Source organism: Vitis vinifera, chromosome 12, assembly GCF_030704535.1.
Source record: "Vitis vinifera cultivar Pinot Noir 40024 chromosome 12, ASM3070453v1".
NCBI classification, from domain to species: Eukaryota; Viridiplantae; Streptophyta; class Magnoliopsida; order Vitales; family Vitaceae; genus Vitis; species Vitis vinifera.
In genome coordinates, this window is record NC_081816.1 from 8330003 (window position 1) to 8390780 (window position 60778).

The 60778-nt window shown below is 32.5% G+C and overlaps 8 protein-coding genes across 13 annotated transcripts in view; 5 read left to right on the plus strand and 3 right to left on the minus strand.

Annotated features, from left to right (window-relative positions):
- Positions 1–2362: 2362 nt before the first annotated feature.
- On the plus strand, positions 2363–7048 carry LOC100261396 (equilibrative nucleotide transporter 3). Of its 2 annotated transcripts, none has more exons than XM_010659080.3 (10): positions 2363–2843; positions 3164–3231; positions 3325–3429; positions 4470–4625; positions 4766–4909; positions 5039–5144; positions 5872–6038; positions 6127–6287; positions 6388–6646; positions 6728–7048. In XM_010659080.3, the coding sequence occupies exons 2-10, from the start codon at positions 3184–3186 to the stop codon at positions 6833–6835; spliced, it is 1254 nt and encodes a 417-aa protein (XP_010657382.1). In that variant the 5' UTR covers positions 2363–2843; positions 3164–3183; the 3' UTR covers positions 6836–7048. The 2 variants fall into 2 exon arrangements, with proteins under 2 accessions (XP_010657382.1, XP_002276682.1); XM_002276646.4 differs by having other exon boundaries at positions 2364–2716.
- A 1155-nt stretch (positions 7049–8203) lies between these two features.
- On the minus strand, positions 8204–10388 carry LOC100266600 (uncharacterized GPI-anchored protein At4g28100). 5 transcript variants are annotated; one of them, XM_059741125.1, is made up of 3 exons: positions 10112–10388; positions 9166–9841; positions 8204–8753 (listed from the first exon to the last, which is right to left on the minus strand). In XM_059741125.1, the coding sequence occupies exons 2-3, from the start codon at positions 9790–9792 to the stop codon at positions 8406–8408; spliced, it is 975 nt and encodes a 324-aa protein (XP_059597108.1). In that variant the 5' UTR covers positions 9793–9841; positions 10112–10388; the 3' UTR covers positions 8204–8405. The 5 variants fall into 5 exon arrangements, with proteins under 5 accessions (XP_059597108.1, XP_010657384.1, XP_059597107.1 ...); XM_010659082.3 differs by having other exon boundaries at positions 9166–9984; XM_059741124.1 differs by having other exon boundaries at positions 10071–10388.
- A 10025-nt stretch (positions 10389–20413) lies between these two features.
- LOC100249492 (transcription factor MYB41) lies at positions 20414–21915 on the minus strand. The gene is made up of 3 exons (XM_002272525.4): positions 21654–21915; positions 21424–21553; positions 20414–21328 (listed from the first exon to the last, which is right to left on the minus strand). Exons 1-3 carry the CDS (start codon positions 21784–21786, stop codon positions 20587–20589), a joined length of 1005 nt encoding a protein of 334 aa, XP_002272561.1. The 5' UTR covers positions 21787–21915; the 3' UTR covers positions 20414–20586.
- Positions 21916–28638: 6723 nt separating this feature from the next.
- LOC100254603 (phenolic glucoside malonyltransferase 1) lies at positions 28639–30015 on the plus strand. Its single transcript, XM_010659091.1, has one exon. It carries the CDS (start codon positions 28639–28641, stop codon positions 30013–30015), a length of 1377 nt encoding a protein of 458 aa, XP_010657393.1.
- Positions 30016–35116: 5101 nt separating this feature from the next.
- On the plus strand, positions 35117–36668 carry LOC100259716 (phenolic glucoside malonyltransferase 1). The gene has a single exon (XM_019223275.2). It carries the CDS (start codon positions 35287–35289, stop codon positions 36514–36516), a length of 1230 nt encoding a protein of 409 aa, XP_019078820.1. The 5' UTR covers positions 35117–35286; the 3' UTR covers positions 36517–36668.
- A 9641-nt stretch (positions 36669–46309) lies between these two features.
- On the plus strand, positions 46310–47827 carry LOC100242614 (malonyl-coenzyme A:anthocyanin 3-O-glucoside-6''-O-malonyltransferase-like). Its single transcript, XM_059740919.1, has 3 exons — positions 46310–46789; positions 46863–47165; positions 47281–47827. Exons 1-3 carry the CDS (start codon positions 46310–46312, stop codon positions 47659–47661), a joined length of 1164 nt encoding a protein of 387 aa, XP_059596902.1. The 3' UTR covers positions 47662–47827.
- A 3644-nt stretch (positions 47828–51471) lies between these two features.
- LOC100247749 (uncharacterized) lies at positions 51472–52353 on the minus strand. Its single transcript, XM_010659094.1, has one exon. The coding sequence runs from the start codon at positions 52351–52353 to the stop codon at positions 51472–51474; it is 882 nt and encodes a 293-aa protein (XP_010657396.1).
- Positions 52354–60616: 8263 nt separating this feature from the next.
- LOC100263140 (phenolic glucoside malonyltransferase 1) overlaps positions 60617–60778 on the plus strand; it is a 1519-nt gene continuing 1357 nt past the window's right edge. The window contains exon 1 of the mRNA XM_059741179.1: positions 60617–60778. This exon is cut by the window's right edge and continues 1357 nt beyond it. Within this exon, the coding sequence (XP_059597162.1) occupies positions 60634–60778 (145 nt within the window). The 5' untranslated portion in view covers positions 60617–60633.

The following is a 60778-nucleotide window of genomic DNA, read 5'->3' on the forward strand; positions in this document are numbered from 1 at the left end:
ATGGCTTTCCCAAATCTAAAATTTCACACAAAAATCAAACTTAAAAATGAAGAACAATAGAAGATTGTATATACCTATTATATCAAATTATGCATCAATTTCGTTCTAAAATTCTTAAAGGTGATTAATATGTTCCTAGGGATAGCGGTTTAAAGAATCATATTTCAACTAATTACGTAATTAAAATATCATTTATAACATTTATGAAAACAATAACATACCAAGTAATCAACACTATTTATCAAACCATAAGTATGAAATATGATAGACATGGAATTCTATGAAATATGACTCCTCGTTAAATAATGATCCTAAAGTCCTAAACTCATAAACAAACTTAATCCCTCTAATTGTTATACTTTCTTCATAGATCTTTGACCAAGACAGTAACACACTAATGATGAAAACATAAAAATAAAATATAATAAGAATGAACATAAGAACTCTTAAGCTCACCATACCACTAGAGATAAAGATAAGATATTAAGTTGAGACCCTAGGCTATGGAACAAGACATACTAAGTGGAAGAGGAAGCTCTTAAAAATTCCTAGAATGTGAAATCATAAGAGAATCTAAAAAAGTGGAATAAATGCAAACTAGTTCTTCACATTGAAGTTCAACAAGGTCATATTTTCTAATCCCAATTTGTCCAATCTTAGGGACACTAAAAGAAGAATTTAAAATACCAACATGAAAATCATGAATATCTATCATAAATTTAAGTTAATTAAGAGCTTTAGAAACCCATAGAAGCTTCTTTTGTTTTTTTTTTCAAGTAAATAGGATTTTGCTTCTTAATGTTTTATCATAAATTTGCTAATTTTTCAATGAAATTCTTTAAACTTCCTAATATTACCTATATGTCCACCATATAGCCTACATAGGTCGGGTAAACTTTGGAGTAGCATGTGACATTTTGTTCTTGCCCCCAAGTCTAGGAGGCTTGTTTTCTTCTTGCTTTGGCTCACATTGAGAATACCTCCTTGGTACTACAGCAACTCATACAAGTTGGATTCTAGAGTACTAATCCCTTGTGTCAATTCTTCCAACCCCCACTAATTAGTTCACATAAGGTGTTATTCCAATCCAACCCCCACAATTAGTTGTATTGATACTGTGAATGTTTTAGTATTAGTTGAGCCAATGCTTCTATCCCTTTCCTCCCATATGGATATTGGACCAGATGCTAGAGGTTGATTAAAACAGGAACTGGTGAGGCATGAAAGACACTAGAGGAATGTTCCAACCATAATCTTTTTCTTAATGATACTAAGTCATCGTTTAGGATAGCTTCTTGTTTTCTGCTTTCCCCGGAAGTTGAAGATGAAGCTAAATCACAATTTTTAAATGACATTATATTGATATTAAACACAAAAAAAAAAAAAAAAATATCTATATATATATTGTATATACCAAAATATATCTTTTACAAAAATGTACATTTTCCTAATTTTAACATTAAGTTCTTTTTATAATTCATAAACTCTTTAATCAAGAAGGAGATTCTCGAATGAGGAAAAAGATCAAATGATTTTAAAAGAATCGAACGAAAGCTATATGAAATGAAAATCTCATATATTAAGGTGACAATAAGAATGATTTATCTGTTAACTTTTTCACTATCACCCCCAAAAACCAAATCCCGCCTTATATAAAGTTGTGAGAGTACGATTAACCTATAAATTTAAAATCACTGTTTATATATTGTATTAATCATAATTAATAGGAACAATTCGTAGTCTTAATAAGAGGGGAAAGAGTTAAGGATTTATCCGCCATGAGATATCAAAAAATAACTAAATAGGTATAAAAGTTTTTATTGGGTTTAAAATATAATTTTTAACTTCTTTGAAACCAATCCAAATAGAGACATAATTTTGAAATTCCTAAATTCACATGAATCGTCTCGAATACGAAAGTTTGGCGCCGTTACGGCTGAGTAGAGAGTTGAAAAATTGGAAATGACAAGCGAAGTGTGAACAGAAACAACCTCTGTTTTTGAGGGCAACCCCTCAACTCCAAATCCATATATGGCAACTATTTTAATAAATTATTTCAGTCCAATTGAAGAATCCTATGTAAGTAAAGGTTTGTTTGGCTGATTCTAATTCCATTATTAGGTTCCGTGAAATTTTCGTTTAAATTTTATAGGGAAGTTAGAATTCTTAATCGACCAAATTTGAATATACTTCAATGGCATGTGGAGTTTTTTCAAATTTTTTATTTTTATTTTATAAATGGAAAAAAAAAATTGAAAACAAAACCAATGGAAATTTGAGCAACTTTTAAGGTACTGAATGCTCATTATTCAATATTATAGATCATTTAAAATGTAGGACTAAAAGATTCAAATAAGGACTTATCAAGTCGTTGACTGGCTGGATAGTGGGCTGTTTGGTCAACATATCCCTTTTAAAAAGATTGGAAATTGCGGATATAGAGCTGGATTTTCCTTCAAAATTCAAACATGGAGATTCCATGTGCGTATGAAAGGAAAATATTTTCCAAGAAAATGGTTGAGGAGAGTTTTATTTTCACATTCCATACAAGGGAAGGTTGAGGGTGGACTTCGTTTTCATACTGAAGGGTTTTTATTGTTATTATTGTTTCCTTACAGCTGTATTACAGGTGGGCACACAGAGTGAGATTCTCATAAAGGCCGAAGAATCTGAATCTGAATCTCTTCTGGTTCCACCCTCCTTTGGAGACAAACAGGTAAGTTCATCTCTGGCTCTGGCTCTGGCTCTGGCTCTGGCTATGGTTCTTGTTCGATTTTGATTGTATTCTCATGCTTTTGGGTCTATTGGAATGATGTCTTCGGCCCAAAAACTGGATAATTTCTGTAAGTTTTATCAATGGATTCTTGCAAAATAGAGGGAAAAAAATGGGGGTTTGGCGTCTGGGTTATTTTATTGTTTTGCAGATCTGCAATACCCACTTGTATTTTGTATTGAAGAGTTTTTACATGATTAATGATAGTTGTATTACTACTGTAATTGCTGCTCTGCAAAAGAAAATTGATTGTCTTATCATTATAAGTCAATCTATCTAATAAGAATGATGGTCCCCGCTACTGAATTATTCAACTTGATCTGACATGTTGGTATGTATATATATATTTCAGTTCAATTTTCTCTAATTTTGGGTTTTCCTTTTTATAAGAGCTCCTGGAAGGAATAATCATGTCTGTGCACAATGAAAATGGGAATGGGGCTCCAACTAAAGTTGAGGTTTGGGATTGATGCCATTCAAAATGGAATTTTATTGGTTTTTTTTTTCTCTGAAAGAGGATATTTCTAATGTATGATTATTGGCTTTATCAGGGAAAGTATGCTGCAATCATTGTGTGTTGGCTTCTGGGAAATGGATGCCTTTTTTCATGGAACAGCATGCTTACAATAGGAGATTATTATGCTTATTTGTTTCCGGTAATCTGTCATTTTCTTTTTTTCTTTTTCTTTTTTAACAATTGTTTTTTTAGATATATTCATGCAATGGGGTTTCTTGAATGGTATTGGATTCATTTTTATGTATGTTTGATAAGCTATCAAATTTTTTTGTGACAATTTCATGCATTTGGGCATGATTTTTATGCCTCATCTTCACCATATGAAAGCTGTTTTTTCACTTAAATCTTAATTCCCTTTCAAGTTAACCACATCATTCTCCAACACCCTTATTAAAACCGGGTGAGGAAGAGAGCATACTTGAGTTTGAGAACACCCTTATAGAAGTGGAAGAAGGAAGTGACAGAGGGAGAGCATACTTAAGATTGAAATGCTACTGCAAAGGATCCTTTATAACCAAAAAGGCCACCTCTATTTATGGGCATTATAAAATCGCTTACTCTAGAACCTTTCAAATCTTCTAAAATGATTACGGACATTTTTATTCTCTTAGGATTCTAAATTTTTCTGGGTTCAGCACTCTCCCATACGTCCATTCTGAAAAATTTGATGGGGGCATGACAGCAGGCTTTAAACAGAGTTTGGACTTGGTGTATGACAATGATTGCCATAAAAAAAAATTTCTATCTTCAATGATATTACTGGAAACACTAAATCTCCACTAGAAACTCGTCAATTTATTGCTGACTGGTATTTCTTGTGTTTTTTTACCATCCTGGGGAGTATCTATGATGAAGAGTCTTCTTTCTATTCCTGCTGTCTAATGGTGGTTTAGCTTTACTAGTACATAGAGTTAAGGCAGTGGAATGTGATGCTTCGGGTCAGGTTTTGTTGCTTTATGGCATGGTTCTCAAAAACTCCCAAATTCTTCATGATTTTCCTGAAAATATTTATTAACTCTCAAATTCTTTTGTGTATGAAAGTGTCCCTGTAACTTTTCTATAATTTTTGAATCCTGAGATAACCTAACTATGATTTATATAGGTGTATTGAATAGTTGTTATTGGTATACTGCAGAATTACATAAGTGATTAATTGTATAATTTTTCTTCCTTGTGCAGGACTACCATCCTTCAAGGGTCCTTACCCTAGTATATCAACCATTTGCACTTGTAACAATTGCAATATTGACATACAAAGAAGCAAAAATCAATACTAGACTACGAAACTTATTTGGATATACACTTTTCTTCATAAGTACCCTTTTAGTCTTAGTTGTAAGTATCGTTGTCTTTTCAATTACTGTATTTTCCTAAACTGTAGTTGATCTTTTGGCTAAAATACCTTCTTAGTTTCAATTACGAAATTGATCTTTTGAGCCCGTGACGGAGCCACCTTTCCTCTGTTTTTGTCATAGTTGGACTTAGCTACATCTGGGAAAGGAGGACTTGGGACTTTCATTGGAATTTGTGTCCTTAGTGCTGCTTTTGGATTAGCAGATGCTCATGTTCAGGGTGGGATGGTTGGAGACCTCTCTTTCATGCTTCCTGAATTCATGCAAGTCAGTATCTGTGATTAGCCTTTTCATACTCTTCACTAATATTTGTTTTCTTCTTTTTTCTTTTTTTCTTTTTCATATTTATCTGATATGTTTATTTATTTTTGAATCTTGTGGTTTCAAAATCTTCAGTCTTTCCTTGCTGGTTTGGCTGCATCAGGGGCTATAACCTCTGGTTTGAGGTTGATTACAAAAGCAGCATTTGAGAATTCAAGGGATGGCTTTCGGAAAGGAGCCAGTATGTTCAAATTCCCATATTTTTTTAACTGTTTACTTCTCATAATCGCATTATACTATACTTATTATATGTACAAAATGAAGAATTCCTGCAAGTGTTTTTATACTGGATTTCTATCAATAATGTAAATGAGAATTAGATCAAAAATGAGTCGATGATTCTCTTTAAACAATTTAATAACATGATTTCATGGGTTGGCCCCCTTTTAATTTCATTTGCCTTGCTTTGAGGAATGCCAAAGTCTAAGATAGAACATTGTGTAGTCATGATTAAATTTCCCAATGTGGTATCAAGTTCTGGTTCCAACAAGGAGCATTATGCAGTTGTAATCCTTTGTTTGATTGTAATTTTATTGTGTTTACCTGAAATCAGGATTTCTAATTTTCTTGCTAATATTCTGATTATATAGAGATTAGGTCCTTTAGGCTTCATACAACTAGTATTCTCTTTTCTTTTTCTTTTTCCTTTTTAGATAGGTAAATTTATACAACTAGTATCTCTTGTTCAACACTTTCAGGTTTAAGAGTTGTAATCATCTGTACATGTTTTTCCTTTGAATTATCTTATACCATCAACATATAATTCAATTTTGTAGAACTGCTCTGAGAGATTTTTGTTAATCCAAGCAATTTACGGTTTCATCTCTTTCATTTAACAGTAAAACTGGTCTTGAGCTTTCTAGTCTTTTATCTATAGAACACTTATTTCGTTGTATCTTTTGTGGCAGTATTGTTCCTTTCCATCTCGACATTCTTTGAGCTATTTTGTGTTATTCTCTACGCATTTGTCTTTCCAAAGCTACCAATAGTGAAGTACTTTCGTGCAAAGGCAGCCTCTGAAGGATCCAAAACTGTTTCAGCTGATCTTGCAGCTGGTGGCATCCAAACAACTGGGGTATAGCTATTTCTTTAGATATGGAACAAGATATATCAAGTAATCAATTATTTCGGTCTTTGGTCTCATCTTGGAACTATTTTTGCAGGCTGAAAAAGACCCAGAACAACCCGAGCGCCTAAGCAACAAACAGTTGTTACTTCAGAACATAGACTATGCGATCGACCTATTTTTGATATACATTTTGACATTGTCTATTTTCCCTGGATTCTTGTCTGAAGATACTGGATCACACAGCTTGGGTTCATGGTGAATAATAATTGAAATCATTTCAAATGATAGTCCATGGAACTTGTTTCTACTTAGTGATTTTTAAGCTCTTATTTTTCAATATTGGTTGGTATTTCAGGTATTCTCTTGTTCTAATTGCCATGTACAATGGATGGGATCTAATTGGGAGATACATTCCGCTCATTAAATGCATAAAGTTGAAGTCGCGAAAAGGACTCATGATAGGAATTCTCACCCGTTTCTTGCTCATACCAGCATTCTATTTCACTGCCAAATACGGAGACCAGGGCTGGATGATAATGCTGACATCCTTCTTGGGATTAACCAATGGTTATTTCACAGTCTGTGTTCTTACAGAAGCACCAAAAGGGTATAAGGTAAGTTGATTCAGGCAATTCTTGGTTGAGTTTTTATTAAAATCTGGGATCGATCTTCCTTATGGGATTTTGGTTATGTAGGGACCCGAACAAAACGCATTGGGAAATATCCTCGTGTTTTTTCTCCTTGGAGGACTGTTTGCAGGGGTAACAGCTGACTGGTTGTGGCTCATAGGCAAAGGATGGTGACCGTTGATTACTGTTCAACACCGGACAACGGTAAAGACTTATACGTCTATTTTATAGATCAGCGATGAATAAATGGATGGCAAAGTAGTCAATTCTTTATTTGAAGTCTGGATTGGTATGTACATTGTTCTGTTTTCAGAGTTGTAAACAATCAACTGGTTTACAGGTTTATATCTAATCGGTACAGTGGTATATTTCATCTGTTTGCTCTCAGATTTTTTCCTTGATTTGTTTCCTTCTTTCACGCTAAAATGGAAAACAAAGTTCAGGAAAATCTCCTCAATGACTGGTTTCTCTTGTTCCTTGGAGTGTGTTCTGGTTTACCGTGTTGGAACATTGGATCATAATTATGATTTTCACTTTAACTTCTACCTTCAGTAAAAAATTATCATAAAGAGGATATGGAATTCATCAATAATTAAGATTTTGACAAAAGGTTATCATGATGTGACGGGGTTTATTAAACCTAGTGCTTTGGGCGTGAGGGCATGAAAATGAAATCGTGGAATATCATTCTCTTTCCTTTTTGTTCATTTATTTACTTTAGCAAAAGATGAAAAGAAAAATGAAAACGATGGCATTTTCATTAAAATATGTGCAATTTAGGGATGTAGATATAAAAAAGGTATGATTATTTCACCTATATCTATCATATCAACATCATGACACATTCTTTTATTATCTGTTGCCATATTGAATTTTCACTTAGGTTCTTCTAAAGCATTCTTTAGTTTTTATCTTCCATCATGAGTTCACGTGTTATTTCCCCAATGATAAAGATTACAATCATTCTTAACAGAAAATATTATTTGAATTTTCGTAACCGTATTTACATGAATATAGTTTTCTTTTCTGACCTTATTCTTATGGGCACTATTCATGGTTCGTGTTCATAAGAATGCAAACTTCTATTTGTGTTTGTGTTCATAATTCAAACCCTATATCATACTTATATTTGGAATTTTTTTCTTTTGGATTTATGGATGTGCTCTACATTTTACTCTCAAACCCACCCTCTCTCCCACTGCATTGAGACATATATTAAACCGCAATTCTCTCTTGAGCATGTGAAACCATGTTTAAAAACAGAGACCGCCATGTGAAGTGAGCTGTTAAAACACACTCCCCTTTGTTTCTTTCTGGGTTTTGTTTTCTTTTGTCTTGTCGATGCTTTAGGACCAACATACTCAGTAGTCCTAGGGACCTGCTAACCTAAAAGCTCACATGTTAATAGTAGTATTAACAATGTAGGCTATAACCATATTATTATAATCTGCACCGCACCATAATCTAAGCTGATCCCTTCTATCATTTCTTGCATTGAAAAGTGAATCACGATGCAAATATGAAAAAAATTTGGGGTAAAAGTGAGAAAAATGAAAATATAGAATTGGAAATGGTAAAACCGTAAATATGTAAAAGACCGAGGTGTGAAAACTGATTCTGAACCGAGGCGAAATTTACAGTGAGGCAAGGAAAAAGACAAAAACGACCCCGCTTGCCCGTTTGTCTAGTAGCTTCACGTGACCCGACAGCATATGCGAGGCCACGGGAGAAAGAAGCCACAGACTCAACAAGACATAAAAAGGAGCATGATTAGGGGCAAAATCGGAAATGAAAAAATGGGCAACGACGAGAACGGTGAAATCGTTGTGGACGACGACGACGACGACGACTTTTCGAATTGCAAAGAATCGACGGCCAGGGGCATGTTCTCCTGGTCTGGGCTGCACTTGGACTCGTGAGGGGGGTGCGCACTGTACATGATGGCGCGCAATACAGCTGACACTGTGGGAATGTACGCCGTTTTGTTCCTTGCTAGCAGCCAAGTAAGCCCCATGAGCTGGCAGTCCCTGCTGAACATTTTGCTCGCCCTATCGCCGCCTTCTTCCGTTCCGTTTTTGCCATCGCCTTTTAGCTGCAACGGAAATCATCACAAGGGCATTTCAGACCTTTTGTGGTAATTGTCAAATTGAAGAAAAATGCTAAATTGCACGGGTGGGGAAGTGCAAGTTAGTGGGTGGTGGAGTGAACAGGCAATGATGCGCCTGATAGAGAGTCATTTTCCAGTCTCCACCAGAATGACTTTGGTTCGTTTCGCAAAATGGCAAATGAGACCTGAAGCTACAAAAATGACTTCTTTTTGATCCATGTGATAGTATCACTGCCTGATATTATTCAAAATTGTGGTATTTTTAAAAAATAAATGGTATGATTTTATTTTGAAGTTAATTGAGATTGTAGAGTAAACGAATGATGAAGACATTTTTGTTACGTTAAGAGAAAATTGAATTAGGTTGATTCGAAACCGGAGTCATCGGAGGACTGACCTTCTGGAGGGCACCGAGACACTTGGTGCAGCCGGAGTAGGAAGAATTCCGGCAATTTCGCTCTAGATTCTTGACGGCGGCGGTAGGAGTGGCGTTCCGGTAGGATGAAATGTTGAACGCTGCGGGGCAACTGAGGGAGGTAATCTGGTGGAGGCGAATGCCGCAGAAGCAGAGGATCGCATCGCAGGTGGCATTGGGCTGAGGAATGTGGATGTTGCGACTCTGGAGCGAGCTCTGAAGCGAGTTAACACACTTCTGCGAGTCGTCAGGCATCATTGGGAGATCGGAAGACGCCGGCGCCGGAGCAGCGACCTGGAGCGCCGACCGAGCGTGAGCAGCGAAGAGCCAGGCGGCGAGCACTGGACAGCACCGGCTCCGATCAAGGTTTCTGCCACAGGCGTCATTCACGCCACCGAAAAGCTCCGCGGAGAGGTCCAGCCGACACGTTTGCGTTTCCGTCTGAACCGGAAATGCCGGAACTGTGTTTGGCGTGGAGTAATCCCCCGGTTTCATTGGTTGCTGGTGAGAATCCGCCGGCTCAGCCAGCAGTCCAGCCAAAGATGGCTCAAACAGGCATAACACAAACACCAAACACACGAAACTAACCGCACACGGCGAAATCTCCATTCCACTTCTCCAAAGCACACCACTTTCACACAAACCGAGTTACATCAACCTGAGAGGTTCGCGACCGTTTGGTTTGTCAACCTCCGTTACAAAAAGAAACGAAAATCACCTGGAACTCGAACCAAACCAAATGGGACGCCTTTGAATCAACTTTCCGAGAAAGCACTTGATTTTCTCGGAAAAAATGGACGTCTAAAGAAAACGACAAAGGATTCAGGAGATATTCAACAAAACGATTTGCAGGAAAAGCAGCAGAGGACACAAATGAAGAAACTTACACAAAACAATTCTGAACGATGAATAGAAGAAAGCTACTCACCGTCCCTCTCTCCCTACTTTCTTTTCGTATGTTTAGCCTCCCATAGGAAAATGATGAGTTTAGAGGCAACACAAAACGCTCCGAGTTCACGAAAGAGGCGAAAGGACAATAATTTATATTATAATTGTGGAGAGAGTGAAAAAGGAGAGCAGAAGAGGGAGAGAGAAAGGGAAAGAGATTCGTTTGGTGGAGACCTGGAAGGAGAGAGATGGGCTTTTGATTGGAAAAAGGGTGTCTGAGGATTTGGCAGCTTGTGGCGTCTCTTTCTTTTTCATTCTCTGTCCTTCTGCCCCATATCAAAGTGCTCTCTTCCTCTTTGTGCTTATTCCACTCGCTTGTATGCCATTGTCGTCATACTCGCTTGTTCCCTACCCCATGTGAAAATAACAGTAGGTGTCTTTAACCTTTATTTTATTATTTTTATTTTTATTTTCCTTCTTCTTTTCTTTTCTTTTCTTTTTTGGCCATTATAAGATGGTTTTTGGTCATTCTAAGATGGATTATACTATTAATTGATGTAAATGTTTTGTCACGGGCTTGTTGATAAATTAAGCTCTAAGTATTTTTTGAAAACTATTTTTAAAAATATTTTCAATTAAAACATAATTATGTTTATATTCTTAAACATGCATAACACTCTTGTACATCTATGGATTTTAGACTACTAAAAAAAACAGAATAATTAACAATATGTTTGGTCTTTGAAAAATATATATAAAAAAAATTATATACTATTTTAAATTCATTTAACATATTCTAATCAATATAAAAATTAAAAAATTTGAAAATATATAAATTTTTATTTAAGTTTAATTGTATTTTATTTTTATTAAAAATATATTGTATTTTAAAATAAATTTAAATATTTTTAGTTGTTTCTTGGATGACATTAACAATAATTGAAAATATGGAAAATCTTTTGAAAAACTTAATATTATAAGTAAGAATAAGTTGAGAAAATTATTTTTATATTTGAATAGAAAATAATTAAAAACTATTCTTAAAAAAATTATTTTCAAACATATTTTCGATTTTAGATTATTGAAAAAATTAAAATGTGACGTTTCACATCAAATATAAATAAAAGTTTATAACATTGTATAAGTACGAGTCATTTTTAATCAATCTTGAAAGTTCAATGAAATTAGAATGAATAATATTTATGTAATTAAAAATGAATTATTATAAATAGTGCATGATCTTTAATTCAACGGTAGAGTTTGAATTTTTAACTAAAGTTTATTCTTAAAAACAATTAAAAAATATTATCAGTCTCATAAATATTGGCGCAAAATCACACTGCAGATTCGCTTGTACTAAATAGATTTCACAAGGATGAAGGTGGCTCACAGCTTCTATCAATGCACAAAATAAGGGCAATTCTTACTATTTTTCTCCATTCCACTAGGTGAGTAGCTCGTGACACAACAGGCTCCCTAACCCTAAGTATATATACACACACACTTCACCCACTGCCCTTACTATTCTAAGGAGGAAAAAGCTACATCCGCTGTCCTAATTTTCCACTCCCATGGTCCCTACCCGGCACGGTCTCTTTCCCTCCTTTCCATTATTCAAACCTACAATCAAAATACCACCCTTATATGAATGTCTTTTTCTACTCATAATCCCATGACTAAGTTATCTTTCATTTCAAGATTTCACCAAACTTTTGAAATCATAGTAGTTTTCAATTTTTGTCCTTTCAAATTATTAATTGGAAAATAATTGTGAAAATTATATTTATAACATGTTTTCAATTTTTTATTTTTGAAATATGATGAAAAAAATAAAAATAAAGGTATAAGGTTGTTTAGTAACAGTTTTTGAAAATAATTTTTTATTTTTCAAAATAAAGAAAACATTTGCTAATCAAAAAATTATTTTTTATTTTCTGTTCTCAAAAATAAAAAATAAAGTGTTTTAAAAGAATATTTTTTAATCTTTTTTACTTATTTTTTTAGAGTTGTTTTAAAAAATAATTATGTAAACATGTATAATCTAAACATCAAAAATTATTTTTAAGATATATTAAAAATATTTGTAAGTTCATAAATAGACTTGTGTTTTACACAACATAGAAAAATATTTTTTAAAAATTATTTTTAAGAACCATTTTAAAAAATAGTTATAAAAAAAAGACCATAATTTCTTTTAATTTTCAACTTCAATGAAAACAAATTTTAAAACCAAAAATAATGATACTACGATTGGTTATCTCAGTTATAAACATAAAAAAGGTAAAAAATACTAAAAAATGATGAAACATTATAATGTTATATATGCATAAATTAACTTGAAAGTATCAAACATATTTAAAAATATAAAAATAGTTATAAAGAAGTAAATTAATTTTATGGGTTTTTATTTATTTAGATGAGGTGTTGGTGGTTTTTCTATTTTCATTTTCACCCCTGCCAAAAAGTAATTAAAGAAAGAAGGAAATATATAAAATAAAAAAATAAAAAAATTGGAGAAAAAGAAAATTGAGAATGAGAATGGCCTGGGAGGAGAGGGCATCTAAAAGATTTGACAAAAAAAAAATATATATATATATATATATATATATATATATAAAAAAATGGAAGCAAAAAAAATTGAGAACAAAATAGATAATGGCCTTGGGGGAGGAGAGGGCATCTAAAAGTTTTGACATTTCTCAGTGAAAACTCATGCGGGCGGCCGTATCTGTATGACTGAAGCGAGTGGTTAGGTACCTCTTCTCAGACAACGCTCCCTCCGTGACAGCCTTTTCTTTTCTATTTTTATTTATTTTTTTCTTTTTTTTATAGATAATTTAAACAAATCATCCAACTACTATATATATATATATATATATATATATATATATATAATATTTATATATATATATAATATTTATTTATTTTCGAAAGATAGAAAGCACATTGGTCTTTGGATCTCCAACCCACATGAGCATAAGAAATGGGCCACTCCCTCACCGTTCTACCCTGCCAAATACTCAAAACGGTGTCGTTTCAATGTATCCAGCCAATCCGAAAAGTTTACTTTTCTTTTTCAATCTGAATTTTGCTTTTTCTTAAAGATTTTTTTTTTTACTGTTTAAAAAGGGTATATTTTTTATTTACAATAAAGTGCTTTTGAAGAGTTTTGGGAATTCTCAACCTTTTATCCCTTAAAGCTATACATTTTGGACCCCTTGAAAAGTGTTTTTTTTTTTTTTTTTTCTTTTGCTTTATAATTATTTTTTATTTATTTATTTTATAAAAGTAGTTTCAAATGAAATTTAGAAATTATGATTTTAGTGAAAATTTAAAAATTGTTCATCAAAAATATGATTTTAATATAAATTTTAAAATCATATTTTGAAACTATAGTTTTAATTTTTACAAAATTCATATTTTTTAAAATGAATTCTCAATATGCAAAAAAAAAAAAAAAAAAAAATTAAATAATGGTTTGAAAAAAACCTCTGTATTTTATTAACTTAAATTAATAAATTGGATAAATTAAAAGTGCTTTTATAATGATTTAATTTTTTTTTTTTTAACCGCGTTCAGAAATTTAAAAGCTATGCCAAGCATTACATTTTTTAACTAATATAAATTTAGGAAGAAATTAATTGTTGAAAGAATCACATCAAAAACGGTGCCGTTTAGCAATCACCAACCGAAGGAATCAGCCCCCATTTTCAAAGTAGACTTCATGCTCCCCACTCCACAGACCCTATAATATGACAAGACATGACACATGTTTTGCTAACGCAAGCAAGCAAGCTCCCATCACCATTTTTTTGATTTGAAAGTCATGCAAAACGGTGTCGTTTAACAATAATCAAAATTTTTTATTATATTCGAAAGGACAAAAGATGACACACACCCAAGTAGGTAGAGCATCACACAATCACCACAACAGATAGAAAACTACGAAAAAAAAAAAAGGAAAAAAAATTGGAAAAAACAGAAGAGGGGTTTTCAATGGTGTTTGGTTGGGTACCATGATACAAGTTGCCACCAATCAAACGCCACCACGTGGTCACAAAATAGTGCTATTTCTTTATTCTTGGGGTATTTTTTAATTTAAATTCTAGAATTATTTTTTAATATTTGAAATATTTTTTTCCTTAATTCAAAAGTCAGGTAGCATATGGAATCATTAAAAAAGAATAAGAGTCTAAGGACAAACCATGAAGCGCCAATCAAGCAGAAAATTATTCCACCAAAAAGCTCACAGTCCCCACAAAAAAAAAATATATATATATTTTTTTTCTGATATCTTTTTCTGGGTTTCTGGATTGGAAAAAGAAAAAGGCTGTAGCTTTTCATGATCCATATTTTTATGGTAGAGAGATGAGTATATTTTATGAAGGATTAGGTTTAGGTTTGGAGAAGTGGGGAGAGGTGAATGGGGTTTTGGTAAATGAGCTTGGAAAGTGCAGAGAAAAAAAGGTGTCATCATGGTGTTCGGTTACCCACTGGAGTTGACGACCCCCAAACACGCCTTCCAAACGAGGCCACCATGGCGGTGACTTTGGTTTCTTTCCACACATTTCGGCTGCAAAAAGCCTGTCACTTGTTTGGTTTCAACTTCTATTTTATTTCCCAAAAATATTTAGTCACCTTTTGAAGATGGAGATCACTTAATGAAACTTTTGTTTTCTTATGTGAACAAATATCATTTTATTTTTGAAGGGTTGTTTTATTTACTGATCTAGTTTTTTTTTTTTTTTTTTTTTTTATGTTTATTTTAATTGACAAGGAAAAGAGGAATGGAAGTGGGTTGGTGGTGGTGGTGACCATGGGATAACTTCGTTGGTAGGTAAAGAACTTTGATACGGTGGTGGTGGTGGTGGTGGTGGAGGTGGTTGTTGTGTCAAGGAGTGGAGCGGTGGCGCAAGGTGTGAGTGAGTTCTTGAAATTTGTATGGATTCATGGCCTTAAAAAAGAGTTGTAAGTGTTTATTGGTTTATACTTTTTTATGATTTTACTTAATTAATTAATTAAAGGGAAATTTTGATTTACCCGAGCAAAATATAAATATACCCAAACATATTTATCTTCGAAACGGGTAAAAATAAGTACTTGAAAAGAATGGTAAAAATCCAAAACCAACCATGAAAAAAAATAAAAAAATAAAAAATCATGAATTTGAGTCATATAATTGTCACCTTGCACCAAACCTTCAAAGAAAAGACAAAACCTTTGTAAATTTACAAAAATCTACATGATATATATAATAAGTATAAATCTTATAAATTTAAATTTTTTTAAAAATTGATATTTTAAAATTAATATATACATCAATTCCTAGAACGATGAGGGACAAGTTGAGCTCCCTAATTAAGATCCTTTTTATATCTTTTCCACATATTTTTAAATAAAAAAGTTTATTTGATTAAAAAAAGATTATCTTATTTGATGACAATAATCAATGAATACCAAAAAATTGCTTATTTCATTTTACTTATTTGTAAGAGGTGGAGGTTTCAATAAGGTAATTTTTGGGACAATTTATTTCTAAATTAATAAGTAAATAATTTTTTTTTTCCTTTTAAGCTAAAGTGAAATCCAACAGGCTATTCCAAAAATCCTTGATTAGGGCCCCCATAACAATTTTTGGTGATGGGTCATTTACAACTCTCATAGTGCTCAATGGGCCCAAAAAAAAATTCTAGAAAACCCATCAAAATGCTACATTGGTGATGGCATGTGTTGATTGAAAGGAAACATCATTCTAATGCCCATATAGTCAAGGCCCTAAGATAAAAGTGGTTCAAAGATCACATGAACCATCAATGGCCACCCAATTTTACCTGCCCCCATTGACATTCCTTCAAACATTTACAAGGTAACAAAAGTCAAGAACAATGACATTATTGGTTCATTTTCATCATGATAATATGATTATATATAGTGGGCCAATACTCCATACATAACCTAATCTTTTCCAAATTGGTGTCACAAAATTTGATGCAAAAGAACATAGATTTTTCTTTTGCTAAAAGGGAGATAAGAAGAAGATAAAAGAAGAAACATTGTGACGCTGATGGTGAATGTGCTGCCTTTTCATAAAGCCATCCTCTTTACTAACTTTGACAACTATCAACAATCTCAAAAGCAAAATAAATTCAAAATCATTAGAATGAAGTGGGCAAGAAAGTTGGGGTGATGGAATGCCATGAAGTTGGTAACTTTTCAAAGCAAACCACAATTATACAAAGCTGCTTTTCATTATATTTGTTTATAAATAAGTATACAATATCAACCACTTCCATGTGCTATCAAATGACTCAACTCCACCATTGAAAAACACATGTATTGCCACTCTTGGTGGCTTCCAAGGATGGGGTAGGTGATGAATTCTCCCTATTAAGATATGGATTTGTTGGGCTTTTTTCTTTTTTGTTACATTATCATACATAAAGCTTTTTGAGGATCTTGGTGCCTTTTCAATCCAGTGATTATTTCCTCTAGTGTAGTATCTATCCAGTACTAAACAAAAAGGTTTGAGCAATAAATAATTACAAGCAACATTATCACTATATATAAAGAATCAATAAGTGGATGCCCCATCAATTATACTTGATCTAAAGTCAAGGTTTCATTAATAAGAAGTATGAAGCCAAGCAGGCTCAAGAAAGGGCCGTGACCCCAGCAGAAAATAAAAGTAGAAGAGTGAAATCAGCACCAGTTGGCCACAGTGGCCTTTGGGGAAAAGCTCAACGGCAAGCTACCACAATCACTTTAGTTGGTCTGTTGGGTTCTTTCATAAGTTCATAGATCATTTTCTTCACATCAACTGTTATACTTCACGCATATATATTAGATGATTTGCTCTTTATAAGTATTATAACATTATCACTTAAAAGATTTGGAATGTCATATTTATGTTTCCATATATATAGATATAACATTCTCGTTGTTACGTACGGTCTATGACGACCTTGTTGTTTTTGGTTCGATCTTAAGAGCTTTAAGACATGTTTATATATACTAAATGAGAAATGATACGACACATCAAATAATACCATTATGTGACAAGTGACAACTTGAATATTATGTTTAGACATGCCATTTTAATGTCATTGAAGCGGTATCTATTGAACGTTTTATCTCTAATTCTCTATCACTGAACATGAACAATAAAATTTAGGTTGTTAGATGAGGGTACAAACAATCACAAAGTTAGGAAATGAATCGAGGGAGGGCAAAATATAAAAATATATTTTGAAGGAGGCATACATGGATGAAATAAATCATGTGGTGTACAAATCTTTGCATGCTTGTGTATACAAAGATTTCTTTTAGTTTTATATATGTGTAGATGTGTACCACACACCTCAAAACCAAAATCTATATATAGCAAAGTGTAAAACCAAAATATTGTTGGAAGATTGTCAAAACCCACCTTTTTTTTTTTTGAAAGGCAGATTGTCAAAACCCACTTTGCCTAGCTTGTCCCACATTTCCTAGGAATAGGAAGAAAGTGGCTTGTTTTACTTTGCACTACCTTCAATATGTTGTGGCTTGTGAAGAGGCCCAACCCACTCGTGGGATTTTGAATATGCCCCAATTAGATCAACTTTTTGTTAGGGACAAATGACATTTATTCTTAATTAAGACATGTGAGAGTAGTATTTCTTCACAATAATGACAACATAATGAGAAAAGGCAATAATAATCCAATCATATGCAATTAAAATGACACTAAATATAAATAGAACAAGAAAAAAACCTTTATAAAGGAGGGGATAACTTGTGAAAAAAATTTATTCTATTTGGATAAAAATGGGAATACAAATTCTCGCTAATTTATTCACCTTAAAAACAAATGAAACATATATCAACAAAGAATCTTTAAGTTACAAAAGTCTTTTCAAAAGGTTGATGAACAAACCTTTATATTCTTTCTTGAATTCAAGAATAATAATCCTTATTTTCTTCTTTTTTTTTCTATCCCACCATTTATCTTATTCATTTTTTCAATATTTACAAAAGAAATGCTAAACACCACTTATATTTGAACTTAACAAAAAACACTCAAGGCAATAACCCAATACATAGACTTAAGAAACTCTTTATAGGTCGGATTAATCTAATCCCAATGATGGAGCCAAGGAGTGTTTAGGGGGGTAAATGCCCTTCATGAAATTTTATGAAAAAGTATCATTGGTAGTGGGAATTGAACCCATAGCCTTCAATTTTCAAGATACTAGCTACATTTTCATCAGGTTGTTCAAGAAGTTTGATATTGTTTTATCCCCTTCGAATAAGTTCCTTTTAATGTCCCTTTTAACCACTTTCTTGGCTTCGCCCTTGTCTAATCCGATGCTTTTTGCTCCTCTCCATGGAGGGCAAAACCATATTTAAGAACAGTTTTTCTAACATATATTATTGCTTCAAAAGGTTAAAGCGTGTATATAATTAAAAAGTTTGAAAAAGAAAAGGAATAAAGGAAGCCAAACCCAATTCTGAAACCACAATCAACATAGATTTGATTGGTATATATGGATATGGGGAAACTTGACAAAAAGTAAAGGGAGGGGTGTGTTTACAAACTAAAATCGGTGTCCGTATTCCAAATTTGAAAGGAAAGGTGAATGTGAAACCGAAGGTAAGGCGTAAGGGAAGAAAATAATGAATTGAAACTGATGACCCTGAAGAAACAAATAGAAAAAGTGCATGCAGCCCATAAAAGGCCAGCAATAATGAGAGGACCTGGAGAAAAGTCAGCATAGTAGACAAGATGTATGATGATTAAAAGTCCCTTGCATTTTTCTTCTAATCATTTGCATTTAACACGCAATGATAGAATTAGTTGAGAATTAAATTCATTTTTGTGTGGACCAAATTAATGCAAGTAATCAATCTCCACCATCATTTAAGATGATAAGGCTTTTGTCTCCTGCTATTTCCTTGTCAATGAATGATTAGGTCCCACAATGTAATTTCACGTAGAAGTTGCAGCATGTGGGTCTTATCCAAGCAGAAATAATTGCATCAAAACAGGCTAATCTTCAGAAAATGGAAGTCATGCATTTAAGTCTACAAATCCGCCCAGAGCGTGGAAAAGGTGGAAAATTTGGCGTGTTTATCCGACGAAGCCCCGACGGATGGGAAATGTGAGTCAAAAACTACGTCTTTGTGCCCAAAATAAACCAAAAGTAAAAAAAAAATAATAATGTAACAGCTACCATTCCCACCTAGCTTCCACAAGCATTGAGGCTTTTTTGCATGTTCGTTTGTTTGTGTGGTTTTTTTTTTTTTGAAAAGTGTATATTCATGTACTCGTTTAAAAATATATGTGACATGAAAACTTTTTTTTTCTTCATATTTTTAATAATATAATATGATATTAGAATATTTATTGTTTTATACTCTTTAAAATTAAAAATAATACAAAATATTAGGGCTGTATGGTACTATATGCTTTTTAAAATAATTTTTTATTATTTAGAAAGAAAAAGAAAACAAATTTGACATTTAGAAAATAGAAAATTGTTTTACGTTCTTAAAAATGGAAAATGAAGTATTTTTAGAAAATATCTTTTAATTATTTTTAATGATTATTTTAAAAACTAATTGTATAAATAAGAAAAATAGAATATTATATATAAAAGTTATTTTCAAAATATATTAAAAACATGAAAAACAAGTTAAAAATATTTTAGATCTCGATAAACATTTGTTCTATAAAGCATCAATGAATATTTTTCAAAAACTATTTTAAAAAACGATTTTTTAATCCTATTTTTGAAAATAGTTACAAATTGGCTTTAACTTTAATGTTACATACGTTACCTTTAATTTGGAAGTGTATGAAACAAGTTTAGTTTTTATTTTATTTTACTTTATTTTATTATTTTCAAAAGTACATATCAACAGTTCTTTTTTTTTCAAATTCTTTTTAAAATATAACCGACGCACACATTTCCTTTTTTTTTTTTTTTTTTTTTTTACCTTTTCCGTGACGATTGTTGCAACCTGCAAGGAAAAAAAAAAGCCTGCATGCGAAGACAATACTACACTTTTTGGGCTTTGTACGTTGGTAGGTGAACTTTTGAATAAAGTGCATGCCCTTTTTCCTGGTCAAGGATAAGTGCAATGGACTGTTGAAAACTAGTCCGGAAAAGGCCATTGCTTGGCCTTGTGGTTTAAGAAGAATGGAAGAAGAAGAAGATGCCTATTTTCAATGTAATGGATAAACATTATTGATTTCATAAGAGAAAATTTTATGATTTAAATTTCACTTAGAAATATATTGTGAAATTAGATTTAATTCTATCATATTTAATAGGAAGAAGAACTCATACAACTCGATCGATTTCACACCAAGAAAATAGGATACTGTTACTTCAACACAACTAAGAAAAGAATTACACAAGAAGTTCAAGTTATCCACATGATAGGATCAACTAAATAAACCAAACACAAAAACATGATAATACCAATAAGACATTGATTCCAATATACTTTCTCTTAAATTCTAGGCATTATTTACATGAATTCACTGATGTTAAAACTCTCGGGAATCTCAAACTTCAACATGCTGCTGCAGTAGCTTTCCCTCTCATCTTCATTGCCGGTGTTGATGAAGGTGGACGATGAATTCAATTGAGTAGGGCTCGATATCGGAGTTGATATAACCGAGTCAAAGCCGAAACCCTGGTTATTGTTGTAATAAAGATCGTTGTTTTGATTCTCAAGTGATTGGAAAGTCGAGGTTTCGGATGGATTGATGAAGCCATAGTTTGGTAAGGAAGCAAGGCTTTCATCAAAATTTGAGGGTGTGAAATTTTGGTAGCTGGGGTTTGTCAAATTTGATGGAAGCCCTTCTGTATTGGCCTGCATGGCTGCAGCTTCTTGAGTTGGAGTGGCGTGGAACTGATTGGACTGCAATGGCGGGGTGTTGATTTGGTTCTGAACTTGGGAATTCCAAATTTGAGGATTTTGTGGAAAATGTGGATTTTCATGTTTCAATGACAAGAGGGTGGAAGCAAGTCTCAGCAGTTCTGGATTTACCAGAGTTTGGATTCCAAGCAAGTTCGAAAAATTGAGTTGGGATGAACTGCATACAGATGAGCTGAGAAGAGATGATATGTCCAGAAGATCGAGTCGAGGACTATGTGTTACCGGATCGATTCCCATTCGTAGAAGCCTCTTTCTTATATGGGTGTTCCAGTAATTCTTGATTTCGTTGTCGGTCCTTCCGGGCAAGCGAGCTGCAATTGCTGACCACCTGAGAATGATCAATAAAAAGACCTAGAAGATTAGAATTTATCAAGATAACCAAAAAGAGAAAATACAAGAAAATTCTGAAAAAAGGGATCTTACTTGTTTCCAAGAATACTGTGTAATTGAATTATTGTCTCCTCTTCTTCAAATGAGAATCTTCCTCTCTTTATATCAGGTCTCAAGTAATTAGTCCATCGAAGACGGCAACTCTTCCCACATCTTTGTAGCCCTATGAAAATAAGAAGAAAAAGAAAAATGATAAGAATTCCTCACCATGGATTGAAAATTTAACTTTGTTGTAGAAGTATATAGAGATATAGTTAAAGTACCAGCATTCTTTGGAAGAGTTCTCCAGTTGCCAGGGCCATGCAGCTGGATATAATGGCTGAGCTTATCATCTTCCTCAGGGGTCCATGGACCTTTCTTGAGTCCATTTTTATCACAGCAAGGTGCTCTCCCCATTGGCTATGGCGGTGATGGTGTTTGTTTCCTGGGAAACTAATGGAAAAAAAAAAAAGGATGGAGCTGATCGAGGAGGGAAGTTACAAGTTATTCAAGGAAGAATAGGGCTTGCAGCGGAAGTGAATTTGTAGGTCCAAATAAGAAGAAGACCTTGGTATATATAGTTGAGAAGGAGAGATTGAAGTCAACGTGATTGGGCGCCGACCTTATTGCAAGTCCCTCTCTTTCACAATGGTCACTGTGTGAAGGGAGATGGCTATCTCAGAGTGGAATATGATTGAAGAAAAATGACAAGTAAGCATGGATTTGAACTTTTTAATTTTAACATGTCCTAGCCAGATTGATTGGACGGTAGGGTAGATAGGTGCTTTATGGCCTTGAGAAAGAAAATGTTTTTGTCTGTTTCTTTGTTTAAAATTGTATTAATTTTCTCTTCTTTGGACTTGGAAATGAATGAATGAGGACAATCCAGGAAGCTTCCAAGCTAGATTACGTTTGGCTGTCATCAGCATGATTCTAATCTAAGGATTTTCCAGTTCATATTATGCTGTAAGGAAAGAAATGGAAATGTCAAAATGAGTGTTCTGAAAGTAATGGGGAAAATCATTAGAAAAAGAAAAATATAAAATCCCAAATTTATTTCTCTACCATTTTGAAAATATATAAACTTTTAAATGATTTTTATTGCATAAAATGATGTATGTTTTATCCTGTAATTTTTTTCAAGTTCCAGAACACAAAAAAAATTAAAAAATTAAAATTAAAAAATAGAAAAATACAAGTTTGGCAACCAAATTTTTGTTCTTAAAATAAAAAAGCGAAATGATCTCATCTCATAATTATCCATGATTGTTTATGTCTCTAGTATGACCACTTGATGAAATGTGGAGGGAAGTGGGGTAAATGACCGATACTACTAGAAGGATTCCTCTTTGGCTAATAGGTACTGTAACTGGTATTCCTGTGATCAGTTTAATAGACATTTTCTTTTATGATTCATATTCCGGATTGGATTCATCCCTGTAATAATCGGATGAATTGAGTTGTCGACATGAAAGCGTAAGAACTCAATGGGACTCACCCCCTTCTTTGGCCAAGTTTGTCTGATTCAAGAGGGAAGGTCCCGTTGAGTTCTCAATAATCATAAGATTTAATATTTTTTAATTATTTTTTATTGTTTTCATTTATTTTCTCAAGATTCTTTTAAAAAATAATTATATAAATATGAAGAATGATTAAAAATAAAGTACAAGATATAAAATTTATTTTTAAAACATATTTAAAAACATTAAAATATTTTAAATTCTCAAATAAATTTTTATTTTACAAAATATTAGAAAAAATTATTAAAAACAATTTTTTAAATCTGTTTTGAAAAATAATTACCAAATAAGTCCATATTTTTTTTAAATTATTTTTTTTATCATTACAAACAAAATGACAAAAGTTTTAAAATGTACAAATTCCTCTATGCCAATTTTTTCATTCCAATAAATAAAAAGAGAGAAAAATTCTCATATCTTAATTACAAATAATTTTTTCTCCAACCCATTTTCAACCTTCCTATAATGGTTAAAAGGAATATACACACATGTACGCAGCATAAGCAAATTTTCTATTAAAAAACACATATGGTATTCCATCTCCTTTACAGGTGTATCCGTACAAAAGGTGAAGCCCTACACATCACACCACCTACCAAAAACCATTCCACAGGAGTCTAGCCACCTTGCATGTACGCTCGTTGGACATGTGTCCTCCACCTCACAAGTCAAACGCTCCTCTCCCTCCCTCTCCCTCCCTCCCCCTTCTCTCTCTCTCTCTCTCCATTCACAGGAGTCTAGCCACCTTGCATATACACTCATAGGACATGTGTCCTCCCCCCCCCTCTCTCCCTCCCTCCCTCCCTCAATAATCTGAGTATTAGAAGCTTAGAATCACTTTAGTCACATGAATCTCAACAGTGCCTTGATTATTTGGACAGTTTTCCATGAACAACAACTGTACAAATGGCCACTTATCCACCATAACAAGTAAGGTTTTGAACATTTTATGAGAAATTCTAAGTATTGAAAGTCATCGAAAATCAGGTGTTTGTTTCATCCACCATCTATCTAACTTTCCCAGGCTTTGGTCAAATACTATTATATTCATTTCCAATCTATAGAGATTCGCATGCTCTTCAAGGGTCAAAACCCACGTTGCAGCCTCTGAAGTTAGACTCTAAGAGAACTGTTTGTTTTAAACTAACTTGAATGATACTCCTAAAGAAAGATGCTAAAATATTGCTAGTTTTCCTTCCAAAGAAAATTATGTGTTGAGGATAGAACCTTTCTAATAACTTTTATCAGTAGTAGAAAAAGTAAAAGTAAGTTAGACTAAAGGATACTTCGGTAATTTTAAAATTTTAATTAAATAAAAATATTCTTTCGATATTATATTTGAGGATTAAAATTCTTTTAATTAAACAAGTCTATCGTAATGGTTTTTTTTAATGTTAATATCGGTCTTTGCTAATCCTTATCAAATGTATTTAATTAATCTTTTGTCTCCCTGTTTGTTGTCCAAAAGACATCACATTTTTTCTGCAATGTTAATTTTTAATTAGGGTTTAAAAAACAGAAGAACACAATAAACTTGATAATGCATGCATCGTCTTGAAATCCATACCTTAATTGAGTTGAATGTTATCACAAGCCTTCGTCATCGAAAGGAGATTAACCTTTAGGGTTCATAACCATAATTAATATACACGATTTGCTTACATAATATGTTAGTTGGTGAAATTATTTATCCTAAATCTAGGGTTTGCTTGTGCATGGTCTATCTTGAATAGCCGTCCTCGTCTTCTAAGTTGACTATATATATATATTATATTTTTTACTGTAGCTAGTTATATGAATGTTGTTAAATTATAGTTGCACGGTTGCCACTGCTGCAACAACCAATTTGAATATTAATAGCCTCTTATGTGTTCATATATTTCCTGGTCTATAACTGATACGAGATCCAAGTATGTGGTGGACAAAGTATAGCCTCCAGTATTCAAAGTATAGCCACCAGTATTCAAAGTATAGCCATTAGGACAAAGTATTTATTCCTAATGTTATAATAAGCATATCTTTAATTAATATTTGTTTTCTCATGGATGATAAAAAAGAAACCCTAGCTCATGGCTTAAACATTTTATTATGGATAAGAAAAAATAAAAAAATAAAAAAATAAACCTAGCTCATCACTTTCATCAAGATTACAATAGACTATTAGACACATAGTTTATGGCCATGCATATATGTTTACACGTTGATGATAATGTTGGGTACGTGTACATGTTGGTCACCATCCTGCAAACATTTTGAGATTGATTGACATTTATTAATTAAGTTTTAGCTTTATAAATGATGTACACATATTTTCTTACATCATTTCCATTATTATATAAGATATGATTAATTTATCTCTTGCCCCCTTATTTGGTTTCAAGACATCACATCTTATTTATAATGTTATTTTTTAGGGTTTACGAACTTTAACAATGACGACGCAGACACATAAATAAAGTAATTAAATTAGAGAATGCATGCATTGTTGAGCTTCATATCTAATTGAGTTGAAAGCCGACACGAGCATTCTTGTCAAACTGAGATTATCCTTTAGGGTTCATAATCTCAACTAATATACAAGATTTTTGCTTACATGATATGCTGATTGGGGTAATTATTTGTCCTAAATCTATTGTTTGCTTGTGCATGGTTTGCCCTAAATAGGCGTCCACGTCCTCAAAGTTGACTAAAAAATACATTATGTTTTTGTGGTAGTTATTGAATGGTAGTAACTTATTGTTGCATGGCTGCTAATGCTGCAACAACCAATTTGAATATTACTAGCCTCTTAGGTGTTCCCATATTTTGTGGTTTATAACTGATACGAGATCAAAGTACGTGGTACGTAATGTATGTATGACCATTATTCTTTAATACCATACACTGAATCCAAATAAGGTCTAATCTAGATTCTTAATGTACAATCAGTCATTCCATGAACATTTTATTATAGAAAAAAAATCCTAAATGGTGTCTAGCATTGGGATTATGCATATTTCATGTAAACATTACACGTTGTGGAGGTCGATGGTCTACGTGTCTTGTGTCATTGTTTTGCATGTAGGTCAACAATGAAATATAAGGAGAGAAAGATAACCCTAAGGTTGGGGTGATTATAATTCACATTAATCCTAGTTTAGTTAATAATTTAAAAAATGAAGGGATGATGATTAATTCTAAGGATAACAACGAGATGGATTAGGGAGGATTGCCTCTATCTCAATCCAATGTCGTTTATTTAAAATAGTTTTCATTCTTATCCCATTTAAAAAATTAAACAAGATGGGATAGGACATGTATGTGAATTTTTCATACCCATCCCACCTTATTCATTTATTAATTTATTTTTTGAAAATTTTTAAAATTTTAAAATAGTTTTTAAATCTTAATTTTTTATATAAGGGACAAGTAGGGTAGAACAAGACAATATCTATATTTGCCATGAACCCATCCGGAGTATTAAAAAAAATCCAAACTCATCTAAAATCAATATATTTAAATTTCAAACTCATCCTATTAAGGGTAGGGTGAGGTGGGTATCCTAAAAAATCCACCTCATTGTTATCCCTAACTAATTCTTAAGAACTTTTAATGTAAGAAATGAACCATTTATGTGTTCTAATATAAAGGAGTTGGGTTTGGGCATGTCAAACGGACAAATTAATTGGATCGGGAACAAGCAGGCCCAGTACAAGTTGTAGCTAACTTGATGGATTTTTGCATGGAAAGTAACTTAGTTATAGTTGGGACCAAACTTGATTCAGTTATGTTTTAGTGAGACTAATATAAATTTGTAGGTTGGAATAGTAGAGGTATCAAACTTCGTAGCTTGTGTTTTGTATGTGAAATAGAAGTGAGAAAAAAAAAGAAAAAAGAAATGCAAGACCTTGAGAGAAGCCCAATAAGCGTGGGCTGCCAGCCCAGTCAGAATTAAAATGTTGTGCTTTGGGCCCATTTGAGAATTTTGTAGGCCAAACTCATGGGCCTTTCATTTTGTCTAGTGTGAGCCTCTACAATGAAATGGGCTTGGCCCCAAATGCTGAAAGGGAAGCCTGCTCTAACCCTAATGCAGGGACCATGGGCTACACTTGGTCCACAACAAATAAAATAAAAATAGATTTTTAATTTTTTTTCAATTATATATTTTTAATTCAATCATGCAATGCAGTTTCAAGTTGCATAAAATAAATTTTAATTTATATATATATATATTAATACATATTATGAATAACTACCTATATCTAGTTGAAGAATTATTCTTAAATTTTATTGTTTTTCTTTTTTAAATTTGAGCATGTGCATATTTACTCAACCTTAAACTAGCCTATATTTAGGGAGTATTTGATAAAACTTAATACTTATTACTTAATGATTTAAGTTGAGTTTAAGTTAAATTATACTTAAGTTATTGATTTAAAACTTATTACTTAATTTTTATTTTAAGTATTAAGATTTTTTGACAAAATTAACTTAAAATTTATTCTACAACATCACATTGACATCTTTATCTTCATAAATTATAATTAGGGTAGCAATAGAAATAATGGAAATAATTAGGGCAAATGACAATAAAAAGGTAAAATAAAAATATTAACTTAAAAATAAGTTAATTATTTTTATTTATTACTTAAAGTTATTTTTATTTTAAGTCATGCTATTAAGTTATTTTATCAAACATGCTTAATTTATTTAATAACTTAAATTAAGCTATTAAGTCACTTTAAGTTATTAAGTTAATTTATTAAATACCCACTTAGAATTCGTTTAATAGTAATTTTAAGAAGCACTTCTAATAATTTTAATACTTGAAAATTTGTATCTTTCAAGTAAAAAAGAAAAATTTAAGAATAATTATATAAGAGTTTTTGTATTTTATATAAACTCATTTTTTCTATTTTTATAACAAAAATATGTAATATATCCAAATAATACTTTAAATTATTATTATTTTTTATTTTCAAAAATAGAAAATAATTCTCAAATAAATGTATAGACCATTTTTTAGAAGAAATATTATTATACAACAACTTGCAATAATTCCAATTAGTTATTTTTTTAATCAAATTAATTGGTATCACTTGTGACACCATCTTATTAAAGTAAGTCAGGGAGTTGATCAAAGTGGAAAAAACAAAGGGGAAAAAATCATTCTCAAATCTCAATCTTATTTTCCAATGGATTTTAATGTTAAAACTGTTGAAAGGTAACATCAAAAAACTTATTCCACTAGTCCTTTTTTTATTCACTTCAATAGAGAAGTAAACGATGATGAGATAGTCAAGGGAAAAAAATTATTAATGTAATCAATTTGAAAATTTTTAAACATGAAAGTACAGTTAAGCCAGCAAATTAAATATCAAAATTTAAAAATTATTAATATAAAATATAAATTTTTTTGAAAAATAATTATAAATAAATGAATAAACGATATAGACAAGAATGAGAATAAATATAAATAATTGAACCACCGGATCTTTTGGCATCCCTAAATTTGCATCATGAGGCACACGAGGCACAGGGAACATAGAAAACCCCATCATTTGAGGCAGACTCTTCCGCTACCACCAATATTATTCATTCCGAATCTGCCACCAAATTTATAAAATGCTCACAAGTTGGGCACCCTTCAGTTTTTTGTAGGAAAAATGCCTGCGTGTGTACCTCAACTTGTATTTTATGTAGCCTAAGATGATCAAAACTTGTATAAATTTGCAATACTTCTGTAGCAATTTCGTGTCATCTTGCTCACATGGCTTCATTTGAAACGGTAAATGTCTTAGAGCGCTGCCAGGTCGCTCCACCTCCGGTCATGGTTGATGAGAAGTCAAAGTCACTTCCTCTCACCTTTTTCGACATGCCATGGCTGCATTCCCATTTGATGGAAAGTCTTATCTTTTATGCATTCCCCCACCCCAAGACCCACTTCATAGAAGCCATAATTCCTAACTTCAAGCACTCTCTTTCACTCGCTCTCAGGCACTTTTACTTTCTTGCTGGAAATCTAATATTTCCTCCAAACTTCACCAAGCCTGAAATTCGCTACAAGGATGGTGATTCAGTTTCATTAATCTTTGCTGAGAGTACCAGAGATTTTAATTATTTGATCGGCAATCACCCACGTAATGTAGCTGAATTTCATCCTCTTGTACCACAATTATCACCTGTCTCCATGTCCTCTAGCATACTAGCCGCTCCCCTTCTGGCCATCCAAGTGACTCTTTTTCCTAACTTTGGAATTTCTTTGGGATTCACCTTTCCCCATTCTGTTGCAGATGGCAATACATTTTCTCAATTCGTACGGCTATGGGCTTCAATTAATAAACTAGGAGAAGAGACCGCCATGTTACAAGATCGTATTCTCCCCTTCTATGATAGAACTGTGGTGAAGGACCCTCTCGGAATAGAGTCCATTTTTTGGAACCAAGTGGGGAAGATAAAGTTCGAAGGATATCGACCTCGGCCTCCTACAAACAACGTCCTAGCCACATTTGTACTCAGCCAAGAGGATCTCCAGCGACTCAAAAGATGGGTTGCAGCCAAATGCCCTACGTTATCACATGTATCAAGTTTTACAGTAGCATGCGCTTATGTATGGGCTTGCATGGCTAAAGCTCGAGCAAAGAGTGGTGAAGATGTGGGTGAGAATGAGCCGGAGCATTTGGCTTTTGTGGGGGACTGTCGAGCCTATTTTGATCCACCCATACCTGCAAACTATTTCGGTAATTGCTTGGCTCCATGTTCAGCGACAGTGAAGAGTTTGGAACTGATTACAGAAGATGGCTTCATAGTTGCAGCCAATACTATAGGAAAGGCAATTCAAGAAAGACTTCGAAACAAAGAAGGAATTCTGAAAGGGTTGGAGAAATGGATGTCGAATTATAAATCTTTAAATCCAAAGAGAATATTTGGAGTCGCTGGATCGCCAAAGTTTTCGTGTTATGATATAGATTTTGGGTTAGGCAGACCTTGCAAGGGAGAAATCATATCGATAGACGTGACAAAATCCATATCACTCAATGAAGGCAGAAACAATAAAGAAGATGTCGAGATTGGCTTATCATTTCCCAAGATTAAGATGGATGTTTTTACCTCTATCTTTGTTAATGGTCTCAAGATTTACGATTAGTAAAATTGTAATAAGAAAATAAACTTTGTTTATTCTTTTTATATGGGTGTGGAGTGCAATTAAGTTTCAAATTTGTTATTTTCCATCTCCTTCTTGTATTGAAGATGAAACATTTTACTTCAAAATAGAGAGATAGTCCAACAATGTTAATAAGGGTGCTTCACTTTTACATGTCACATCCCCTAAAATTCACATCTTAAAAATTGAATTATTTTATAATTTAAAATTAACATTGAGTAAATGTATATTAGTTTACAATAGTATTAATTCAACACATATTGACATTTAAGTAATAAAAAAAAATTCACTGAAAGACAAAATTGTATTTAAAAATTCATTCTCAATATACATTTTTTTATTCATTATCAAGAAAAAGAAAAGTTCTTCATTTTAATCACTATTGAAATCATGTTTTAAAATTTAAACATTGATGTCATTGAGATGTGCAATCAACCAAGTGACATGGCACCCGGAAACATTAAGTTATTAATAATTACATTTAAAAGAAAATCAAAAAACAATTTTTCTTTATTTTTTCTTAATCAATTCCATCCACCATGCCAAGGAAATTCTTTTATTTTATAATTATATAATTATGATTACAAATTGGTTGATTGATACATATTATCCCCCTCAAAATATAAAAAAAGCTTATTGGAACTTATTATAATAATATTATTAATATTAATTATCCATTAATAAGAGTTTAACTTAAAGGAAATGATGTTTGATAAAGTTTAATATTTAATGACTTAAGATGACTTTAAGTCACATTACGTTTAAGTTGTTAAGTCATAAGTTATTAAATTGATCATCCAAGTTATATTTAATTTTAAATTGTAATATTAAGTTATTTTATTAAATATATTTAATAATTTAAATTAAATTATCGAGTCATTATTAGACATCCTATTAGCCTTAAAATTTGTTTCTTATTAGCATAGTTAAGATTTAAATTTTAGATTATATAATATAAAGAGATAGCCAAACAATATTACTAAGGATGTTTCAATTTTTACATGTTACATCTTGTAAAATTCACATATTAAACATTGAATAAATCTATATTAGTTAATAGTGTTAATTCAATAGGAACAAATATAAATAAAGATAAAGAGATTTTAAGAAGGTTTGATGATTATTATGATTTCTATGTTCATAGAACACACTAATGTTCAAGAATTGATTAATCAAACGAAAATAAAAAGTTATAATGGTTAAGGTTTTCTTCTCTTTTCCATTAGGGCTGCATACACTATTATTTTTTTTTTCTCTCTAATGAAATCATAAACCATAAGAGGATAAAATATAATAAGGGTAAACCTATAATTCAATACAAAAATAAAAAAATAAAAAAATCCAGGGGTGCTACATCCTTCAATCCTTATGAATTGATTAAGGAGCTAGACTCTTGACATTTTGTGCATTATATAATTGGATTAATTTTTTAAATAAATAAGATATATTACTCGTTGAATTAACTAGATTACTACTTGATAGAACTAAAGAGTATGTTTGATAGTTGTTCTAAAAACTACTTTTAACTTAAAAAGTGTATTTGAAATTTTTTTAGGTATTTTACAAAATCTAGAAACCATTTTTAAAAATATGAAAAATCATTTATAATATTGGAAAATCACTTGAACTCATTTTATAATACGTTTGATAGTGATTTTAAAAAGTGTTTCTAATTTTTTTAATATTTAAAAGATAATTTTTTTAAGTATTATAAAAATTAAAAACGTTTAAAATTACTATCAAACAAATTCTTAATAATACTTCTAAAAATATTTTAAAAAAAACCACTTTTATTAAAAACATTTTAAGCATAAACACCCTTGAGTAAATTTTAACAGTGGGTCATACCATTCACAACACTAGTGAAAAAAAAAGGTTGTTATTTACTTATTTATTAATTGTATGTGAACTGTACACAAGGACAAATGAATAGGATTCCTTTATAAAATGGTGGGGCGATTAGAATGAAAAAAGAGGGAAGAATCAATCTCAATAGAATTTTCAAAATTTAATTTTGTGAAAGAAACATCCGTGAAGAAAAGATTGGATTTAAGAATCTAGTTTTATGAGAAAAAAATGCTCACTTAGAGATACTTAAATAAACCAGGTGGAGCATGGCACCTGAAACATTAAGTTATTGATAATTATATATAAAAGAAATCATATAAGATAAAAAGTTTTGCAGTCTATGATATAGATTTCGGGTTGGGGAAGCCTAAGAAAAGTGAGGTGGTGTCGATAGATATGACAGGTTCCATCTCACTTAATGAGTGCAAAAATGACAAAGAAAGTTTTGAGATTGGCTTGTCTCTTCCCAAGATTAAGATGGATGCCTTTGAGGATATCTTTGCTAATGGGGTCCAAGTTTAGCAAAATTGGTAAGGATGCACTTTTGTTTCTTCTTTCTTTTTATCTGTCCTCACATTGATGTTGCATCAACTAGTCGTTGATTCAAGTTGGAGTTAATCTATATCTATATATTTACTTTTATATGTGTCTAGTTGTATGCCTTTTATGAAAAAATATCCCATGTTATAAATTATTTCCTAATATATCCTCTTTTTTTGTTTTTAATTTTTGGTAGGATTTTTTTATTTTTTATTTCTTTATTGTTTGATTGAAATTGTTATAACTAATAATTCTAGCTCATTCCGATATATCTATATTATCTCTTACAACCAAATGTGAAATATGCATACTTAAATCTTCACCACCCAAAATTAATAGATGTTGTATCAAAGTACTATTTAGATCTATAGGAATAATAGAAATAAGAGAAAATATGTCATGGTTTTTAATATGCCTAATATAAACACTTAGACCATGTTTAGTTCCTGAAAAGTACTATAAAAAAATGTTAAAGAAAATGTTTTTTTTTTCATATTTAATAAATTAATTTGATAACTTAATTTAAATTATTAAGTATGTTAAATGCGTTTGGTGAAATAACTTAATATTGTAACTTGAAATTAAAAATAATAAATTGAAGTAAATAATCTTTTCTAAACCATTTTGTTAATTTTTAAAGAGATCACCATTTTAAATCATAAAACATCTAATACTTAGTTAATTCTACCATAGCCTGCCTTCATGGGTCAGAGTAATACATGATAGAAATATACATGGAGTTTGGGGGAAAAATAATCATTTTTAAAAAAAAAATAAATCTTATATTTAAGTTATTTTTCAAAATATTCATCGATCTAATATTTCAATTACATTAATTTTTATTTTATTATATTTAAAAAAAAATTTATATCATTAAACCATAATTACTAGTTGTAGTATTAACTTTAAGTTAAAATTAAAGTTACCAACATCATAGTGGATGAATGTGGTTTTATCTTAAAGTTAAAATCATAATTACCTATTGTGGTTTTGAGACGAAAAAAAATGACAAAATGGAAGTTGACATGTACATATTACTTTTGCTTTCAAGGAAATTGCTCGATGCACTCTACTTGGAAATTTGTTTGAACCAAATCCTTACTCCACTAAACAAATTGTTTGTTGCTTGTTAATTGCTTTTAACTTTTGCTATTTAACATAATTATTGAACCAACACAGAAGACTACAATTGAGTTGCTTCACAAATTCAAAGCTTTGAATTATGGGGCCCAAGGTTAATTCCTTAAATCTAAAGTTGCTTCTTCAACTGTCAATTTACATAAGGATAATCAAACTTTTTCATTAGGGGCACACAGACTTTCATCCCTAAGTTCTCAAATTATATGATGAATAGATGACATGGCAATAGGGTACGGTCTAATCCATGGTTGACAATAAAGGCCACCAATTTTAGATTTTGTAGTTGGAACTCAATGTGTAATGGATAAGGATAAGTGGATAACCTTCACCTTTTTGTAGGCACCTTCCAACCTACAATTCTATTTGGCCTTCAACAACCAATCTCAAAAAAATACCTACCATTCTCTTTGCCCTTTCAACAACCATTCTAAAAAAATATATATCATCTCAATTCTTTTTAATTAACTTCAGCTATTGTTAAGTAAATCGATTTAAGTAATAAGAATGAAATGAAAAAAAAAGAAGAAGCTTATTTTGCACTAAAAATTAAAACATTTTTAAAAAAAATTATTTTTGTTTGAAAGAATAAAAATAATTAATACCTTTATAAATTTCTTAATATTGAATGGTTCCTATCATTAAAATGTTTGAAGTTCTTATATTTCAAGAATAATAATTTTAGTATTTTTTTTCTTTCAAAATACTTGTTTTCAACATTTTTTTAATGAGATATATTTATGAAATACTTTTAATGTTTATTTTTTATCAAAAACATGTTAACTAAACCATTTCCCTTTTTTATCTTTTCATTTCCCATGTGAATCACCATTTTTATCTATAAAAGTGCTTTAGGATACGTTCTTGTAAAGTTTTTATAAAAAAAAAAACACAAGAAAAATCTAGGAAAAAAAAAAGAAAGAAAAAAGGTCAAAAAAAAAAAAAAACCCCTTCATTAGGGGCACACAGGCTTTCATCCCTAAGTTATCAAATTATATCATTGATAGATGACATGGCCCTAGGGTTGGGTCGAATCCATGGTTGACAATAAAGGCTATCAATTTTAGACTTTGGGGTTGGAACCTAATATCAATTTTAGACTTTGTGGTTGGAACTTAATGTGTAATGGAAAAACTTGACCTTTTTGTAGCCCCTTTCAACCTACAATTCTATTTGGCCTTCAACAACCAATCTCAAAAAAATACCTACCATTCTCTTTGCCCTTTAACAACCATTCTAAAAAAAATATATCATCTCAATTCTTCTTAATTAACTTCAGCTATGGTTAAAAAAAATTCTTATTTTGCACTAGAAATTAAACCATTTTTTTTTTAAATTATTTTTGTTTGAAAGAATATAAATAATTAATACCTTAAAAATTTCTTAATTTTGAATGGTTCCTATCATTAAAATGTTTGAAGTTCTTATATTTCAAGAATAATAATTTTGGTTTTTTTTTTTCAAAATAATTGTTTTCAACATTTTTCAACTACCATTCCAAGATACCTCGTTACCGAATGCTCTATTTATAGACTAAAACGGTTGGGAACATGAGAGTAAACATAGCAAGTAGCATTTGATCACATATGGCTTCATCTGAAATGGTTCATGTGCTTGAGCATTGCCAAATCGCTCCTCCTCCAGGCAGTGTTGATGGGAAGTCACTTCCACTCACCTTCTTTGACTTGCCATGGCTCCATTTTCCTCTTATGAAACTTTTTTTCTTTTATGAATTTTCCCATCCCAAAACTTATTTTGTGGAGACCATCATTCCTCGCCTCAAACACTCGCTTTCTCTTACCCTCAAGCATTTTTTTTCCACTCTCTGGGAATCTAATATTTCCTTTGGATTGTAGCATACCCGAAATTCGTTATAAGGATGGTGACTCAGTTTCATTAACCTTTGTAGAGGGTAGTTTTGATTTCGATCATCTCAGTGGAAATCATCAACGAAATGACATTGATTTTCACCCTCTTGCTGTCCAAATGTCACCAGCATCCACAACCTTTGGCCCATTAATTGTCCCTCTCCTAGCTATTCAAGTGACACTTTTTCCGAACTCTGGTATATGTATTGGGTTCACATTTCATCACATAGCAGGCGATGCGAACACATTCGTTCGGTTTGCAAGATCATGGGCTTCCATTAACAAACTGGGTGGAGATGCAACATCGGTAGAGAGTCTAATCCTTCCGTTCTATGACAGGACTGTGGTCAAGGATCCAATTGGGCTCCGCTCAACCTTCTGGAACTATTTTGGAAAAGTGAAGTTTGAAGGGTGTCAATCTCAGCTATCTACCAATAATGTCCGAGCCAAATTCTTACTCCGCCGAGCTGAAGTTCAACGACTCAAGAAATGGGTTATTCCTCAAATCCCAAAGCAATCACATGTCTCAGCTTTTACAGTAATATGTGCTTATGTATGGTCTTGCATGATCAAAGCTCGATCAAGAAGTGGTGAGGATGTTGGTGAAAATGAATTAGAACATTTTGCTTTCACGGCTGATTGTCGGACCCTTCTGGACCCGCCTATACCTGCAGCTTATTTTGGTAACTGCTTAATGGGTGGTTTAGCGACCACAAAGAGTACGCGACTAATTCAAGAAGATGGCTTTATAGTCGCAGCCAAGTCAATACGGGAGGCTATCCATGAGAGAGTTCGGAACAAAGGAGGAGTTCTGAAAGGTGTACAGCAATGGGTCTCAGATTTGAAATCGTTAAACCGAATGCGAATGGCCGCAGTAGTCGGATCTCCAAGGTTTCAGGTTTATAATGTGGATTTTGGGTTCGGTAGACCTAAGAAATATGAAGTCATATCACGAGATAGATACTTTACACTTGATGGTTGCAAAGATAATGAGGAAGATTTTGAGATTGGGTTGTGCTTCCCCAAGGCTAAAATGGATGCCTTTGCGGAGATCTTTACCAATGGCCTCGAGGCTTATTCCTGTTTATAATAATAAGGATAATGATATAGTAAGGAAAAATAAAATGAAAATAGTGAATGATATTGTTACCATCAACATTGTAGCTAATTTCTATTTGATCATGTATTATGAATAGTGTATTTCACTTCCTTGTTTATGAAATAATGAACGTTGTTGTGATATACTAAAGATATATAACATTAGTTTTTCAATGTTATGGTTGCAAAAAAATCGCTCGCCTTTTAACATGGCCTAACATTGGGGCTCATTGAATGTGTTACTCTAACATATGAGTGTACTAGAGAAATATGAGAATAATGCTAGCCTAGCTAGTACGCCTATCTAAGGAGCTAGTGACTTTTTTTGAATATTGTAATTTCTCCTAACAACGTGTGATGTGCTTGAATAAATGCTCTAATATCTTCCTTTCTCAAGTGATTATGCATGCTTGTTAGGGTCCTTTGTGCATTCTAAGTCCTCTAAGCTCAAAATCAAGACACTTTTACTATCGAATTTGTACCAAAACCATCATTTTAAGACTTTGTGGTTGGAAGTTTGTTGTAATTCCTGCAACAATTCCTAATGAAGAAATAAGAAAAAAAAATAAAAATAAAACACACAGGTTTAACGTGGTTCAATAGAATGCCTACGTCCACGGGAGCAGGGTTGAAGACTTTCACTACACCAAAAATTAGGGTTACAAGAAAGAGTATTTATACTAACCTTTAGGTATTAAAAAATTCTAAAAATATCCCTGAATCATACCGTGGGGAGGAGGGGGGCGCCCCCCTCCTCCCAACCTATTGTTCGTTCTTAACAGTAAAAATACAAACTTGAATAGCAAATGACGTTGTTCCACTCCAACATTTGCCCCTTCTTCTCCATATATGTCTTTTACTCAATATGAGCCACATACTACAACAATCTCCACCTTGGCAAATATTCACCTCTTAGGAAAAAAAAAAAAAAAAAACATAGGTTGGACCTCCACCCGGGACAATAGGTTTGGACATCTCCTATTTAACATCTGGAGACATTAATTGAGTTCAAGCAATGCTTGAACTTTTTTGTGGCAATTGGCTTTGTCAACATGTCTGCTACATTCTCAAAAGTGTGAACCTTCTCAAGTAACAATTCACCATAAGAAACCAATTTTCTGATCTTGTGAAACCTCACATTTATGTGTTGGTCCTTACATGATACACCTAGTTCTTTGCCAAATAAAAGGCACTCTGATTGTCACAGTATAATTGAACTCCACCTTGCTGAATACCCAATTCCTTGACCAATCCTATGAGCCACAATGATTCCTTTCTAGCCTCAGCTACTGCCATATATTTCGACTCAGTAATAGATAGTGCAACTAGAGACTGTATCATAGACTTCCAACAAATAGGCTCCCCACCAAGAGTGAATACATAACCTGTGCTAAACCTTCTATCATCCAAGTCTCCTACTTAGTCTGCATTCACATATCCCTTAACTAAAGGATTACTCTGTTGTTTGCTAAACATGATGCCATAGTCTATAGTACCCCTCAAGTATCTAAAGACCCACTTGACTGCATCCCAATGCAATCTTCCCGGATTTGATAGAAACTTGCTCACCACACTAACAATTTGTACCAAGTATGGTATTGTACAAACCATAGCATACATCAATCATCCCACTGCACTTGCATATGAAACCTTTGACATGTCTTTCACTTCATCATCTGTCTTTGGGCACTAATTAGTAGACAATCTAAAATGACTCGCCAAAGGTAGACTTACTAGTTTTGCATTATCCATGTTGAACCTATCCAACACTCTCTTGACATAGCTACGTTGAGATAACCATATTAATCTTCCTGAAACTCTATCCCTGTGAGTCTCCATCCTAAGAATCTTCTTGGCTGCACCTAAATGCTTCATGTTAAACTCTTTGCTCAACAAAGACTTCAACTTATTGACTTCACTCATACTCTTTGCAGCAATTAACATGTCATCCGCATAGAGTAATAAAAATAAATAAATGAATCATCATCTAGGCTCTTTACATAAACACAACAATCATACTCACATTTCGTGTAGCCAATCCAGATCATGTAAGAGTTAAATCACTTGTATCACTGCCTTGGGGACTACTTCAACCCATAAAGTGATTTTCTCATTTTACAGACCAAGTGCTCCTGTCCAAGTTGAATGAACCCTTCTAGTTGTACCATATAGACCAACTCCTCCAAATCACCATGGAGAAAAGTTGTCTTTACATCCATTTACTCCAATTGCATATCAAAATGTGTTACCAAACCCAATACTGTCCTGATGGAAGTGTGTTTGACTATGGGGGAAAAAAATCTCATCATAGTCAACCCCTTTCCTCTGTGAGTAACCCTTTGCTACTAAATGAGCTTTGAACTTTTCACCTTCTTTTTATGAAACTGCTTCTTTCTTCTTGTACACCCATTTACATCCTATTGCTCTCATCCCATCTAGAAGCTTCACCAACTCCCATGTCTGGTTCTTATGCAAAGATTGCATCTTCTCCATCATAGCACCCATCCATCTACTTTTCTCTTGGCTGTGTATTGCCTCTTAGAAGGTAGTAGGATCCCCGTTACTAGTAATTAGTGCATAAGAAACCAAATCTTCAAAACCATTCCTAGTAGGTGACCTGATAGTGTGTCTGTGTTTGTTTGTGGCTATATTGTGATGTTGCTGATCTTCTGAACTAGACCTCCCTCTATTCCAAGCATTGTCTTCTATATCATGGGTCTCTAGTTCCACTTGTATCAGTTGCTCATTTCTACTGCAATTTTTTGGCTCCTATTTCTTTTCTTTCTAAGTACATTGTAACATGGCTTTCTCATCAAAAACCACATCTCTATTGATCACCACCTTGTTTGCCTTTGGATCCTAGAGCTTGATGTCTTTCACCCTTTTTTGATACCCCAGAAAAATACACTGTCTAGACTTCGCATCAAGATTCGATCTCTCTTCATTAGATATGTGTACATAGGTTGGGCACCCAAACACTCTCAAACCAGAGTAGTCTATCGCATTGCCTGTCCATACCTCCTCTGCTACTTTCCCATCTAATGCTGCCCTAGGTGACCTATTGATCAAGTAACATGCCATGTTCATTACTTCTGCCTAGAATTTCTTTTCAAGTCCTGCATTCAATTTGAGACACTAAGCTCTTTCAACTATTGTTCTGTTCATCATTTTTGCTACACCATTCTGTTGTGGTGTCTTGCATAATGTGAAGTGTCTCTTAATCCTATGCTGCTCACACAATTCTATGAACTTTGAATTTGTATACTTAGTACCATTGTTTGACTTGAGGCATTTTATCTTCCTTCATGTCTGGTTTTCTACTTCAGCTTTCCACAACTTAAACTTGGCAAACGTATCTGACTTGTGCTACATGAAGTACACCCAAACCTTTTGTGAGTAATCGTCAATAAAACTCACAAAATATGTATTTCCTCCCAATGATGCTACCCCTACTAGTCCCCAAACATCTGTATGGATATAGTCAAGAAACCCCTTTGTCTTGTGTGTGGGTGTCTTGAACTGCACTTTATTCTGTTTCCCAAAAACACAATACTTATAGAAATCAAGTTTACATGTTTTGACACCCTTCAACAGATTTCTCTTATAAAGCTCCATCATCCCATGCTCACCTATATGACTTAACCACATATGCCACAAAACTGTATTGTCTGATTCAGACTCTGCGGTTGCAACTCTACACACAACCGTGGTACCTAACAATTTATAAATATTTCCTACTAGCTTATGCCCCTTCATCACTGTCATAACACCTTTACTCACTTTCATTACTCCACTTGTAGACTTGTAACTAAACCCATTACAATCTAAATTCCTCAATGAAATCAGATATTTCCTTAAATCAGGTACATGTCTAACATCACACAACGTTTTAACAACACCATCAAACATTTTAATTATGATATTCCATATTCTAGCAACTTTACACGAAGCATCGTTACCCATCAAAACAGAACCAAAATTTACTAATCTGTATGTGTTAAACCAATCTTTATTGGGTGTCATATGATAAGAGCATGTTGAATCCAAAATCCATGAATATGTAAGATGATCTGAACTGGATGAAACCAACAACATATCACCATTACCACTCTCCGAGTCTTCTTCTGCCTCTACATTTGCAAACTTCGATTAACCCTTTTTTTATTTTTTGTACCCCCTTTCTTTTTCTCTAGACAATCTCATTTCATGTGCCCCATTTTTCCGCACTTATAACATTGTATGTCCTTTCTCTTCTTGGATTTATATCGAGATTTATTGTTACTCAATTTGCTCCAAAACTTGTTTCTCTCATGCTCCTGATTACTCCTTGCCACAAGACCTTCACCCTATGAACTCTCATCATTAGCTTTTTTCCTCTGATTAAAACTTAATAGAACACTGGTGATATCCTCCAATTCGAGAGTTTCTTTTCCCCACATTAGAGTTGTGACTAGATTTTCATACGTAGAAGAAGCAGGTAGGGAATTCAATAACATCAATGCCTTATCTTCGTCTTTGAACTTCACATTAACCCGCTTCAAATCATTGATAATGTAATTGAACACGTTAATATGTTGGCTTAGATCTGAGCCCTCTGCCATCTTAAGACTATACAATTTTTGCTTAAGATACAACTTGTTCGTCAATGACTTAGACATACTGACTTTCCAATTTCAACCAAATTGTTGCCAGTGATTTCTCATCCATGACATGGTACATTACATCATTAGTCAAACAAAGCTTGACAGTTGTCACAACTTTCGCTTCCAAATCCTTGCAATCTATGTCATTCATTCCTTCTGGTTGTTTTTCGCATAATGCCTTCACCATGCCTTGCTACACTAACAAATCCTTAACCCTCATTTGCCATAAATCGAAATTCCCAGATCTATTGAAGTTGACTATGTCGAACTTTGCAAAAGAAATCCCAAACATCGGAACTTGGCTCTGATACCAATTGCTGTAATTCATGCAACAATTCCTAATGAAGAAATTATAGAAAACAAAGAAAAATAAAACACACAGGTTTAACATGGTTCGACAAAATGCCTACGTCCACGGAAGCAGGGTTGAAGGCTTTCACTTTACCAAAAATTAGGGTTACGAGAAAGGGTATTTATGCTAACCCTCAAGTATTGAAAAATCCAAAAAAACCCTTGAACCGTACCGTGGGAGGAAGGGGATCGTTCCGCTCTAACATTTGCCCATTTTTCTCCATATATGTATTTCATTCAATATGAGCCACATACTACAACAAAGTTAATGTGAAATGGATAACATTCACCCTTTTGTAGGCCCCTTCCAACCTACAATTCTATTTGACCTTAAACAACCAATCTCAAAAAAATACCTATCATTCTCTTTGCCCTTCAACAATCATTCTAAAAAAAAAAATATCATCTCAATTCTTTTTAATTAACTTAAGCTTTTGTTAAATAAATCGATTTAAGTAACAGGAATGAAAAGAAAAAAAAAATGCATATTTTGCACTAGAAATTAAAACATTTTTACAAAAAAAATATTTTTGTTTGAAAGAATAAAAATAATTAATACCTTTATAAATTTCTTAATTTTGAATGGTTGACATCATTAAAATGTTTGAAGTTCTTATATTTCAAGAATAATAATTTTAGTATTTTTTTTTCAAAATAATTGTTTTCAACATTTTTTTAATGAGATATATTTATAAAATACTTTTAATGTTTATTTTTTTTTATCAAAAACATGTTAACTAAACCATTTCCCTTTTTGATCTTTTCATTTCCCACATGAATCACCATTTTTATCTACAAAAGTGCTTTAGGATATGTTCCTGCAAAGTTTTTAGAAAAGAAAACAAAAGAAAAATATGGGAAAAAAAAGAAAGAAAAAAGGTCAAAAAAAAAAAAAACCTTCATTTGGTTGTTCATGGTAGAATTACAGGAAAAATAATAATTAAATTCATAAGAAATATGCTTCCCAAAACTTTCTCAACCATTTTACAAGAAACATGAGATTTTCTTTATTATTTATTATTTTCCCTTCTCTTTTCATTAACATTTTTTTATCCTTTTTTTTTTCATGTTATCTAGAGTGAGAAAATTATTTTTCTCATAACACTTTCCAAAAACCAAATACGATTTTAGGATGTTTTTTTTCCCCTTCTTTTAACACCTTTGAGGAACCAAATATAACCTTGAATGGTCAATAAAAGAAATTAATCTATAATTTTCTTAATTAACTTGGCCAATTGACAATTTTAAGGATTTAATAATAATGTTAGAAGGAAGATAAGAAAAAAACAATAAAGAGATAAATGGAGAAAATGTAAACATCATATCATGTATGTGGTTTGATACAATCTCTCCTACATCTATTGTCCTCAAATTCCTCCAAGTTGCTGAGAGGTTACTTCATTGATGTAAATTAAACAATCCTCCAAATGCAAGGCTTGTTCCAAATAGAATTTGTTTTCAATCAATTTTTACAAAGTCTTTTGTATTAAAAAAATGTCCAAGTAACTAGCTATTAGGTAGCGACTCCTACTTCTTCAATCAACTGTTTGTCGACCACATAATTAACCGTTAGGAATAAATTTAAAATGTATATGCATATTATTGTTATAAATGCAAATAGACAAGTAGTTGACAGCTTGGCCGTCCAAAGCTTCGTCATCCAACACATCATATGCTAGCCACTACTAGAGTGGTTGATTTTGGAGGAGAGCCAATCCATGAACCAAGGATTGCCTAGTGGACACCTGGCATCTATCATTCAAAAATTAGCCCATTGGGATCCTAAGTAACCTTAACTTGAATAACATCCATTCTAACAATATTTTGAAAACCTTATTGAATTTATGTGAATTTCAAAAATGTCCTAGGTTTTCATCAAAATAGACTTAGAAAAATCATTTCACCAAATGAAAATTAATGCTTATCTTATATAATGATGACGATAATAATAATAATAATAATAACTTTGCCATTGGTGTTTTTTGAAAATTTGCGTAGAGTCACTCTGATTACATTTTATCTAATTTTACAAAGAAAAAAATAAAGTTAATAATAATAATAACTTTGCCATGAGTGTTTTTGGAAAATTTGCATAAGGCCACTCTGATTACATTTTGTCTAATTTTACAAAGAAAAAAAATATAGTTAATAATAATAATAACTTTGCCATGGGTGTTTTTGAAAATTTGCATAGGCCACTCTGCTTACATTTAGTCTAATTTTACAAGGAAAAAAAATAAAGTTAATAATAATAATAATAACTTTGCCATTGGTGTTTTTTGAAAATTTGCTTAGGATTGCTTTAATTGCATCTAGTCTAATTTTACAAGGAAAAAATAATGCTATAAAAAAATGTTATTTCCTTAAGCTTCTTCATTTTCCATCATTAATGACCTTATCCTTTTTTCTTGAAACCATAAATAATTGCACTTTGAATTTCAAATCTTATATTTACTTTAAGAAAAAGTTTAAATATCAATATTTTGTTTGTTATTCACCAAAAAATGATTTAGAACCCTTGAAAAATCTTGGTTAATAAATTTAATTTATCCCATCTTATCATATAACTTCTTTTGAGATAATGAATGTGTTAGAGCCATATTGAGTCCCCCCACTGGTACTGTGAATCAGAAACTTCTTTTGCACACCTTCTTTTGATAAATTTAATTCATATCCAAATGTTCTCTGATTCTATGTATAAAAAGATTCCAATGAAATGTTAAAAAATAGGTAGTTTTTAATTGTTAGAAGTGCTTGCTAAAAACTTTGCCAGCAATCACTTTCATTCACTAGATCTCAATTATTTATCTTATTTGTTCTTACTTTTTAGGTCTTTTTATCTTCTTCTATTATTGCTTGGCATGATAATTGAACCAACATAAAAGGACAACAATCAAGTTGCTCCACCAGTTCAAAGTTTGAATTATGAGATAGGATTCCTTGTGTCTAAAGTTGCTTCTTCAACTGCAGAGAAACCGACACTAAGATAATCAAGCTTTCTAAGAAATTGTTTCCTGAGATAAAATTTAAAATCATTATTTTGTAATTACTAATTTCAATATATGTAGATACAATTAATGATCTCTTGAAATTTGGAAAGCAATTTGATTTCTTTTGTAGTTTTATAGATCTGCCAAATCTTTCTTCTTCCATATATAGTGTGGAGAGCTTTGTAGTGGATTGCAAGCCTTATTTGGCCTTACTTTTAAATTTGTTTTTATTTTATTTTTAATTATTTTTTCATGGTGAAAATAAAAGGCATGACTCATGATGTGAGGGACTCATCAGCTTCCATATCTAATGCCACTCACCAGGCCAGCAACTTATGTCAGCAGCTTTAAATGTAAAGGACCATAGAAGGTTGCAGGATTTCGTATTATCATTATTTCTAAAGAGCTACAAGTCTCATTTTCTCATTTGTATTATTATTTCTAAGAGCTTTGATTCTTACTCATAGTTATATCATATGATCACAATATTTTATTCATATTTAACGAATTTTGTTACATATCATTAATTTTTTTTTATGTGGAATTGAAAGAAGGAATTCACGATCAAATATCACATTGCTTTTCTTATTGGGTTTCATTGCTATTTATCTCAATGTCATATGGTCATTGGAAAATGAAATTGAAGGAAAATATTAAAAAATATATACATACGATGGCATATAGTTGCGGGCAATCTAAAAGTGTGGTCATATCATGACCTAATGGTGGTGGCCATCAGAAACCGTGGCCATACAAGGATCTATAGTTGTGGCCATTATGAAATCGTTACCATATGACGATTTTTCAACTTTAATGAGCCACCATTCGTACAACGCTTCAAGGCATGCTATGATACACAGAAATGGCCCAGGACATGTGAAAAAAGCTTCCAGCAATCGCTCACATTGGCATTCAATTATTTATCCCCCCAAAAGAATCTTTTTTGTATTGATGCTTTTTAGCTTTCCTTTAACTTTGGCACTAATTGACAACAAACCATTAGAAGATGTTTCTCCAATTCAAATGAAAAGATGAATTATCAGGGCCCAGGAACTCCTTATCACTTCAAAGTTGTTTCCCTGCTCATAGACAATTCACAGTATGATCATCTCACCTTTCCAGATGTCATCACGATCAAGCAATTTATCCTTTGTTGCGATGAAATATAATTTCAAGGTTCCATTAATATTAAGTAGTTTATTTGCTAAACGTTTATATTAAAAGTATCAAAGATATATAAAATGTAATTATAAAATATTTGCAATAAAATATGATAAATCGGAAATATGAAGTGATTGATATAAAAAAACTCTAACTAGATGTGGATAAATAGGGTAAAAGAGAATTTAAAATTCAGAATAAGTTAATTATTTTGATTTAATATTTTAAATTAATTTTAATTTTAAATAGTGGTATCAACTTTTGTTTGGATTTAAGAAATTAAAAGTTCATTTGTATGTTCCATAAGAGTTCGTATGTATAGTTGGCTTTTGTTAAGAAAAAATGAAGTTTGTGCAAGTGTGATCAAATTGTGATTGATTAGACGAACTATGAAATTTTGTGTACTACAAAAGTTGATACCCCTATGATTGATCAACAATTTATTCAAATGTTTTGAATATAAAATTTGACACATTTTCTATTATTGCTTTTTAATGCTTCCAGACGATACGAAAACAACTTCCAACTATCAGTTTTAAAATTTATTTTTGATAAACTTTACCTGCTATTCCATGGATGCCTCACTTGACACTATATTTAGACTAGAACGGATGTGAATAATTCTACATTGTCTTGTCATATGGCTTCATCTGATGAGATGGTGAATGTGTCAGAAGAATGTCGAGTGTCTCCACCTCCCAACGCTGTGAGTGAGAAGTCTCTCCCACTCACTTTCTTTGATTTGATATGGCTACATTTCCATCTAGCCCAAAGCCTCTTCTTTTACAAATTCCCTCATTCTAAGACCCAGTTCATAGAGACCCCCATCCCTTCCCTTAAACACTCACTCTCCCTCGCTCTCAGGCACTTTTATCCCTTTGAAGGAAATTTACTATTTCCTCCAAATCTTAGAGAGCCTGAAATTCATTATGTGGATGGTGATTCAGTTTCAATGACCTTTGCTGAGTTTAATAGAGATTTTGCTTACCTTATCAAAAACCACCAACGAAAAGTTGCTCACTTTTATCCTCTTCTACCCCAATTGCCACCAGTGTGTGTAAAGCGTGACACCCTAGTTGCATCTGTTTTCCAACTCTGGAATTTCTTTTGGGTTCACCTTTGACCATGTTGTGGTAGATGGTAATGCTTTTATTCGATTCATAAGGTTGTGGGCTACTATTCATAAATTGCAGAGAGAGCCCTTGATGTTAGAGGGTGCAATCCTTCCATTCTATGATAGGACCATGGTAAAAGACCCGAACAAGCTAGGTTCAGTTTTTTGGCAACATCACCAGAAAATTAAATTTGAAGGTTATCGACCACTGCTCCCTACCAGCAACATCCTGGCTGCAATTTTACTAAGTCAAGTCGATCTTCAGCGACTCAAAAAGGGTTTTGGTTCAATGTCCAACGTTGTTACATGTCTCAAGTTTTACAGTAGCATGTGCTTACACATGGGCTTGCATGTCAAAGCTCGAGCTTGTAGTGGTGAGGAAGTGAGTGAAAATGAGTTAGAGCACTTCATTTTTGTGGCTGACTGTCGAGCCCACTTGGACCCTACACTGCCTGAAAACTATTTCGGTAACTGTGTAGTTCCAAGTCTTCTAACTGCATGCAAAGAGTATGCAACTAATAGATGAAGATGGTTTTATAATTGCAGCCAATCTTATAGGAGAAGCAATTCAGGAAAAGCTTGGGAGCAATAAGGGAGTTTTGGAAGGTTTAGATAAATGGGTCGTGAATTTTTCATCTATAAACATAAAGCGAGCTGTAGGAGTTGCTGGGTCACCAGGGTTTGCAGTTTATGGCATAGATTTTGGATTGGGACAACTACAAAAGAGAGAGTCGATATCAATAGATGAAACAAGGTGCATATCACTTCATGAAGGCAAAGATAACAAAGGCGATATCGAAGTTGGTTTGTCATTCCCCAAGATTAAAATGAATGCTTTTGCCTCTATCTTTACTGATGGCCTCATGGTCTATGATTAGAAAAAGGAAACATGTTTATGTGGAAACACGTTTCTTCATAAACTTGTTGTGAATTTCTCTGTAATCTGCATTCGATTTTATTACTATTCGGAACAAATCTTTTACTGGTTGTTGCTGTGTGACTTACATTTGGCAAGTTAATGGTATCAAAGGTGAAGGATGGCAATATATGGAAGAAAATAAGAAGGGTTACCATTGTAAATTTTTATTTGTTTTTTGACTTTTTTCTTCATTGCATCTCATTTGTACATTTCACCTAACCAAATTAAGTCTCTTTCCCATTTTGATATTATCAAATTATATACTTCAAATGAATAAGGTGTGAGGAGGTCGGGGTGCGTAAGAGAATGTTCCATATATACCTTAGCTCGCCTCATGCCATTTAATATAAATATTTTTTTTATTTTTAAAATTTTAATTATACCAAAAATAAATATTATAGCATTTTACAAAAAATATTTTTTTATTGTATGTGTTGAAAAGTAGGAAATGAAAATTAAATTTATATATATATATAGAAACCCCTATCTCGTCTATACTTCTAAAGTAGGTTTTTTAAGGACAAAATGAGATGGCTACATAAAATGGCAAGTTCCATTATCATACCTTTATGGTTTTATTTTCCATAGTTATGATATATTCTTTATGGTTGCAAGCTAAATCAAATAAGCATTTCCTTCCACATGCTCTTTTCTGATTTGTGGTTGATAGTGCATATGATATTAATGTGTTTGGCAGATAATGAATCACCTTCATCATTATCTGTTTAGCTTTTCCCGATGTACTAATACTAGGTTCTTAGTTTTCACCTTTTAATAATAATTAATCTCAAAGCACAATATATATAGGACATTATATATGTATCCTATTTAGTATTTCTACTCCATCTTAGAGAGCCTAAAATTTAATGGATATTGAAACCTTAAAATGTTGGGAGGTATTAGGTCATCAAGATTTGGGATTTACTATATAGATTTTGGGTAGGGATGCTTAAGAAAATTGAAGTCATATATAGAGGTTCAAGAAGATTTTGAGATTGGTTTGTCCCTCCTAATGCTTTTAGAACTAGACAAATAATTGAATCGAAAAAGTTATCGGTTCACAATTCAATAGTCGAATCGATGGTTGAACCGATGATATTATAAATACATAATTTATATTTTACATAAAATTTAAAATAATTATAAAAATTAGTAATATATAATTAAAAAAATTAATAATATTTATTTTTTTATATTTGATATTTTCAAAGAATAATAATAAGGATAAATCCAAATACGATTAATATTTTTCATTTTATTAAATAAATATGTGTAATATGTAAATGTGAAGATATGTTTAAGATAGAAGGAAAATTATAATATTTAATTTTATCTTTGTCAAACATTATATATTTTATTATTTTATTCTTTTAATGTGATTATGTCTATTTAAATATTTAAAAAAAAAAAAGAAGTTTCAAAAAATTACCTGTGTATTTAAATATTTTTATGTGGTTATGTCTATTTTATCTCTGTACAGTAAATTAAAATGTTTCATAGCATAATGGAATAACCGCATTTTTCTTACCGCTAAGTCCTTGGTTCGAGTCCTTTCCCACCACAAAATTCATCCATTTTCCACAATTATAAGCAATGTTTTCAGAACCGAATCGGTCATTGAACCGGAAAAGTTACCGGTTCACGGTTCATCGGTCGGACCGGCGGTCGAACCGGTGATGTCATAAATATATATTTTATTATTTTATATATTATAAAAAATTAAAAAATTAATAAATTCTATGTAAATTTTGACAGCATCTACTTTGTTTGTTGAGTTTTGTCACAAATTTTTTTACCTGTAGAAGTCATCAATTATCATATATGATATCTATAACACAATATAAGATGTTATACATTCACAATATCAATAAACTCAATATTTATCAAATAATCAAACCATTACTATCCTATAATAACCAAATTATCAAAGAGTTGTTAACTCAACACATTGTCCATAATAAATAATACAAATGTCAACCATAGGTCCACAACACTTAAATAATTACTCAAAATAAAAATATAACATGTCAATGTTTGAATATTCATGAAGTTTTTTGCATACTAATAAATATAAAATTCATGTCTTCATTCATTTTGGAAATTGGAATATGGAGATTGAACATGAGCATTTGGAAAACCAAAGTTCTCCACATCAAGCCCTTCTATAGCCACGTCACCACCATTCTCATCATCTACAAAAATATTGAATATATATTATATATCAACAATAAATCATTTTTAAAGAAAAAAAATATAATTATTGAACTTTTATAAGTTTAAATATTTTACTAACCAATGTGAGAACTTGAACCTTCCACTTCATTTATTGGATTGACCCTTCTTCATATAGAAGATTTTCCAATTCTTCAACATCTAACTCTGCTGGTTGATCATCATCAACTACCCAAAAATCGGTCTCATCAATGCATGCATAGTCAATTGGATCATAGATTCTTTTCTTGTTATAGAACTTAAAAAAAAACATATAATTATTCATAATTGTGAATAGAAGAATTTAAATTCAAAACAACTAAGAAATCATTTATACCGATTTTTTAGGCGCATATTATAATGAACGTATACAAGATCATTAAGCCTTTGATGTTCCAATCTATTCCTTCTTTTGGTATGTATACGTTTAAAAACACTCCAATTCCTCTCACATCCAAAAGATGATGCGGTTTGGCTCAATATTAGAATGGCTAACTTTTGCAAATGTGGTGCACTGTATCCATGTAGCCTCCACCATTCATCTAATTACCATTTCACATTAAAAATAAGAAAAAAATAAAACACATTAGCAAGTTTAAAATATTAAATAGTAAGTAGGTAACTAATAAAAAAGAATAAACATACTAATAAATGATAATAATATTTTACCAGGTTAAAGTACTTCACGTGAAGAATAAGCAAATTCTTTTCCAAAACTTCCCAATCGATCACGAAATAACTTCATTTCATTCATTGTTTCAAGCTTGCCTTTCAGAACTTTCTGATCAATAACATCCATGACACCTCCAATAACATTTGGCTTATTACAAAAGTTTTCCTGATCATATTGGAAACATGGATTCAACCAATAAGCTGTTGAATGAATGCTTTTCTTTAGTTGTTGATCCCAACGTTGCTTTATGATCTCCGTATAAGGCTTGTATAGTCTTTCGTTGTAGTTAAACAATTTCTTGATGCCCAAACGAACCCTATACATGCCTTCATACACATATCCCATCGAAGGCCTCTCATCACAATCAACAATACGCAATAAGCGCATTAGTGGAGACATAAGATTCACAACATTTAAACAATCATTCCAAAATCTATTATCCAAGATGATGGAAACTGCAACTTTGCTTTTATAATCCTTTGAATATATAGAGTCCACAAAAAACTTACTAGTCACCAAAGCTTGCAAGTCATGTTTATGATCATGAAGACTCTTGAGTGCAATGAATGTAGTAGCAAAGCGAGTTGCACCAGGTCACAAAATCTCTATCCATCTTTCTCTTTTTCTCAACCATCTTAATAAAGCAACATGATTATAAACAAAAATTGTCACCTTTGATGCACGTCTTATAAGTTCAGCAACATGGTCCATCTTACCAATATCCTTAAAGATCAAATTAAGACAATAAGTTGCACAAGGTGACCAATTAATGTGTTTATGCTTCTGAGAAATCAATCTCCCCGCGGCCACATAATTTGTTGCATTATCAGTGACTATATGAACTACATTGAGTGGACCAACCCATTCAATCACCTCATCAAATAACTAAAACAAATTAGTTGCATCCTTGACAATGTCTGAAGCATCAACAGATTTCACAAATGATATTCCTTCAGGACAATACACAAGGAAGTTGATGAGTGTTCTTTGTCTATTATCTGTCCAACCATCACCCATTATTGTACACCCAACTTTTGCCCAAATTGCACGATAAGAGTCCACAAGTAACTGAACTTCCTTCTTGGCCTCCTTTAAAAGATTAACCCGTAGTTGATGGTAATTTGGACCCTTATATCCAGGACCAATTGCAGATATAGCATCCAACATTGGCTTGAAGTAGAAGGAATTCACTGCATTAGTAGGAATGCATGCATCATAAAAGAATCTCCCAACCGCCATATCCGCTTTCCAAATAGCTTCTTTCCCAGCTAGTACACTCCTCATGGAAGGTTGAGCTCCTTGAGTATTTCTTGGTGCAAAATACTTATCCACTGTTGATTTTTTCCTTTTTCCACTATTAGCTGCCATAGGACTTTGCATTTCTTGAACCTCTTCTTCACCTTCTGCCCTATCCCCTTCAAATTGTGACACATTAGGACCATAAGGATTTCTACATTCATATGCTTCTTGGGCTGCTTTCTTAGAATTCACAAACTCTTGCAAAGAATTTTCCATTCGAAATTTTACATCAGGAGGAACCGATTTACATGGACCAATATCTCCTTTCACTCCAGCAAGATGTTGTTTCATTCTATGAATACCCCCACCTTTTGTAATCTTTTTACAATACAAACAAATAAGAGTTTTCCTTCCATTTGCATATCTTTTTTCAGAAACATGCTCCCATGCAGGATCGATCTTACTTCTAGTTGATTGAGAATTGGTAGTTGAATCTTGACCAGAGGATGGAGTCAAGTTTGATTCCATTTTGTATTTCTCTATCAAATTAGAAACAAAAATCTCACATTAACATAGAGAATGGAAGTCATCAACCATTTAATGATTTATAATCAAGTCATCAACAATTTATAACAATCATATATCAATTGGTAAATTTATCTAAAGGAACAACCGTCATTATAACAAACATGTTTTGATCCAGTTATAAATTTATCTAAATTTTAAAGTAATTTTGTATAGATATATTGATGGACAAACTCCACAAATATCTAAACAAGCATGTTTGGAGAATTTATTTGATATTATTTGATCAAAGAAAAAGTTATTTTTGAACAGGAGAATGTATGTTAAATGGTCCAAGCTTGAAAAAAAAAAACAACCAGGAAATTAACTAATATTTTAACTAATGGCTACAAAGAGACAACAGGAAATATGTGAGAGAGATTCGCAAGGACATGGTTTGAAAGAGCCCATGCTTTGGAAATTTGGATTGGATTATTACCATGGCAGTAGTACAGAGTGGAAAATCGGATTTGGAATTTTGAATTTGGTTTGGTATATTGAAGAGGGGGAGAAGAAAGTTGCCCACTTGCCCCAATAAAAAATGAATGCCCCTGTGGACTGGGGAGAAAAGGTTGAATTTTGTGGCTCAACCAACCCCACATAAATTTTACTTTGTTCATCTTTGTATTGAATTTTTGGCAACTTCATCTTCCAGTGCTTTCCAATAATGCAAGCAAATTCAGAAGAGGTTCATTTTTCTGTCCTCTTCTAATAATGCAGAAGTAATTCACTTTTTATGGTAACTGCTAAATTCTAAGTCAGACAATTTAATTATGCTCCATAATGGCCACAATGGGCATCTGAGAAAAGCTAAGAAAGGGAAGCAGTTGAAGTTGGACTAGAATCTACGGCAACTACTCACTGTGGGCAAAGTGGCAACCTCCAACGCCGGGGCGGGCTACTAGCTGGGAGAGGGGGGGAGCTTTCCAAAGCAGGCGGGTGTCGTGGGTCGCCGGCGAGACCTGTGTGAATGTCACAGGTCGTCGGTGGGCGGAGGAGAGGGGGGAAGCTACCCTTGGCTGCTGGCGGGATCTCTCTTGTTGTCGTGGGCCGCCGGCGGGACCTTGTGAGTGTCGCTGCTGTCGCAGGTCGTCGGCGGGATCCCTTGGTGTCGCAGATGGGACGTCGACGACGGGCGAATGAGGAAGGGCTGGAGCTGGAGCGGGATCCCTTGTAGCGGCGCAACGTTGGAGATCTCCTTTGCTTAAATAGGACTCCAAAATGGCGTCATTTTGATGCCAGAAGCATCAAAACGACGTTGTTTTAAAAAAAAAAAAAATTAAAATCAATTGAACCGGCCTGTTCCAAGGGAACCGGCCGATTCGTCCGGTTCACCGGCCTGTTCCAAGGGAACCGGCCGGTTCGTCCGGTTCACCGGTTGGACCGCCGGTTCGACCGATTCGACCCCGGTTCGATCCCCATCCGGTCCAAATGACCGAATCGGACCGATCTGGTGACCGGCCGACGGTCGGACTGGTCAGACCGGCCGGTCCGGTCCGGTTTTTAAAACATTGATTATAAGTCATCCCATCGTCCCAGCTTGGTGATTGGGCCTTGTTTGGGTGAGTAGGATATAAATGTTATTGCCATGGCAAACCCATTCTAATTTTGGGCCAAGTGTAGAGTTAACCGGTTTTGTAAGAATCGATCCATTTATCTGGTTCAATGATTGAATTGTCAATTTAAACTGTTCAAAATCGGTCCAATCTATAAGCGGCTCAAGTGAGCAGACCAAACCAAAAATGCTCCTGATCAATGGTTCAATTGTCAAATCGGACGGATCAGTTCGATTTTTAAAACAATGGTTCTTCCCAAAGGTTAAGATGGATGCCTTCAATAATCTTTTCCAAATTCTAACCAAGACATTTGAAATTAAAGGAAGAATGAAAAAATGAATAGGTAAAGAAATAATACTAAAGACTATTTTGTTTACTTTCACAACAATGTTTTGAAAAATGGATCAGACTAGTTGGTCAGACTAGTCGGCTTTTCGATCTGGTCCCTTCTTTTGAACCGTTTGGCTATTGAATCGACTATGAGCCACTTGAACCGACAGGTGGATTAGTAAACCAACTAAACGGGATGGTTCATTAAGAATCCAATGGTTTAATGTCCCCTATTTTCTTAATCCAAACAAGCCCAATTCCAACCCATATTGCCTCACTTTTTTTTTCATCCAAATAGGCCCAAGTCAAAAGCCCAAATAAGGTTGCCATTTGGTGGGTTGTTCCTGAATTCCAAACACTACAACAGACGCTAGATGAGACAGGAACCACTCAACTATGTATATCTTCATGCATAATAAGCAAACAAAAGAAATATATTCTCATTTAAGAAATTTTATAATATCAAATAAAAATAATATAATTGTTTTAAATTATAAAATTAGTTAAAATTAATTTTTCTTTCATTTTTAATATATTCATATTTAAATATTATATATATTTCATTTAATAAAATTTAAAATATTAATATTTTTATACCTATATATGATTTAATTTGATTGTATCAAAGTTTAAAAAATAGATATTATTTATTTTTAATTTATATATATTAAATTTTTTATAATTTTTAAATTTTTTAATAATATATAAATTACATATTTATAACATCACCGATTTGATCGTGGTTCAAACATAGGTCCTCCGGTTCATAACATATTATTTCACAACACGCAATTTTGTTATTACTTAGTTGTTTATAGAAAAATTTAAGGAAAGAAAATTCAATAGAAATTCACTTTTTCAAAACTTTCTCAATCCTTTTCAAGACAAATGGGCAAGAAAAATCTTTTAATATTTTTTTCTTCTCTTTTTTATAGTATTTTTTTTATCATTATGATATTTAAGTATGAAAGAAAAATCATTTTTTTAGTATATTTGTTCCCATTCTTCGTTACTTTCCAAAAAGCACACTTATCTTTTTAATTAAGTGAAAAAAAGAGAGAGAAATCTATCAGTTTTTTAATTGATTTTTGATAAACTTTATCTACCATTCCATGGATGCCTCACTATATACTATATATAAGATTTTGAGTTAAAAGATGAATGCGTTCATTAATTTCTCCAAGTACCGAGAGATTTGAAATTGGAAGAAAGATGACAAAATGAATAGGTAAAGAAGCAATGGTGTCTAAGAATGAAAAAAATAAATAAGTAAAGAAATAATATATCAGATACCATTTTATTTACTTTTGCAATGCACAATTTTATTCCGTTTATAGAAAAATTTAAGGAAGAATATTAAATAGGAATTCACTTTTTTCAAAACTTTTTCAATCTTTTTCAAGAGAAATGGGGAATGAAATCTTTTAATATTTTCTCTTCTCTTTTTTATAGTTTTTTTTTTTATCATTATGATATTTAAATATGGAAAAAATCATTTTCTTGAGTTTTTTTTTTCATTCTTTAGCACTTTCCCAAAAGCACACTTTCCTTTTTAAGTGAAAAAAACAAAAAAGAAATCTATCATTTTCTTAATTGATTTTTGTTTAACTTTATCTACCATTCCATGATGCCTCACTATATACAATATAGACTAGGATAGATGAGGATAGTTCTGCATGTCATCTGAGATGGTGAATGTGTTAGAAGGATGTCGAGTGTCTCCACCTCCAAGCGTTGTGGATGTGAAGCGTCTCCCTCTCACCTTCTTTGATTTCCTATGGCTACATTCCCATCTAGTCCAAACCCTCTTTTTTTACAAATTCCCTTATTCTAAGACCCAGTTCATAGAGACCACCATCCCTTCCCTTAAACACTCACTCTCCATTGCTCTCAAGCACTTTTATCCCTTTGCAGGAAATTTACTATTTCCTCCAAATCTTGGAGAACCTGAAATTCATTATGTGGACGGTGATTGAGTTTCATTGACCTTTGTTGAGTCTAATGGCGATTTTGATTACCTTGTGGGTTCACCCTAGTAGCACCTGTTTTTGCTGTTCAAGTAACACTTTTTCCCTACTCTGGAATTTCTTATGGGTTCACCACGAACCATGTTGTAGGAGATGGCAATACTTTTATTCGATTCATAAAGTTGTGGGCTACCATTAATAAATTGCAGAGAGAGCCCATGATGTGAGGGTGAAATCCTTCCATTCTATTATAAGACCATGGTAAAAGACCCTAACAAGCCAGGTTCAATTTTTTGGCAACTTACGCAGAAAATTAAATGTGAAGGATATCGACCACTTCTCCCTACCAGCAACATCCTGGCCACATTTTTACTAAGTCAAGCTGATCTTGAGCGACTCAAAAGAAGGGTTATGGTTTAATGCCCAATATTGTTACATGTCTCTAGTTTTACAGTAACATGTACTTACACTTGGGCTTGCATTGTTAAAGCTCGGGCTTGGAGTGGTGAGGAGGTGAGTGAGAATGAGTTAGAGCACTTTGGTTTTGTGGCCGATTGTCGAGCCCGTTGGACCCGCCATTGCCCGAAAACTATTTCGGTAACTGTTTAGTGCCATGTCTTCTAACTGCAAAGAGTATTCAACTAATAGATGAAGATGCTTTTATAATTGCATCCAAGCTTATAGGAGAAGCAATTCGAGAAAAGCTTGGAAGCAAGAAGGGAGTTTTGAAAGGTTTAGAGAAATTGTCCTCGAATTTTGAATCTCCAAACTTAGAGCGCTTGGTTGCGCTTGGTTGGAGTTGCTGGTTAACCAAGGTTTGCATTTTATGACATAGATTTTGGGTTGGGGAAATTACAAAAGAGAGAATTCATAGAAATAGATGAAACAAGGTGCATATCACTTCATGAAGGCAAAGATAACAAAGGCAACATTGAAGTGGGTTTGTCATTCCCCAAGATTAAAATGGATGCTTTTGCCTCTGTCTTTTACCAATGGCCTCATGGTCTATGATTAGAGAAAGGAAACAAGTTCCTTGGTAGAACTCTACAGATATTTGTTGCAATCTTGACAATTATTTTCTCTTTAATCTGTAGTCATTTTATATATAAACTTGGTAGAATTCTCCTTTCATTTTTAATACTATTAAACTTCATTTGTAGGGAACATCCCATCCCATCCCCATGCTAAAAGGAGAATAAATAAATGTACTCTATATTATCATGCTTTATGGTTGGCCATGTGGGCTTTCACTTTCAACTATTCTCATACTTTATGGTTAACAACTAATTTGACATAACTTATCTGGAAAAGTCTTTTATGGAAGCAAGAAAAGGAAACCCTGCCACTTTTGACAGATTTCCACTGACATTTAATCCATACGTCAATCCATAGTATATATAGAATATAATGGAATGGATGTGATAAGTTCAGTATGATACTATGGTCATTTCATACATGGCTTCATATGAAATGAACACTGAAGAGTCTCTCCACCTCCTAGTAATGTGGATGAGAAGTCTCTCCCTCTCACTTTCTTTGATATGCTATGGCTACGTTTTCCCTCTTATTCAAGACCTCGTCTTCTATGAATTTCCATATTCTAAGGCCTACCTTTTGAGATCACCATCCTTACCCTTAAATACTCAGTCTCCGTTACCCTAGAGTCAAATAGACTTATACTGTTTTCCTATTCATACACAAGCCAAACAATCCTTGAGAAAATCTAATAGATAAGGTGAGATTATTTTTTGTACAAAAGGGAGAGTTCACTTCATTAAAGCAACGATAACAAAGGCAATATTGAAGTTGCTTTGTCATTCCCCAAGATTAAAATGGATGCTTTTGCATCTATCTTTACCAAAGACCTCATGGTCTATCATCAGAAAAAAGAAACTTGTCTCTTTGTAGAATTCTTAATACATTTGTTGTGAAAAGATCAATCTTAAGAGTTCATTTCTCTTTAATCTATAGTCATTTTATGTATAATAACGGTACATTCAATTCCATTACTATCTGAAGTAAATTTTTTCCGAGTTGTTGGTGTGCAACTTACATTTGGCAAGTTAATGGTAGAAGGGAAAAGGATGGCAAGAAATGGAAGAAAATAAGAGATATAATTTTTGAGATTTTTTTTAAGTATTTAGAAACAAAAATTTCATAGTGTCAATTCTCAACTCAACAAATTCAACTAAAGTTGAATAGTTCTGATAAACTCTTTTCATCAAAATTAGATTTTCTATTTAATTTTAAATAAAATATAAAGGATTAGGAGTGTAAATTTTGATTTTCTTTTCATATCTTTTTCTACATTTACTCCTTCACCAAATATAATTTCTTTCCCATTTTAATATCATCAAATTATATACTTTCAAAAAAAAAAAAGGTCTAGGAGTCCTAATTTATCTTACCTCTAACATGTCCACCATATAAAAGAGTTGTATTTCACTAAATGACATGAGTTGCGTTAATTCAGTGGGTTAAAATTTTAATTTTGCGACAAAAACTACCTAGATCAAAATTATTTCACTCCCATTGAGAACTAAATATGAGATGTTCAAGTTGAAAATACTGAAATTGAAGCTTAAGTTAATATGTTTTGAGTTTAAATTTATGACAAGATAATGAGATTATAAAACTTATATTTTTGTTGTTATTAATGAGCATAAGCTATGGATGCTTTTGAAGAAATTGGGAGTGATGATCAGGTAGATATGATAAGAGAATGAAAGTAACTTTAAATGCTCAAACATCTAATAAGGAACACTCAAGCACCTTGCAAAATTTTGGCCTTTTTTTAATTACTAAAACAAAAAATCCTATTTTCTTAAAAATTGTTTCTTTCCATGAGAGACTAAAAACCTAAGGTTTTGGCATGAAAACAAGATTGAAAACTCATTTTGAGCCACAGAGGAAAAAAAACTCAAAATCTAGGGAGACAACATTTTTCTAGTTCTTAAACTCTCAAAATCAAGATTTTGACTTAGAAACCTTAAAACTTCTTTCCAGGAGGAAAGTAAGAGGTTGAGGATTCCGATTAATGTGCCTCATATAGGTTCTTGAGGTGATCTACAAAGAAATAGGAGATGTTTGTATCACTTATATGAAAAAGATAGGTAGGTTTTAATCTGTCCTAGTCTTATTTGGTAGTAGCTTTTAGACTAGATAAAACTATATACTATTTTTTCATACTAAGTGGATTGTTTGTTACAATTTATTAATTTATGATTTTGTATCTATAGAAGTTACGAGTAATCTTTATGTAAGTGATTTTTACATATATTTGTTGTCATTGTGTTATTGATTATTCTATTGATCTATTTGGCTTGATACTAAATATTTGTATTATAATAAAATGAGATAAATTTATTAAATTTAATTAATCAAAATTAAACTGTAACAAAATTGAACTTGACATATTATTTTTTATTATAAATATGTCGACTTAGACCCCTTTCTAGATAGTTTTATGATATAATTTTTTTTTAAAAAAAAAAAACCCGCTTACAAGTGGTGTCAAAGTAGGTTGAAATTAAAAAAAAAAAAAAAAATCTAATTTGTGCTAATGTTACTCAATCATGGAACCTTTGAGAGTGAAATCTTCAATAAATTGTCCTCCTTTTTATGATGGTAATAATTATCTCATTGAAAAATTCATAAGAATTTTTTCTTAAAATGTAATGCCAACAAATTCATATGAAATTTGGTGTTTACTATCCTTGAGGAAAAAAAAAAAAAAGGTAAATCCACCAATGAAATCAAATCCAACCAAGAATGAGATAAATTTGATAATGAGACTAGTGAAGCCAACGCAAAGATTTTCAATAATATAAGTCCTGATGAGTTTTATTGAATAGCAATGCATAAATATACTAAAGCTAGCGGTTTGAGATAATTTGATTGTCTCCCCTGATGATCAAAATATATGAAAAAGTTGAAATATGATAATCAAAATTATCATTTTTCCTATCAAGTAAAATACCATTGAAAGATGATTGCACAATTTTGAAAATCAAATTCCAAATCCTTCCAAATTATTTTCAGCACTCTTTATTTTCAATCCAAACCCTTTCAAACTATTGTCAGTAACTCTTTATTTTTAATCCAGCAGACAACATCTAACAAGACCTTATTGTCTGTTACAATGATGAAGGTACAGGACAGACAGGACAGAAAGAAAAAAAGTCTCTCAAATCTTTCTTTTTTTCTTTTTTAGGCCCTCCAGCTGGTGAAGAGACCAAAGTTGAGTTTTAATTAATAAATTATATTTTTCAACCATATCTCCCTTTGCTTTTCAACTACCATTCCAAGATACCTTGTTACGAATGCTTTATTTGTATACTAAAACGGTTGGGAACATGCGAGTAAATATAGCATGTAGCATTTGATCACATATGGCTTCACCTGAAATGGTTCATGTTCTTGAGCATTGCCGAATCGCTCCTCCTCCGGGCAGTGTTGATGGGAAGTCACTTCCACTCACCTTCTTTGACTTGCCATGGCTCCATTTTCCTCTTATGAATTTTTTTTTCTTTTATG

Bases quoted from the DNA above. Each gene is read 5' to 3' on its own strand.
- LOC100249492 (XM_002272525.4), bottom strand. From the start codon at position 21,786: ATGGGGAGAGCACCTTGCTGTGATAAAAATGGACTCAAGAAAGGTCCA. The intron at 21,554-21,653 runs GTACTTTAACTA...TTATTTTCATAG, and splicing joins AACTCTTCCAAAGAATGCTG to GGCTACAAAGATGTGGGAAG. The intron at 21,329-21,423 runs GTAAGATCCCTT...GATCATTCTCAG, and splicing joins CACAGTATTCTTGGAAACAA to GTGGTCAGCAATTGCAGCTC.
- LOC100266600 (XM_059741125.1), bottom strand. From the start codon at position 9,792: ATGGAGATTTCGCCGTGTGCGGTTAGTTTCGTGTGTTTGGTGTTTGTG. The intron at 8,754-9,165 runs GTCAGTCCTCCG...TTTCCGTTGCAG, and splicing joins GTCTCGGTGCCCTCCAGAAG to CTAAAAGGCGATGGCAAAAA.
- LOC100254603 (XM_010659091.1), top strand. From the start codon at position 28,639: ATGGCTTCATTTGAAACGGTAAATGTCTTAGAGCGCTGCCAGGTCGCT.
- LOC100247749 (XM_010659094.1), bottom strand. From the start codon at position 52,353: ATGGAATCAAACTTGACTCCATCCTCTGGTCAAGATTCAACTACCAAT.
- LOC100242614 (XM_059740919.1), top strand. From the start codon at position 46,310: ATGGCTTCATCTGATGAGATGGTGAATGTGTCAGAAGAATGTCGAGTG. The intron at 46,790-46,862 runs TGACCATGTTGT...CATAAATTGCAG, and splicing joins ATTTCTTTTGGGTTCACCTT to AGAGAGCCCTTGATGTTAGA. The intron at 47,166-47,280 runs GTGAGTGAAAAT...GTCTTCTAACTG, and splicing joins GAGCTTGTAGTGGTGAGGAA to CATGCAAAGAGTATGCAACT.
- LOC100259716 (XM_019223275.2), top strand. From the start codon at position 35,287: ATGAATTTTCCCATCCCAAAACTTATTTTGTGGAGACCATCATTCCTC.
- LOC100261396 (XM_010659080.3), top strand. From the start codon at position 3,184: ATGTCTGTGCACAATGAAAATGGGAATGGGGCTCCAACTAAAGTTGAG. The intron at 6,288-6,387 runs GTGAATAATAAT...TTGGTATTTCAG, and splicing joins TCACACAGCTTGGGTTCATG to GTATTCTCTTGTTCTAATTG. The intron at 6,647-6,727 runs GTAAGTTGATTC...TTGGTTATGTAG, and splicing joins AAGCACCAAAAGGGTATAAG to GGACCCGAACAAAACGCATT.